At 38.3% G+C, this 72,089-nt stretch overlaps 2 protein-coding genes across 2 annotated transcripts; one reads left to right on the forward strand and one right to left on the reverse strand.

Moving 5' to 3' along the window:
- Window positions 1-9,018: 9,018 nt before the first annotated feature.
- LOC143857810 (VIN3-like protein 2) lies at window positions 9,019-35,964 on the forward strand. Its single transcript, XM_077368312.1, has 4 exons — window positions 9,019-9,225; window positions 10,896-11,574; window positions 33,852-34,174; window positions 34,645-35,964. Exons 1-4 carry the CDS (start codon window positions 9,207-9,209, stop codon window positions 35,550-35,552), a joined length of 1,929 nt encoding a protein of 642 aa, XP_077224427.1. The 5' UTR covers window positions 9,019-9,206; the 3' UTR covers window positions 35,553-35,964.
- A 5,760-nt stretch (window positions 35,965-41,724) lies between these two features.
- On the reverse strand, window positions 41,725-56,380 carry LOC143857822 (uncharacterized). The gene is made up of 6 exons (XM_077368331.1): window positions 55,524-56,380; window positions 54,200-54,672; window positions 47,298-47,482; window positions 46,970-47,036; window positions 46,799-46,876; window positions 41,725-41,921 (listed from the first exon to the last, which is right to left on the reverse strand). Exons 1-5 carry the CDS (start codon window positions 56,236-56,238, stop codon window positions 46,838-46,840), a joined length of 1,479 nt encoding a protein of 492 aa, XP_077224446.1. The 5' UTR covers window positions 56,239-56,380; the 3' UTR covers window positions 41,725-41,921; window positions 46,799-46,837.
- Between the last annotated feature and the right edge of the window lie 15,709 nt (window positions 56,381-72,089).

The raw sequence follows: 72,089 nt of genomic DNA on the forward strand, positions 1-72,089 counted from the left end.
AAAATAAACGTTAATAACAAAACGTTAACATGTGCTTGAATAGTGAAATTGTCGGGCCGTAGGAGTGTCCCAGGTCTGATTGGATAGTGGCAAAATAAGAAAATACCCTTCATTTTTTGAAATATTAATATATTGAAGGAAGGAACCGAGAAGGTTCACAAAATACAAAGAAAAGGAAAAAGAAAATACAATTTACGGAGGGAGATAATCAAACCACTGTAAACTAGCCCTGCTAACCCCAGATTTGGCAAGGGAATCAGATTCGCCATTTGCCGATCTCCGAAAATGTGAGAAAACTGTAGCCGAATCAGAAACATAATCAGAGATCTCATCCATAAGACTGAGGAATCTCCAGGGCAGCGGAGCAAAACCCGAAAGCCACTTTACCACATTTGCCAAGTCCCTTTCTACTATCACCTTGTCCAGGATGAGTTTATCTAAATGTAATATTCCGGAATAAGCTGCTTTTATTCCGCTTCAGAAGAATCACTTATACCGATTGGACCGGAAAAAGCCCAAACCACTTCACCTCTATCATTCCTAAGAAGACCACCAATTCCAGCTGCACCCGGATTCCTAAAAGAAGCACCATCAAAATTAAGCTTGAAGAAACCCACGGGAGGAAGAGCCCAATTTTGAATCACCTTAGATTTGGAAGACGCCTCATTGCATATGATCTGCCAACCCTCCCACAAATCATAGGCAGAAACCGTACAGAAGAGAGGAGAACTTTTCGCCCCCAGTGAATAGCCAGGGTAATAATCTTCAAATATAGACCATAGGAAGATTTTGCCTTCCCATTAAAGAAAATACCCTTCATGTTTTCGTAGTACTTGCTAAACATGAGGAATATTTTTGGTATGCTATATAATAACATAACATAAGAGGACACTCCAACTATTCTCTTAGCTCACAAAGAAGGATGAGGTATTTTCAATATATTATAAAGGGCGGCCCAGTGCACGAGGCTCCCGCCATTGTGGGGTCTGGGGAGGGCTAGATGTACGCAGCCTTACCCCTGCTTTGCAAAGAGGATGTTTCCGTGACTTGAACCCGTGACCACCAGTTCACAATGGAGCAACCTTACCGTTGCGCCAAGGCTCACTCTCTATTTTTTTTATATAAAATAATATTTATGTTTCGACACAAGTCGGTAGCTTGCCCTTTAATGGTCCCCATCGTATGATGTTGTTCAACGTAGAGGAGTGTAGGGCCTAAGGACACTCTGATGGGTGGACCCATCCGAAATGAATTGTGACCCAGACACCAAAAGTAGGATCCGAGGAATTCTCCCTAATAAGGATCTGAATGCATTGTGACCCAGACATTGGCAAATCCGATCTTGACAAGTCTAGATGTGAATAGTGAAACACTAACTTAAGGGGAAACTACTAACCTAGCTCAATTAAAACGTCGCTATGGATGCTTCTCCATCAGTAGATGTATCATGTACCTTCTCAACAAAGCCCTTCGACACCACCTAGGAAGCACGGGTACTCTCCCGGGGCTCCCGCACCCGCATCCGACACGTATGGGGTGCGGGTACGCCCCGGGTACGTCCGGCGTACGTACCCCCTTTTTTTTTAAAAAAAAAAACTAGTTTTGCATGTCGGGTGCGCACCACGTGTACCCGACACGTCCTGCTTCTTCCTGCTGCTTCTCTTTCCTATCCTGTACTTCTCTCTACTTTCCTATACTCGGTATTTACATGTAAACCATTTAAGTAAATGTCCATTTACTTAAGATTTACATGTAAATAACGGAATACCCCCATTTTGGATTTATTAAAAATAGTTTCAACACCCAAATCTAAAAGGAAAAAAAGTCAACTCTCCAGTTCTAGTACAAAATTCAAAGAAAAAGGGTCGGGTCAAAATTTTAACTTTCTTAACTTCCAAACGGTGGGGTATTTTTCAAATTTTAAAAATTCATAAAATCTATTTTGTCCAAACATTATTAAATCCCAAAAGTCCGGTAAAAAAAATCTCATAATTTGGTCTCTAAAAATTATTCATCTTGTCAGGCACTGGTCAACATACTGGTGACAGACTTTTTTTTTCTAATGAATGATGTATTGATGCCTCATGTTATGAAATATGGAACTTAATCACTTAAGAAATGAAGAGTAATATTAGAATTTTCCATTTTGGTGATGTTATTGTTATTTGATTGCTCTACAATTATTTTTTTAAAATTTTTATAAATATATAATAAAATATTAAAATATATTATTATATTCGGCGTACCCGAACGTACCCGCACCCGGTTTTTTTGGCAAATCACGTACCCACGTACCCGTGTCGTGTCGTACCCGCACCCTGTACCCGTACCCGTGCTTCATAGGACACCACACTTGACTTGTGGAAAATGCTAGTGCATAATGATGTATAAGCTTCTTTTGCAATGCAACACTTCAAAAATAGTTGTATTCCCATCACATGTTAACTAATGTGATGACGGATGTAATTATGGATCTGGGATAGATGTAGTTCAGATTTGAAGCTGAACTACATGATAAAGATTTAGGCAGAGAATAGGATGTTGAAAATGATATCGAAATTGATTTATAACAGCTAGTTCATCATAGAATTCGTGGACTGGTTTGAGACATTAACAACCAGTGAACTTAAGAGAAATGTTGCTGGAAATCACGCAACATATCTATGAATTTCGGTTCCGGCCTTTAGATCTGTGACCATTTAGATCTATGACCATAGATCTGTAATATGAAGTTGACTTGACATTAGGATTGAATTGGTGAAGGATTAAAGCGCGAACTGTGACTGAATTAACAATGGAAGCAAGGTGCAGAAATCCGAACTGGTTTACTAGTTCTGTGATTTGTAACAGAAGCTCGGTTCGAACAACTGTGTTCTAAACGAGTTCTTCAACTGAAAACCTTCATAAACCACGTGATGTGGCAGCCGCACGAAAGCTGTTGGAATATTTTCAAAATCCCTTGGGCATTATAAATTTATAATATATAGAGGTTTGAAGCCCCACAAAAAATGGTCTTGGACTCCTCGTCAAATAGAAGCTCAAAACTCTAAACACAAGTTACTAAAAAGCTTTCTTTCTTATGTAGAATAACTTGGAAAGGAAACTAATCCTAATCAACTCAATAGATTACACTAGATTTAATGCCCAAGAAGACTTTCTAAGGGACTCTAGTACCCACTCGTGACAGTTTAATAATGGTTAACTATAAAAATTATAGAATTTCCCCTTAGTGAAATTTTTCAAAAAAGAGGGAGAGGAGAAATGAATACTAACCTGAGCTATTGCTAATAATTAATAGGATCTCTGAAATATGGATGGTCCTTTATTTTTTTGCATCTTAGTTGCAGTTTGTCACTTCTTTCATTTAGTAGCAGTTGGTTGCACTCTGAAAATTTCCAGAAACCACTTCAGCCTCTAATACTAATATGGTCTCCTTTCCAAACAGAAAAAGTAGTGTTGTGTCCTAAAACAGAAGCATAATTCAGTCTTCACTCTTCACGTTCAAAATGGTGTGCTGTCCCAAGACAGAAAACAGAATTCAATCCAGCCACCTCACTTGTCCAAAATAGAAATTGCAGTCTTCTAAAACAGAAACTGCAGCCTTCTTGGCTAAATAGAAACATCAGCCTCCTTGGCTAATTTGAATCTTCAACCACCTCAGCACCTTGACGTCATGGTTACTCCCTGCTTTTGGGACGTTCAATTGATATGGGCATTGCAGTTGCATTTCCCTTCTATTCTACATACCCATGTGGGCCTTTGGGCCGACCCATGTGGGGCCTTGTCATTTGGTCGACCTTTCGACGATCCACCCAGATCATGGTGCATAACATTTATTTAGTAGTAAGCATGGTTTTAAATTTCGACCAAAATCCGAAATTTTGGATTTCAGTGGGGACCGAAACCGAAATTTGGCGAAATTTTGAATTTCGGCCTTTGCCAAATTTCGGCCGAAATCTCGAGAAAATGCAAATTTTAAAAAAAGAAGAAGAAATGTTACAAAATTTCGGCCGAAATTTCGAAATGAATTAAATAAGCTTTTTTAATTAATTTAGGTCGAAATTTCAGGGGTCCGAAACCGGTACCGAAACCGAAATTTTAAACCATGGTTGTAAGTGAGCCAATATTTATGAGAAAAGTGTTAAAGAGAAGAAAAGAGATAAAACAATAGTTTGAAGAAGAGAGATAAAAGCCGCGTGGTTGGAAAAGTAGGTTCATAGCATGCCTCACTACTTTTCTCTGCATTTTAATTCAATACAAGTATTGGTGTCACTCTTTATTGCAGACGAACATAATCTTTGATTCAAGGTAAGATGACAGTGCTTTTCTTCCTTTTGCCTTGATCTAATTAGGGAACTTCATTTGGCACAATATTTTGGAATTTAGGCCAAGACATCCATCCAATAACTCAAGCCCCTTTATTATTTTTTCTGTTTTTATTCTTAAAGGAATACCACTTGAGGTGATAATGACTGGAATTTGTGTTTGTTGAGTTCTTGTTAGTTCCATGTGTTTTCTCTGTAGTATGATGGCATATCTTTAATTCCTGTTCCTTTTCCTTTCCACACAAAATAAAAGTGGATGTACCCTTTGTCAGTTGCTTGCTGTCATATTTCAAGTGATTGATCTGATTAGCATCTGTTTTTTTTAATTTTTTTTATTGCTATATATACAATTAGAATTGAGTCTGCCTGACATCATCAGCCAGATGAGTAAACAAGTCGGCAAGCTTTGTATGAGATTTGTAGTTCAAATATAAAATAAAATTTATGATAGTTTGTGCTTTCAAAAGCTGGTTGTGTTAGGCTATGTTTCTATTTTGGCCTTTGAGCCAAATGAACATCTTGTTAGTGGGGTATTATTTGCTCTAGGTTCTCTATAAAGAAAATAAACCCATAGAGGGAAAACAAGAGAAAAAAACTAAATAGAGACCAGGCCAAGTGATAGTGCAACTAAAAGTTCTTTTCTTTTTTATTAAATTTCCTTGGAGGATACATTTGTTTCCCTGTTTCTTCATCTTCCTAATTCTTCTTCTTGAGTATTTGCTTCATATATGTGTGCTTGCATGGTGAGTTAACACTGGTATTAGAGCTTCACTGTTTTTCTTTGAAAATTCATTGCAAGGGATAGAAATGTGGTTCATTTCGATCAATGGCTGTTAGAAAATGAGAATGGTGTCATAGGTATGGGTGCACAAGTATTTCCGAACAGGGTGGGTAATTGACAGCATGCATCATATATGGGTACGTTCTGTTCTGAAAGAGCACCACAATGTCCTCAGCATTTCAGATCTTCTTGTTCAAATGACAAAGGAGCAATCTTGGTTTTTTCTGCTTGGGATAAATGTCTAGGGAAACTGAAGTTATGAAATCCATAGATCTTCATGCCATAAATTGGAGAAAGGTTTTAAATTTTGTTTTTGGTGTCGAAAACAATCAATTTTTGCCTCCATTTGCTGAACTCTACATCAGAAGGTATCAGAGCAAGGCTAGCAGAAATTCTCTTGGTGTCATTTGGGTCTATCCTTAGAAAAAAATTCAGTCATATCTGCTCCAACTGAGTTGTTGTAAACAATTATCAATTCTTGAGTTTACTGGATACAATCAGCTGATCTGTTTTAAATTCATAGAACTAATTGATTAAGCTGAAGATTACTTCAGGTAAGGACTAAACTGACAAGGATTCAACCGAAACCGGTGATTCCAGTTTAAAGAAGCTGTTTCCATTAGCATTTCAGTCCAGGTTCAAGGGGAGCAATTTGATTGTATGAAGAAATCTTCTTAGGGAAAGCTTGTTTTGCCATAATAGGTATTTTACGTAAAAGGTCATATTTGTTAGGGAAAGTCCTCTTTAATCACTGGTCAGAGTCCTGAATCGGACGAACACTTGTGACTAATTCAATCTATATAATGGCAATTTATGCATATAACTCAAAGGAATGTGCTCGCCTAAATCTTCTTAGGGAAAGCTTGTTTATTTCTAGAAATCGGAAATCAGTGTTTATATGATGATAATATATGGGCCACCTTTGAAATCAAACTTAGAAATAAACATCAGCATCTAGATCCGCATCAATATAAAGCTCTAAACACAAAATGTAATATCCAGTAGTCATTGAGATCCAAGACCCAAATGGAGGCAGATTGTACATAATTCTAGGAATATATTGTCTAATTTGGGGATATTAGATGGAAAGGTTCAAGTTGGATTGACAAATGACTCCATCTTTTTTAAATGACTCCAGCGCAGTGTTTATGCTTGGTATGTTTCTAGTCCCCATGAAAACAAGCAGAAAACATTATCAAAACAGTATGGTTCATCAAACCTCAAAAGTTGTCCTTCAGTAAAATTATTTCCCAACTATAATGAGAACTAAACAGCCTCAGCTCCCTGTCTCTAACAAGCCAAACAGCTGCCTTCAGATTCTCCATATTAGTATCTGAATTTTTTTTTGTGCAATTGTTCCCAAAAACTCTTAAGTGATTCGTTCGAGTTTTATCTCTTATCTTTCATTGAGAAATTGTGTCATTTGTGCGAAAATTCTTCGGATCTTTGATTCAAAGTAAGATGGCAGTGCTTTTCTTCCTTTAGCCTTGATCTAGCAAGGCAACTTACCATTTGGCACATTTTTTTCTGTTTTTGTTGGTACTGTAATTACCACAAGGAGGTGATAATGACTGGAATTTGTGTTTGTTGAGTTCTTGTTAGTTCAATGTGATTTCTGTGTGGTATGATGATGACATATCTTTAATTCTTGTTACTTTCCCTTTCCACACACAAAAAAGTAGATGAACCCTTTATCAGTTGTTTTCTGTTATATTTCAAGAGATTGAAGTTGAAATATAAAACAAGGTTTATGATAGTTTAATGGTTGTGTTAGGCTATGTTACTTAGTATACCTATTATTTCTTGAATATTAAATATGAATAATCATTTTATTTTAACTTGGTATTTAGTTCCAATAAGATGAATTCTTATGAATTTTCATTTCCAGTGCATCCAATGGTTTTTTTTTCTATCAGCTGTGTCTATTTAAGAGGAATGCTAAACTGAAGGGCACCCTTCAAAAACCAGTCACAAGGGCATCCCTGTTGGATTCGCTCATCAAAGTGCATTTATTATAGCACTGAAAAGGGGAGTGATAAATCGACTACCCATGTGTCTTTCTCTCTCCTCTAGGTTAGAAAGAGAAAGAGGAGAGAGATACACATGGGGAGTCGATTTATCCATTTGGGGAGTCGATTTATCACTGCCCCACTGAAAAATGTAAAAGTAAATAAACAGTTAATGCACTTTGGTGATGCGAATCCAAAGGGGCACCCTATGAATGGTTTATGCATGGGAGCCCTTCAGTTTAGCATTCCTCTATATTTAAACTTGGATTTTTTTATATTTTTTTAGCCCTCCCGGTGATGTTGGAAGTGTTTTAAACTTAGTTTTAACAACTGATATTGGCACTACCATGTTTGAATAATTGCATTAACTCCCCTTGTCTTTTATTATTTAACCAGCTGTCAAACGTTATTACAATTCCCAAAAAGTTCTCAGTTAACCAGCTGTCAAAAGCTTATTGCAATTCCCAAAAAGCTCCCAAAAGACGATTAAAAATTAAAAGACAAGGTGGGTTAGTGCAATTATCAAAGCTTATTACAATTCCCAAAAAGCTCCCAAAAGATGATTAAAAATTAAAAGACAAGGTGGGTTAGTGCAATTATCAAAACATGGTATCTCACTCAAATACCCATTTTGCATCACTAAGCTAAGCTTTTTCCAAAAATAACTTCATCAAAACCCTAATTTGCCAACCCCTCGTAATGTATAAAGAGCAGTTGTATACTCGTATCGTAAAAATACACTAGTGGGGTGGCCCAGGGAAGAAAAGGGGTGGGATATATCACTTCGACTAAGAGAGGGAGTTTTGTGTTAAGTAGATATGATTCTATAGCGAAATGATCTGGACCGTCCATAAGGTAGGCCATACTCTCATACAGCAAAGGGCTCTATCCGATATTTTCTTTAAAGAAGAAGGGTATTTTTGGTATTGGAAGCTCAACGGCCCGCTCGGACCTCTACCTAATCCAAACTACGAAGAAAAAGTGGATAAAGAACTGCCACATCGGATATCTCCACGAACCTTTTTTGTACACGCAATTTCTCTGCTACCGATATTTTCAGGATATTTTGCAGATTTTTTCTTCTCGATAAAATATCGGCTTAAGGGAAATGATATCAGCACAACATGTTTTGATAATTGCACTGACACATCTTGTCTTTTACTATTTAAAGAGTTGTCAAGGGTTATCACAGTTCAAAACAAAGCTCTTATAAACCAATTAAAAGGGAAAAGACAAGCTCTGTTTGTGCAATTATTAAAGTATGATTGTGCTAATATCATTTTCTTAATAAAATGATAGAAAAGGTGTAGGATGTTATGTTCTTTCCTCGACCTGATCGGATGATCCGTTGGATGCCACTTGGATGTGATCGGATCCGTTGATCTGGCCAATAGTTACAGGTTCATAACATTGCCATTAACCCCGACCTGATCGGACGATCCTATCTCACTAATCCATCAAGCCACATTTAAGATTCCACAAGAAAATCAAAGCCATTGATTTTGTAAACACTTACCTTACATATAATATATTCATTCCCCATGAGACCATGATCATGTGGGTCGCCTCATGATGATCTAAAAGATCAACGGTCTTGATTACACATGCATTTTCCCATGTGGGAACCCAAAAATTGATCATCCTAGTGAACGTAAGCGGGCCAAGATGTGGCCCACCATATCAATAGTCCTATTCAGTGTATTATTTAAACAGCTGTCAAAGGTTATTACACTAAAGTTCTAAAAAGCCGATTAAAACAGAAAAGACAAGCTGAGTTTGTGCAATTAAAATAAGTAGTACAAATATCAGTATCCACTTGAAAATTTTGATATATATTTTTTATTTCCAAACGGGTTTGTTCAGATTCTCGAGAAATCCGTGCTAAATTGAAAATTCTGACACCCCTTTAACTTCCTTTTTTTTTATAGCTACTCCATTAAATAACGTCTCTGATGACCCTTCAATTGTCTCTCTCTCTCTCTCTCTCTCTCAAAAGCCCATTTGCCTGAAGTTTTAAGTAAAGGGTTTATTGGTTCTTTTCTTCTCTCTACTGGTTGCTTGTGATTAATCCAGGGAGAGAGATTTTCAGGCATGGAATCTATATTTTCAGGTCAGTTTGCATTTGGGTTTTTTTCTTTTGCAGACAATGTTGCTTAGTTTTTTCCATTCACTATTTTGTATATTTGGGAATGTCTGTTGATTAGTGCTGCATGTGACTTAGTTGAGATTCTAGTTTTTAGTAGTGTACATGATTGGAGAAAAGAAAATGAATCTTTGCAAGGATATGATAAAGCAAGTGTTAGTGGTTATTGGAAGGTACATTTTTTGTTCCCAGATGATATTTAGAAGATTATTTGCCCTTTGCATTGTTCCGTTTTGGTGTGGGTGCGTGGGTGGGTGTGGGTGTCGTGGGGGTGGGCGTGGGGGTGGGGGGGGGTGTTTGGTCACTGATTATTTGGTTGGATTGATTGGAAAAATGCTTGCATGCTTTCATTTTTTGGTGATTGGGCGTAGAACAGCACTTTTTTTTTTGAATGGTGAAAATTTCATTAAAGAAAAGGAGAAGACCGAGATGGTCGAAACTTCAAATTACATAAAAAAGAAACAAAACCAAGAAAAAGAATAACAGAAAGAACAATTTATGGAGGAAGGAAATCAAACAAATCCAAACTCTCCCTCCCTACTCTTTGCCAAGCAAGGTGATCCATCACATCGTTTGCCGATCTCCGGATATGCTTGAAAATGATAGAAGAGTCGCCAATTTTGTCTTGGTTTTAAATTTCGGTTTCGGTTTTAAAGTTGAGGGCAAAATGGACGGATACTGCCCATTTTGCTCTCCGCAAATGTAAGGGTTAGGATGATCCTAAACACTTGATATTTTGTGGGCATCCTATCTATGTTTTGGATGGGTTAGGATGATCCAATGGACCTGATTTTTTGTGGGCACCCTATCGATGTAAGGGCCTTTCAAATGAATGCTTTCGATCACCCCAAAAATTGGACCCACACTGTTTTGGAGCTCGAGCTCAGCCCCCCCCCCCCCCCCCCCCCCAAACGCGCGCACACACAGATATATATAAAGGGGTCTTGTAACATAAGTGGCATTATACTTCCTACACGAAAATCTATCTTTGAATGGTTTTTCTTAGATGATTTATCAGTACAGCAATGATGGGAACTAGTAGTTGATGGTCAATATATATATATATATATATATATATATATATATATATATATATATATATATATATATATATATATATATATATATATAATTTCGGATGGCAATGTCTTGCGTCCACTTCGCTTTTTTTTAAAGATCAGCATGTTCAGTGTTGCTTGTAAATGGCTGAGAACAAAAGATTGACTATGTGTTTGAACCAGAAAATTGAGTCAATCTCTTGTAGTGTTACATTTTTCGAGTGCTTTTCAAACTGCATCTATTGATCCGTTGTCTTTATTGGTAGTTGCTGCTTCTAAGATTGAAGAAACCCAAGTGAGAGCACTTGTAGTGTTAAATGTTTGACTACTTTTGAAAGAGCATCCACTCTTGTGAGCCAAAAGAGTTTTGCCTACTAGTTGGACCTTTTTAACTCTTAATATTGCTGATGTAAACTTTTTCTCTGTGAAGCAAAGAGGACGCTTGTAATTTTTTTTCTACGACATCATCATTACAAACATTTATGCTTAGTTTCTACCATTGGTTCATTTCCTCTTTATTTCCTAAACTTGCAATGCAATACAAAGCTATGTTTCAACTTATTTTCTTCTATTTTCTAGGTTTCGTACTTGATCCTGCAAAATGCAGTCAGCTGAGCTTGGAAGAGAAAAGAGAGCTAGTGCATGAAATTTCACAATGTTCGAAAAATGCACCTGAAATTCTTCAGTCTTGGAGTCGCCGAGAGCTTCTCCAAATCATCTGTGCAGAAATGGGTAAGGAAAGGAAATATACCGGTGTCACAAAGATTAAAATGATAGAACACCTCTTGAGGCTAGTCTCTGAGAAGAAATCTGCGAAAAAGATTGATCATACACTTTCTCTTTCACCAGTCTCACTAACAAAGACCAAGAGTGGATCTAAAAGGCAAAAAAAGAAAGAGAACCCAGTGTGTTTAGTCACTGACTTAGACCATGGTTCATTGAAGAACAATGGAGAGGAGCGAGATAACTCCCTTCTCTGTCAAAATCTTGCCTGCAAAGCTACTTTAAGTCAAGAAGATGCATTTTGTAAGAGGTGTTCTTGTTGTATATGTTATCATTATGATGACAACAAGGATCCTAGTCTATGGTTGGTTTGCAATTCTGATCCTCCAAATTATGGCGATTCATGTGGCATGTCGTGCCACTTAAAATGTGCTCTTAAGCATGATAGGGCTGGCATTGTCAAGAATGGGTGCTTTAACAAGTTGGACGGCAGTTTCTATTGTGTTTCATGTGGAAAAGTGAATGGGCTGATGGGGTAATTGACTAATCTCTTCATTCCAATAGTTTCTTTTTCTCCAATTGTACATTGATATTTTCATGCTAATTGTAAAATTTCACTTCAAAAAGCTAATACTAACTGTTTGGATGCTGACATCTAAGGGTGTCAATTTTGGCTCGGGCTCGGAAGCTCGCTCTAGCTCGGCTCGAAAAAAGCTCGGCTCGAATCCTTAACGAGCCGAGACGAGCCGAGCCGGCTCGCCAGGCTCGTTAAGCTTAACGAGCTGAGCCCGATTTAGGCCAGGCTCGGCTCGGCTCGGCTCGTTAAGGCTCGTTAAGAATTTAATATATTTAAATATATATATTATATATTAATATATACACTAAAAGGGTTGTCCAGGGAGTGAAAGGGGGAGGCAAAATATGTCACTTCATTTTAGGAACCCCATTTGTTACTTGGACCACCCCCCATAGTGTAAAAAAAGTAGTCAAATTACACTATATAGGGCTGTCCAGGGAAGATGAAGGGTGTGAACTTAATATAACCCAAGCTCGGTAAGGCTCGCGAGCCTGGCCGAGCCTGACCGAGCCGAGCTGAGCCCGAGCCTGGTTCGAGCCCGAGCCGAGCTTTTGAGCTTAACGAGCCGAGCCGAGCCTGGCCAAGCTCGGCTCGGCTCGGCTCGTTTACACCCCTACTGACATCTGATATATGCTCAATATGCATGCACTAAATGGTTAATGGATTGTATAGCATTGTCTTCCTACCTATTCTCCACGGACATCCGAAATTTCAGATACCTTTTCTTTGCATTTTGAATTTGGTTTAGAGGAATACCAAAAGGATAAATTTAGGGAGTATTTCTCACCAATTGCTTCTCATATGATGTATCCCATCTCATTGCTCTTTGCCTACTTATGATGCATCCTATCTTTTTTACAGATGGGGAAATAATTACTAGGGACTCCTCTGGGACCATTGTACCCAGTTGTTATGAATTCATACTCATCTTCTATTTGCTCAGTTTCTCACTAAAACTCGAGGTTTAATTATGAATGTTATATTTGGAGTTTATTGATTTGATAATGTTAGTATGAGATGTTAAGTAATTAGGAGTTTATGACATCCAAAGGCTGAGAAGCTAGAAATAATATAATTAGACTGCTAACATGTGTAACTATCGTTATCCACATAACTTATAATTCTGTGACTCTTATGCCCAAAATAATGTTTACCTCGCAAAAAAAGTGTTAGAATAAATGAAAATTAGAAACCCTTTTCAGGACCGTATCCATACCCATTCCTGCCCCTTGCTCTCGTTCCCACTTCTTGTTTTTGGTAGATATGGATGATAAATTATCACAATTTGATTAAAGATAAAAGAACACCTTACATGTGGCTTGTTTAGAGATCCCATACGTTTTCAATTGATTTTATCATTTTTTTTTGAATGGTTGTCCCCTTCCAAAGGTTTTTTTCACGTTTTCTTTTATTCGTAGGAAGGCACACTTATCTTTATTTTTTCATTTTTAGGGCCGAAGGGAACTTTTGTAATTTTACTCAAGTCATTTATAGTCTTGGAAGTCTAAGTATTTAAGTCATTTGTGGTATTGAATGTCTGAAGTGTCCGCCATTTGTGGTGTTGAAAGTCTGAAGTGTTTGTCATTTATGGTCTTGACTGTCTAAGATTCTAGATTAATAGTGATTGTGATGCATGACATAACTATGGAAGGGAGGACGACTAGCAAGGGTTGGATAGGGTGTCGATATTTGGGTTAGGTAGGATCCAACTTGGTTTTCAATAGGGAATAAAATAAATTTCGGGTCTAGAAAAATTCATGCAAAGATTAAAACAAAATCTTGTCTAACTTCAGTCCTGGTAAGTTTTCTGATTTGATAACATTTGAGGAATGTCTACATTGGAAAATTTGTAGAAAACTTGAAGGTTTCAAAGAAAATAGAGAATCACATCTATGGGCTGTGCATGAATTTCATTACTGTTGCTTGGGGCTTGAGAAGTGTTCTTGCTTCAATTTTGAGTTGAATTCAAGGCTGGTAAGAATTAGAAAACGCACAGCTTAGATCCGTGCTTGCTCTAGTCAAACGTGTTAGTTAGGGTTGGATCAAAGGGATTCGCAGGCGCAGCAAAATGCCTGGGAGGTACTATTTCAAAAATTTTACATCCCTTTAAACCTTTTCCCAAGATCTTAGTTACTAGATGAACATTGGTTGTCAAAAGAAATAAAGGAGAATAAGAAATCAATACCAAATTGATTACCCAACTGATAATCTCTGTTTGATTTACTCCTCACTTGGCTTCACGCTTTATCAAGGTTGACAACCCATAAGCCAAAGTGATGGCTTCCTTGGATTTGCACGAACATGGAGGATTGATGAAGAGTTCTTCTAAATCAATGGAATTCTTGTGGAAACTAATAAGGGAGAGAAAACTTGAGAGAAGGGAAAGAGAGAAGAGTGTAAAACGTGCAACCACTACCTTCTCTTTTTTCCTTTCCTTTTAATATGTAAGGAGGAAACGCCCAACCCTATTCTTGGACATTTTCTCCATAAAAACATTCTCTTTATTTTAATTTCCAATAAACCGACTTTATTTCTTTTAGAGAGTTTGACAAAATAAAAACTCCATGTACCAGAATAAAAATAAAAATAAATAAATAGGAATTCTCTCTCTCATTATCTCTCCCTTTTCAATCTCCACAAAATTAGAACCAACCAATTTCCATTTTAATTAATTAATAGATAATAAACACCGTATATACACTGAAGTGCATACACCATAACTACAGTGTAAATCCTCCCTGTAGCACTCCATAATAAGTGTGATCCTGCAACAATGACTTTCACATTAGGGAGTATCCCAGTCCCCTTTCGGGCCACCAATGTTGCTTTGGCATTAGGCCTGCCATTGGAGGAGAAAGAATGGAGGTGGTGAAGGTTCTATCAACCGACAAGAAAAACTCTCCTCCTAAAGTGGCTGGTTGGTCATTTTCTAAAGCCTCTATCTTGGCATCCGCTCTTGAGGAAATTATGGCAGTAGTTCGAGTACATGAGCAACCCTCTATAAACAAAACCGTCAAACTAGTTGCTGCATTTATGTCGCATCCAACTACATTTAAGCCCGTCATCTCCTCGGGGAGTTGGGATGTTAATTCTACGACTTCAAAAGTATTTACATTTTTCAGCTCCTCCACCCCTCCCTCTTTTCCCCTGATCCTTCTCTTTTCTTAAACATTCCCATTCTTTTTCAATTTCTCCTCTTTCTTTCCAGTTTCTTCCTCTCTTCTTTTTATTGCATCCCATGCTTTTCTTATTTTCTCCTATTGTTTTTTAACTTCCTCTATGTCTTTTGCCAAAATTCTTATCTTCTCTCACTGATTTTGTGATTCTTCCCTCTCTTCTCCTAAATATTCGTCCTCAATTTTGGCTCATTCTCTCACTTCTCCTATTATTTCCTCAGGATCCTAACATATAAACAGGGCAAAAATTAATCAAATTGTAAATATTAAGAAGTAAAATTACAGAACATAGGCGTGCTCTGCTGCATTGCCTGATCATTTTACGTACTCTAACTCCTCCACTTGTGACGTCAATGTGACCACTACCCGATGATTTGAAAAGATAGTTAGTTCACAAGATATTAGAATTGATATGCTACAATATATAGCTTTATGTCTCATCTCAGATTTCTCTATCCGCTTATACTCAACCAATTGATACTTTCTCGATTCCTTTACTTTCGAATCCCACTTCAGCAGAAGTGGACTGACATTTGGATTAGTGGGAATCCAAAATTTGGCATCTTCGTGTAACCACACTTGCAAACATAGGACATGCCGTGTTAATCGTAACATAAATAAGACAGTTAAAATATTAAACAGGCTGAGTCCATCATACTTGCATTGCCAAGGAGCAGCCGTCAAGATATTTGCCACCCTTGCTGACTTTGTTTAAATAATCTACTAACCAGTAATATACTGCATTTTCCCAGTTGTAGTTGGCAATATTTTGTAAATAGTCTATAAAGGGCTAGAACAACTGGTCAGTTCGATGTGCACTTTAGGTGAAAAGGACAGTCATAAAAAGGTATAAGAGTACATATTTGACGGTTTTGTTTATAGAGGGTTGCTCATGTACTCGAACTACTGCCATAATTTCCTCAAAAGCGGATGCCATGACAGAGGCTTTAGGAAATGACCAATCAGCCACTTTAGGAGGAGGGTTTCTCTTGCCGGTTGATAGAACCCTCACCACCTCCATTCTTTCTCCCCTAAGTGGCTGGCCTAATGCCAAAGCAACATTGGTGGCCTGAAAGGAGATTGAGATACTCCTTAATGTGAAAGTCTTTATTACATGATCACACTTATTATGGAGTGCTCTTATTAGAGGCCTATGCATCACAATGTCATCTAGATTGAAACCATTGCCGTTTTAAAACTTGGAGGAGAACATCGTGCTAGGACATATGGAGCCTGCAAAACAAATTACATCATCGAAATGTAAATGTCATAAATAAATTAACTTGCTTAGATTGAAACCACTAACATCAAATACACTTACATGTCTCTGTCTCTTTTTCCCCATTTTATTTTTTCCTTCCTCTATTTTTAAAATCCTTTTGGTTCTTTCTTGGAGTCTTTCGTGTCACCTTCTTTGAAGGCTTTGCCATTTTACAAATTAGACATTGTATATGGATCTGTATAAAACAATAAATGGATCTGTATAAAACAATAAGGGGTTATCATGCACTATAAAAATGAATCACAAGTCTTTAAAAGGGGGTTATCAAGTCTTTAAGGGTTCTCAACTCCCAACAAGGAGGGGTTATCTAGAAGACAGATGGGGTTATCAATTCCCAAAGTAGAGGGTTTTCAGGCCTCTGGAAGGGGGTTATCATCTCGCTATAGAGGGCTTATCAAATGGGCTACTCAACTCCTAAATAGGGATGCTTATCAAATGGGGGTTTTCAGACCTCTAGAAGGGGGTTATCATGTCGTTATGAAGTAGCTAAATGGGCTGCTTATCAAATCCTAAATAGGGATTTTGAAGTCTCTAGAAGGGGTTATCGAGTCTCTCGAAAGTGGTTATCGACTCTAGAAAGGGATTATCGAGTATCTAAAGAGGGTTATCTAAGTAGGGTTACTCAACTCCACAAAAAAGCCGTATTAAATAGCTAAATGGGGGTTATCTATTTGTGAAGTGGGAGTTTTGAAGGGGGGTAACAAGTATCTACATAGGGTTATCTAAGAGGGTTCTCAAGTCCACAAGAAGGGCTTATGTAGTACCTAAATGGGGGTTATCAATTCATATCGAGTGGGGTTATCAATTCCTATAATAGGGTTTTGAAGGGAGGTAACAATGATCTAAACAGGGTTATCTAAGAGGGTTCTCAAGTCCACAAAAAGGGCTTATGTAGTACCTACGTGGGGTTATCAATTCATATTGAGTGGGGTAATCAATTACTATAATAGGGTTTTTGAAGTCTCGAGAAAGGGGTTATCGGGTCTATAAAGAGTGTTATCTAAGCAACGATTTTCAACTCCACAAAAAGGGCTTATGAAGTACCTAAATGGGGTTATCTATCTGGAAAGAGGGTGGTTTTGAATTGGGTTATCAAAGAGGAGTTATGAAGTCCACAGGAAGGGCTTATGTAGTACCTAAATGGGGGTTATCGATTCATATAGAGGGGGGTTATCAATACATATAGGGTATCAATCCAAAAAAGGGCTTACAAAATAGCTAAAAGGGGGTTTTCATTCCCTCAAGAGGGGTTTTGAATATATTAGAAGGGGGTTTTCAAGCACTAAAGATTAGGTTATCAGGTACTAATAGAGGGGCTCACCAAGTCTCTAAAATGGGGTTATAAACCCTCTAAATGGTGCTTTTCAAATCTCTAAAGGGGGTTTCAAAGTCTCTCGAAGGGGTTTTCAAGTCTCTAAACAAGGTTATCGACCGAAATCTGCCCGAAAAAATACATAACCCGATACATTCTCTTCTTCTTCCTCCAACATAATCCACATAAACCCTAAATGAGATCAGAGAGAGAGAGAGAGGAACGAAAAACGAGTGCAAAACCCTAAGAAGAAAGAAAAATTAAACTAAACCTAGATACAGAGAGAGAGGAAAGAACTCACCTTTGTGATTTTGGCGTTGGACTCATGCTTTCTGCGGACTTCCAGTCGCCGACGCCGACGACAATGGCAGATTGCCGGAGGAAGGACGGTACGGTTTGAAAAAAAAGGTGAAAAGTAAAAAGTAAAAGAAAGAAGGGAAAGTAAATAAGGTGTTACCTTTGTAAAAGGGCATTTTGGTAATCTTTTCTGTCAGAATCCGTAAATCGTCCCTCCTCGGTAACCTTTTAAATTGCTTGGACCTGTTGAAAATTCAATAGATAGTGAGTCCCCCATCGGTCATTTTTCCTTCCTTTTATGTTGCCCAATATATGTCATGAATTTCATTTATAAATTATGATTCAATAAAAGAATTATTTGCTTTTAGGGCATACACTCTTAACAAAATGAGCTCCTCCTAAGGCTTAGAATTCAATTATCAATTTCAGATTTGAAGGTTCAATTGAATCCTCAATTCCATTTGGATTCACGGTATGCATGTGAGTCTCAGATCCTGCAAGTTACTAATAACTACACAGAACGTGTCTGAAATGCAATTTCATTAGGTCCTGGTACTACAAATTTGGAATTATCAGTTATTTGTGATTGCGTTTTTACACAAAGCTGCAGTTTAGGTGTCAACGAGATCAATCGAAAGGCTTTCTTCCTGAGTTGTCTCTTCCACACAAGGGCTATCCCAGTTGACACATCAAAATTGCTAGTTGATTAATATTTTGGAGTAAACGATCCTATAGAAGCTCACTAATCTAGATACTCAGGGCCCGTTTGAATGCCTCATATTTTGTATTTGGATTTGGAATTGACTTTTGAATACAAATTGAATAGATCTGCTAGCTCATGTTAAGGGAGACAGGGAGGGAAGGGGGTACTTCCTACTGGAGGGGAGAGGCTGAGGAGCTAAGAGAGTGAAGGAAACCAATTACTTATTTCCACAGCATATTTGGAAATCCAATTTTTTTCACTGTCAGTCGCGGATTTGGAAATCCAAGGATTTGATCCGGATCCAAATCACAACGCAAAATGGGCTGCAAATGTGAGAAATGCAAATCAAAATCTTCTCGGCATCTAAACGGGCCCTTATTGATTTCTGAAATCTACGGTAAAATTTTATGCTGTTCAAATTTTTTGTGACCGAAAATCACCTAGACTTGAGAGAGACTTCCATATTTCCAATTTCTAAGAGAGAATTCCATCTTAGAATTCTGCTCATGTAGTCTGGATCAATTAAAATTCATTTTCTACTGAGAAAGCTATTGGATAGAGGATCGAATTTCCTTATGAAGTTTATTTGAACAGCAAGTGTTACTTTCTGCGACGAACTTTCTTTTACGCTGAGAGGTTTTGGCTGGATTTTATTGGAAATTGAAGCTTTTGATTCTTTAGATTGAAGGAAATTTGACGTACGAGGGACAAATAATTCACATAATATCACAGGGGTCAAGGTTTCTTGAAAATTACACAGGGGGGTCAAAACCAAGGTTGCCAGGGTGGGAATCGAAAGCGGGAATCGAAGGCTCCTGGGATAGTTGGAAGCGGGAATCGTGGGTTTACTAGAGAGTCGACGGAGATTCGCCGGGGATTCGTCGGGGAATCGCCGGGAGTCGCTAGGGAGTTGGGATTCGTTGGGGATTCACAGGGAATCGCTTGGGAATCGGGGTTCTTATAAAGTGGGAATCGGGGTTTCCATAAATTGGGAATTGAGGTTCCCAAAATTGGGAATCGGGGTTCCCAAAATTGGGAATAAGGGTTCCGACGGAATCGATTCGGGATTCCTCAGAATCGGGTAATCGAATCGAATCACGATTCCGATTTGCGATTCGGGGAATCGCGAATCCCCACCCTCAGGTACGAATCCTGCTTCCCTGGTCAAAACCCAGATAACGAGGTCAGGCATGACGAAAATGCCCCTCTGCCACAAAAACAAAAGCAGACAACTGATTTGACTTTGAAAATCTGCTTTTTCCTCTTCCTTCTTCCCTTTTCTCTTCGTTCTTCCCTGTTTTCTTTTCCTCTCCTCCGGCAACGTCATTTTCTCCGGTGAAGCACATAAACAGTGAGGTTTGATGTTGATTCATTTAAATAAAATGGGTTTCATGTGTACTTGATGTTGGGTTTGATGTTGAGTCATTTAAAGAAAATGGGGTTTTAGGTTATGAGATAGGATTGACTGTGTAGTGATGATGGGTTTCATGTCGATTCATCCTTCAAAATATTAAATTTTCATGGGTTTCCTCTGTAATACTTATTTTTAATGGGTTTCATGGGGATTGTTACATTTTCATTGGTTTCATGTAAAAAATAGATAGGGTTTGATGTATTTCTTCTTGAGATTGTGCAATGTTTTGTGGGTGGAAGAAAGTCCCTTAAACTAGGGTGGAAGAAAATCCCTACTCGTACACCCTGATTGTGGGCTGATAATCCCTACTTTAAGGGACTTCTTCAACCCCCTTTGGGTACTACTTACCCAATATAGGTAGCTGAAAACCCTTGGGCGTGAACTTCATGACTATGATTTGAAGTTGGTGTGTCCCCTATGGGGACTTCTTCTACCCCATTTAAGGGCCCATAATACCTTCTTGAATACCTCGTAGAGCTCCCCTATATTGCCCTTCAAAACCCTCTTTAGGTACTAGTAACCCCACCTAGGTAGCTGAAAATCCCTTTGTGTGAATTTGAGGACCATCTTCTGGATTTTATAAGCCCTCCATGGTGACTTATTCTACCCCATTTGAGGGCCCATAATTCCTTCTCTAATACTATGCACAGCTCCCCTCTATTGGCCTTGAGAAGCTCCCCTTAGGTACTAGTTACCCCATTTATGTACCTGAAAACCCCTGAGTTTGAACTTGAGGACCATCTTCTGGATTTGATGGGCTCTCCAAGGGTACTTCTTCTACCCCATTTGAGAAGCCCCATTTACGTAGTGGTTCTTATGATATCTTGTCGGCCCTTTGCAGGTCTTCGTAAATTGGCACGCGCAATGCTTTCTCTACTGTTACACTATGATGGCGTACTGAAGGAAGAAGTTAATTGGGAATATGTTGGTGGGAGTAAGAAATTCTTATTGGTAAGTACTTGAATAAATCTTAAAGAATTGGAGGCTCTATTCCACAGTCGAATTGGGAGTATAGGAGGACGGGTGTCACTATCCATCAAATGTCGATATGTTGTTGATCCATATATAAGCACTCTAATGGACGTCGATAGCGATGATATCATCCAAATGTTAGATAGGGTGCTTAAGAGAGATACTTTTAACTCTGTGATGCTATACATAACCAAAATTGACAATGGCCTAAATTCATCGTATTCTTTTATGCTGCCCCCAAACAATGTGATACCTTCTACTTATTTTTCACCGCGAAATCCCTCTCATAACCTTGCCATACGTTCGACTTCTGTACCACCGATTCCCTCTCAAAATCCCTCTCATAATGCATGCATACCTCATACTTCCGTTCCACCGATTCCACACCTAAGATATCCACCGGAACGAGTAACTGTCACTCCCGACTCTCGTTTTGAAGTAGACTTACAAAGAGATTATGAAACGGAATTGGGTAATACAAGCATAGTAGGTGACTCGGCACAATTTACTGGAAGGTATGTCTTGTAGAATTTTATTTATAATCAAGTACTCTATCTACTATCCTGATTTTATATTGTTGAACTGTGTAGGGTTCGAGATTCTGGTGAAAACCTTAAGCCAACAGAAGTGGCTCCCCCTACCGGCAATGGTCGGCCATTTCTACCTGCTGGCACAAGTCGACCAGTCGAAGTAGACGACATGTATGTTGGGGCTCATGAGGGAATCGGTGGCACAAAAGTCGAAGGTATGGCCAGGTTATGAGAGGGATTTCGCGGTGAAAAGGAAGTAGAAGGTATGACATTGTTTGGGGGCAGCATAAAGAATATGATGAATTTAGGCCATTGTCAATTTTGTTATGTATAGCATCATAGAGTTGAAAGTATCTCTCTCAAGCACCCTATCCAACGTTTGGATGATATCATCGCTATCGACGTCGTTAGAGTGCTTATATATGGATCAACAACATATCGACATTTGGTGGATAGTGACACCCGTCCTCCTATACTCCCAATTCGACTGTGGATTAGAGCCTCCAATTCTTTAAGATTTATTCGGGTACTTACCAATAAGAATTTCTTACTCCCACCAACATATTCCCAATTAACTTCATCATTCAGTACGCCATCATAGTGTAACAGTAGAGAAAACATTGCGCGTGCCAGTTTACGAAGACCTGCAAAGGGCCGACAAGATATCATAAGAACCACTACGTAAAGGGGGCTTCTCAAGGCCATTAGAGGGGAGCTCTACATGGTATTAGAAAAGGGATTATGGGCCCTCGAATGGGATAGAAAAAGTACCCTCGGAGGGCCCATCAAATCCAGAAGATGTTCCTCAAGTTCAAACTCCAGTGATTTTCAGCTACATAAATGGGGTTACTAGTACCTAAGGGGGGCTTCTCAAGGGCAATAGAGGGGAGCTGTGCATGGTATTACATAAGGGATTTTGGGCCCTCAAATGAGATAGAAGTACCCTTGGAGGGCCAATCAAATCCAGAAGATGGTCCTCAAGTTCAAACTCATGGGTTTTCAGCTACATAAATGGGGTTACTAGTACCTAAGGGGGGCTTCTCAAGGGCAATAGAAGGGAGTTGTGCATGATATTAGAGAAGGGATTATGGGCCCTCGAATGGGATAGAAGAAGTACCCTCGGAGAGCCTATCAAATCCATAAGATGGTCCTCAACTTCAAACTCAGGGGTTTTCAGCTACATAAATGGGGTAACTAGTACCTAAGGGGGGCTTCTCAAGGGCAATAGAGGGGAGCTGTTTATGGTATTAGAGAAGGGATTATGGGCCCTCGAATGTGGTAGAAGAAGTACCTTTGGAGGGCCCATCAAATCCAGAAGATGGTCCTCAAGTTCAAACTCAGGGGTTTTCAGGTACATAAATGGGGTAACTAGTACCTAAGGGGAGCTTCTCAAGGGCAATAGAGGGGAGCTGTGCATGGTATTAGAGAAGGAATTATGAGCCTTCAAATGGGGTAGAATAAGTCACTATGGAGGGCCCATCAAATCCAGAAGATGGTCCTCAAATTCACACAAAGGGGTTTTCAGCTACCTAGGTGGGGTTACTAGTACCTAAAGAGGGTTTTGAAGGGCAATATAGGGGAGCTCTACAAGGTATTCAAGAAGGTATTATGGGCCCTTAAATGAGGTAGAAGAAGTCCCCATAGAGGGCACACCAACTTCAAATCATGGTCATGAAGTTCACGCCCAAGGGTTTTCAGCTACCTATATTGGGTAACTAGTACCCAAAGGGGGTTGAAGAAGTCCCTTAAAGTAGGGATTATCAGCCCACAATCAGGGTGTACGAGTAGGGATTTTCTTCCACCCTAATAAAATGGATTTTCTTCCACCCACAAAACATTACACAATCTCAAGAAGAAATACATCAAACCCTATCTATTTTTTACATGAAACCAATGAAAATGTAACAATCCACATGAAACCCATGAAAAATAAGTTCTACAGAGGAAACCCATGAAAATTTAATATTTTGAAGGATGAATCAACATAAAACCCATCATCACTACACAGTCAATCCTATCTCATAACCTAAAACCTCATTTTCTTTAAATGACTCAACATCAAACCCAACATCAACTACACATGAAACCCATTTTATTTAAATGAATCAACATCAAACCAGACTGTTTATGTGCTTCACCGGCGAAAATGACGTTGCCGGAGGAGTGGAGGAAAAGAAAACAGGGAAGAACGAAGCGAACAGGGAAGAGGGAAGAGGGAAGAGGGAAAAGCAGATTTTCAAAGTCAAATCAGTTGTCTGCTTTTGTTTTTATGGCAGAGGGGCATTTTCGTCATGCCTGACCTCGTTATCTGGGTTTTGACCCCCTGTGTAATTTTCAAGAAAACTTGACCCCTGTGATATTATGTGAATTATTTGTCCCCCGTACGTGAAATTTCCTAGATTGAATTAGTGATCCAGGAAGTTTCTGCAGATAACTCCATTAGGCAGAGTATCGGTTCAGCTTTGAGAAACAATCTATGTTGAAGTCTCAGACCGAGGACTACATCTGCACTTGAGTTTTGGAAATTTTGTCCTACCTAATTGCATTTTTACAACTAAAAACAATCTCAGCCGAGACCTTTCTCAAGCCTGAGAATCTAGCCTTGTAAACCAGCCACCAAATTCCCTACAGAGAGCTGATTTTCCATCTTGAGAATTGTGGTTTAGATGTGGTTTGATAACAGCTATTAAGGTATTAGCTAAGGAGATTTACACTTGAAAATTTGTGAAGCTTGTGATAGGAGAAGAAAATAGCTGACATGTTTGCATCTTGAAGATTAGTATGGATGCCATCCTTCCTAGTTCGGCACAAAAACATTTCTATCTGATATCAAGGCTTATACGACCCTCAAAGGGATCAAAACCTTTGATGGGCCCTCTATTGAGAAAACACTCCGGGCAATCTAATCCGATCGCGCACAAATTAAATGGAAAAGTAAAACAAACCACAAACCACAAACCACAAGATGAACACCGAGATTTTACGTGGTTTGGCCAAGCCTACTCCATGGGCGAGAAACATGATCTTCCACTATGAGAAAACAATATACAAAGATTACAATGGATTAAACCAAACCCAAAACCCGCAATCCTTTCCTTGCTTCTCAACCTAAGACCGTACAAGGGAGTAACCCAAGAGAAAACCCCAAGAAGAAAACCCAAAAGAAGAACCCAAGAAGAAAAACCCACTTTCTCTTCTTTCTCTCCATTCTCCTCCCTCTCTCTCTCTCTCATGTTCTCACACACTCACCAAAAGAGAAACATCTCCTTTTATACCTAGTTTTTTTCCTAAAACCTAAAAAACAAGACTTTCCTATTTTGATGTTGCTTGCCTTCCCACCGTAACTAGGTGTGTGGGAAATAAGGCAACTTTCCCAACAATCTCCACCTTGGCTTATTTCCCAGCCACCTGAAGATTTTTCGTTGATGTCGTCACCTGTTCGTTGTCACCGCAAACCACCATTGGCCTTTCGAAGTACCAGCTACACAGCCCTCGAATCATCCTGATTCTGACTCCTCCTGATTCGATCAACACGGCTAATGCACATGTGTAGCTGCCAACCCGTTGACTCACCTAGTCATACATGGAGAGGGATTTCGATCAATCCTCCCCAACGCAGGTACTGCCACCTTCTCACCATCGTCTGCAACCTGAAAACCCGTCTCTACACCAACTGCGAAAGAGACCCTACGTGTGCACGCACTACCACTCTGTTTCCAACTATCTATCGTGATCTTAGGAACACTAGTCACCATGTTCCCAACCAGACAGTACAATCCTCCACACTTCTCTTTTCTCATCAGAACCATACAACCATGTCTGATTTTCATGGTTGCACCTGCTGCTGAATACCTGCAACCCCTGGAGTCCAACCGGCTAAGAGATACCAGATTCCTTCGCATCTTTGAGACATATGCCACACCACCCAAAGTACGAACCACTCTATCGAACATCTTGATCTTCACCGTCCCAACTCCCATGACATCACAAATAGACCCGTCACCCTAGGATACTACAACCGTCCTTGTCTCCTGGAACGTATCAAAATATCCCTTCTAGAGCATACATGAATAGAGCATCCTGAATCTAAAATCCACTCATCATGAGGAGAAGTGCAATTACCTGCGGAGACTACAACCGTCCTTGTCTCCTGGAACGTATCAAAATATCCCTTCTAGAGCATACATGAACAAAGCATCCTGAATCTAAAATCCACTCATCATGAGGAGAAGTGCAATTACCTGCGGAGACTGTGACAAACTCTTCGCTCTGTTCATCCGTTACCGACAACACAACATTCGTAGCATCATTGTCCGTAGAGGCAGCTAGCTTAAGACAAACCCACTTGATGTGGCCATATTCCTTGCAACGGTAACATTGCACGCCATTTCCGCCGACACTAGATCTTGACCTGTCTTTCCCTGTCAAACAACCTTCCTCTTTGATTCCCACCATGAACAACCAACCCATGCTCTTCACTTCCACCAAGAACATGTTTCTTCCGCATCTCATTCGATAAGAGCGACGTCGTGACTTCCTCTAACTTCACTGTATCCTTACCATACAATAAAGTCGTCACCAGGTTGTCATACGAATCGGGAAGTGAAGTAAGAAGCAAAAGGGCGGCCTTGTCGTCTTCCTTCAACTTTTCATCAACCTTGTGGAGCTGATCAACAAGTCCATTGAACATCGTGATGTATTCCAAAAGATTCTCGCCTTCTTGCATCTTCATCCCGTACAATTGCCGCTTCATAGACAACCGGACTGCCCAACTGTTTGACATGTAAAGCTTTTCCAACTTCTCCTATAATTTAGGCGCATCTTCTTCTTCCATAACGTTAAACATAAAGCTATTAACATACATAGCCAAATCGTGATGACCACCTTCGACTTAATGTCTTCCCACTCGACATCTGTCATCTTCTCTGATTTCCCATCGTTACCCTTCAACGCCTTAGCCAATCCCTGTTGAACTAGGATATCCTTCACCCTCATCTTCCATAGGGTGAAACTGCCCTTCCCGTCAAATCTGTCGATGTTGAACCGAGTAGAACTTGATTTTACCGCCATCTCAGATTACTCCGCACTTCTTGGTGTAATGCTTCACCTCGAACGAGAATCTTTCTTGGACAATCTTTCTACTCCCAAAGATCGCTCTAGCCACGATCCAACCACAACACCCACAATCACTCCACCGGCCTCGTCGATCGCTCCTACCACAAATCTGATACCACTAGTTGAGAAAATCCGTCGGGCAATCTGATTCGATCGTGCACAAATTAAACGGAAAAGTAAAACAAACCACAAGCCACAAGATGAACACCAAGATTTTACGTGGTTCGGCCAAGCCTACTTGACGGTCAACTGGGCGAGAAACACGATCTTCCACTATGAGAAAACAATATATAAGGATTACAATGGATTAAACCAAACCCAAAACTCGCAACCATTTCCTTGCTTCTCAACCCAAGACCGTACAAGAGAGTAACCCAAGAGAAAACCCCAAAAAAGATTCCAAGAAGAAAAGCCCACTTTCTCTTCTTTCTGTCCCTCCTCCTCTCTCTCTCTCTCACGCTCTCACACACTCACCAAAAGTGAAACATCTTTTATACCTAGGTTTTTTCCTAAAACCTAAAAAACAAGACTTTCCTATTTGGATGTTGCTTGCCTTCCGACCTTAATTAGGTGTGTGGGAAATAAGGCAACTTTCCCAACACCCTATTTTGGAAACTCATGCCTAGTAGGACTGGAGATGATGGGAACCTTTGATGGGCCCTCTCTTGGCAACTCATGCCCAGTTGGGGTCCATTAGAAGTGCTTTAGGGTTCTTTTATTTATTTGTAGGGGTATAAATCTGAGGGTTAGTTTTGTAACCATGTTTAAGTCATTGATGGTCTTGAAAGTCTAAATATTTTTCGTTTATTGTTTTCAAAGCCCAAGAGTTTAGATTAATTATGCTTTTTAAGTGCTCTAGGTTCTCTAGAAGTTGTGAAAGTTATTAAATGTAAGAATGAATGAAAAGACTTTTTTGCTCTCTCACAAAGTCGTGGATATGATGTCCCTAGTCTAGGTGTAATGCCTTGACTTTCTATGGTGTGATACCTTAGGAAAATCATTGGTGTGATGCCTTTGGTCTAGCTTGTGCGACTCCAACAAACCTAATCCTTAGCAATGTATTTCTATAAAAGTTATTTAAAAACAATTTCATTTTAGTAAATCCTTAATATCAACACAATCTCCGCCTTTTCTTCTTTCTAGTCATATTGGACTGTTTTCTTACCGTTTCAAACCTCTCGAATTGTTTGAAACCCTAAGCACTCTGCTCGAATTCTGAAGTTACTGTGTCTTCCTTATTACTACCTCTTGTGCAAGTTTTGGGACTGTTCTGGAATTTTATAAACAGATCTGGGCTGTTAGATGCAATAGACAATTCCCTGGTGCTTCCAAGCTGCTAGAAAGGCTCACTAGTAATTCTAACTAGTCTAGATTGACCCTGATTTTAAATCCTACCAAGACTGAACCTATTATCTTGCCTCAAATCTTGCCCATGACTATGTTTTTTTCCTAGGTTCAGCTATTGTAAACTATGTCAAGTTCCCCTCCCAATTGGTCCTACATCTGGATGTCTTTTTCACATTCCAGACAATCAATTCTTTGTAGGTTGCATTGTGCATATTATCCACAACATGAGCCATGCAACAAAATGGGCCGCTTTGCAACTTGGTGTAAAACTGGCTGGTGATTTGCAGATATGCAGGCAATGGATCAAGGGTGATTCAGCCCATGAAATCATGGGGGAGTATGGTTTTGGTATTCTACTTCTATCATTTCTCATCTGCCCTACTGGACGGCATCTAACACTGACAGAGAAATGAGAAAAGTGAAGACCACACCAACATTTTATGGAAGCTTCCGTTGCACAGTCAACTGGCACAACTCTCTTTCCCTTATTATCTCCATCTCAGATCACCCTTGTTACCCTTGTTACGGAGCTCCACCTCAAATGAGAATCTCTCGAAAAATCTTTCTACCTCTGACAATCATTTAGCCGTGGTCTAATGACACCCGTGATCGCTCCAACCCGACCCAACAGCGATCGCTCCAACCTGAGCTCTGATACCACTTGTTGAGAAAAAATTTCCTGGCAAAATCCGATCTGATCATGCACAAAAGGATAAAAAAAAGCAAGCCACAAGATGGACAACAAGATTTTACGTGGTTCGGCCAAGATACCTGCGTCCACTTACGAGAGCACACAATCTTCCACTATGAGAAAACAATATACAGGGATTGCAACAGGATTAACCTGGAAACCCGCAAACCACAATCATTTTGCTTGACCTCTCAACCAAGACCGTACACAGGGATAACCCGAGAGAAAAAACCTAAGAAAACTCCATCTCCTTCTCTCTTTCTTTCACCTTGTTCTCATGTCCCCCTCTTTGGTCGTGTGTCTCTTATGTGTGAAAGGTATTAAACAAAACTAACAAAGAGTCCTTTCTAAATTGGTTTCCCACTAAAATAGGAAATGAGATAACTTTCCAAACATTATAGATAGTTTGTTCAACGACTCTTCACGCTCTGTACATATTTTCTTCTTTGAGTTCTCTTTCCCACCCTCCACCAAAGAAAAAGAGGAGCAACTGAGCATTAATCACTTTCTTTGCCTTGATATCTATGTTAGTGATCCTATCCGATGAAAATAGGTGTATGTCAACTGGATTTATAATGGTCTAGATGTCATCAAGAGAACTGCTAGAACCAGTGGGAATGCTATGGAAATCATAGTATCTCATAAAAAATTGTTACTATGGCAACATCAAGAATAGTTACTAAAGCTACATCCAACCAACAGATGTGAGTTCGATGAAGAGAGGAAATCATCATTATGGAGAATGGAAGCTTTATCTTAAACTCCATTCGTGCATTAGAAGTACATAAAGTATAAACTGACCACTATCACTGTAGTTAATAGCCCTTTGGGTGGTAATACAGAACAAATCTATGATTGATGCTACGATACCAACTTATGATGTAAATTATAAAAGAAATAAATCCAGGAGTTGATGGATAGCTCTTGATTATAATTGTCTAAAATACTCCTCAAATCTAGAATCAAATAAAAGATAAATTACTGCATAAAATCACAACAACTAACCTCTCAGTGGATAACAAATCCAATGGATAAAAATTTGTTTGTTATTAAAAAAAAGGAGTACAAAATTTGCTACAAAATATATTTAATCTAGGTTGACTACAATCAAAGATCAAACCCCACAAAAAATCCATAAAAAATATTATAGAAATCTTCAAAAAGCTGTAGTCTTCCTCTCCAAGAAAACCCCATGAATAGTAATATGGACCAAACTTGGTGCAAAACCCTAGCTTCTTTCTGATTCGATCCAATTGTTCATTCCTGCCACTGTCGCGATCCAGAACCCGAATCTTATATATATATATATATATATATATATATATATATATAAAGAGAAAAGGAAACAGCCTAGAAAGCTCTAAAACCTGAATTAAAAACTCTCAACTTCTGACAAAATACCCTAAATTAAAGCTCCTTACAAAATCATCTGAATAGTTACTTGAATAATGATGTGAATAGTGTCATGGGAGTGGAGTGAGCCCTCTTTTATTCTAATTCACTTAAGCGACTTAAGTGGAACTTAAGAAAAATACCTATTATAACTAATGAACGGTTAGGGCCATCATTATGTTAGTAGAAACTAATGAACGGACCATCCGCTTTATGGGCCTAGAACCCGTTATGACTGTCTAGTCTATGTTCCCATTGAGATGGGTTAGCGACCATGTTACGAGAATGGAAGGCGTTAAGCACCATCCTCGCCCGGTGAAAACCGGTCTCTAAAATAAGCCTTAAATCTTTTATGAATACAATGAAAAATCAGAAGTTATTCTAGGGGCTAAGTGGGCCCGTGCTATTTATTAGGCATCTATGCTAACTAACCTTAGGAGAAGGCCTTGAGGTTTGGGGTCCAGCAAGACCCTACGCCTCAGAACTTCCTCCTAACATGTCGTTGTTCGCCCTAAGGAAATGTGAAGGATAAGGACATCAGACAAATAAAAGAGGGAAATGATTACTTTCCTGATTGATGACATTGTTGTCAAATGCCAGTGGGCGCCGCTCGACTCCTCATGGTCTTCTTTGCTCGTTCCAAGACTCTTCAGTCCTTTCAGTGAGCCAAAACCACAATATTCTGGGGTATTTGGCATTTTCTTGGGATTTCTGGCCATGAAATGAAGCTATAAGTTCATAGAGTCCCCCCCCCCCCCCCCCCCCCCCCACACACACACAAATGCATTGGTCCTTGGTCCTTTTATAGGCACACCAACCAAGGGTTTTTGGCTTGTATTTTCGATGTGGGACTAAAAGAAATGAGAGAAGGTCGGCTATGGAGTTTATCTAGTATAATTGGATAATTGCGACCACAATGTGCAGATTGTGATCGCAATGTGAAACCTTAAGCTATGTATTGCAACGACAAGTTGGCTCAGGGACCATTTGTGTTTGGGAACCGGAGAATGTGTAGTTTGATATATCCAGAGATGGGTGATGGTTAGATGGTTGGGAATTGGGGATTTGTGGGTGTTTCGTGGTGTGCTGAGGTGCTTGGTAGTTGAGCTATACATGTGGTAGATTCCCTTGGTTTTCATGCCCACAAAGACATTCAGATACTTTGGTAATAATCAGAGTCTTCATCGTGACTGACCTATTGTCAGTCAGAGCTAGGCAAAATGGGGTGTCTACACACATTGGTACTAAGAATGAGCCCCATCTACGGCAAAACTTGTCTCACAAAGAGTAGATTTTTCCTTCTTCTTTGGTTCATGTCGGTCCAATTTTGGGTCACGAATAGTCACCATCTTGGTTCTCCTTGTAGAGCTTTTGACAACCTTTGGATGCTCTATCCTTCGCATGTGCCAATCCACTTCATCTTCAACCTCAACATGATGTACTACATTAGTCACTCTTGAAATGAATGCAACCTCGAGTTCAAGTTGTTCTCTTCCAAAGATAATTGCTTGTTAATGAAGACATCTAACAACGATCTACGAATCAGAAGTGAAACTTAAAGAAAATGCCTATTTTAACCCTATGACTTAAAACCATCTAAAATACTTATTTAGAACCTCATAACTGAAATTAAAGTCACATTGGAACTAAGAATGAGCCCGATCTACGTCAAAACTTGTCACTCAAACAGTAGATTTTCCCTTCTTTGGCTCATGACGGTCCAATTTTGGGTCACGAATACTCGCCATCTTGGCTCTCCTTATATAGCTTTTGACAATCTTTGGATGCTCAATCCTTCGCACATGTTGATCCACTTCATCTTCATCCTCAACATGACGTACTACATCAGTCACTCCTCTTGAAGTGAACGCAACCTCAAGTTCAAGTCATTCTTTTCCAAAAATAATTGCTTGTCAATGAAAACATTGTAGCGACGATAGATGAATCAAAGGATTGTGTTGCTCTTCTATACAAGATATTTGGAGTGAGAATATTCCGGTGGTAATCCAGGTGTATGTCATCGGGAAGGATATAAATAAAGTCCTCTAAGATTGGATGAATGGTGAATGAAACTTCAATGCTCATCTCGTCCAATCGCTCGACCTTCTCATTTGTCGATCGACCATATATCTGTAGATAAATCCTCTCCAATGTCGTTTTATTATTAGTCAATTTTCTTGTCACAATTTTTTTCCGATGGGGTTCCCTAGGGCACAATTTTCTCACCACTAATTTTGTCAACCCTTATATTGCGAATTATCCATCAAGCTCCTAAGAGTTCTCCACAATACATGTAAGCCCCCAGGTTTGCACCAATTATTCACTCAAATCCCTGTAAGATACTTGTTCATCTCTAGGTCTAGCATACAATCAAGTGTTGCCCTTTGTTGCGAATCTAGAGTATGTGGTATGGATTTGTTGTGCAGAACTTGAGTGAGATTGTTATTGAGTTGTGTAAAGTGAACTACTCCCTCATATCTAATCTCTTTCATCTCTTTATCATCCTTCTCTTATTATCGAATCGGCTCCCCTTATTATTTGAAAGATATTTAAACTTTATTAAGGAAAAGAGAGGAAAACCCCATGACCAGGAGGATCATTACAATAATAGAAAGAGCAAGAAAAGACACAAAAGCACAAAACAATTCAGAATCACTTTAGGAGGGAGATAATCAAATATCGCCAAGCTGTCCATGGCAACTCTTGCCATGACTAATCTGTCTGTCACTGTTAGCCGATCTCCTGACGTGCTGGAAAGAAATCGAGGGGACTGCCACTCAATCAAGAATCTCATAATCATATGCACAAATCTCCATGAATAAGGATGAGAAACATCCTGCCACCCGATAGCATTAAGGGAGTCTCCCTCAAACTATCAAACTGTCCATGCCCAAGTCTCGTCTCTGTAGTCCTGATGTCATGAAGAACTGCCTTCACCTCTGTTTTGTTAGAGTCTATGATCCCAATTGGGCCCGCAAAAGGCCCACCTGGTTGAGTTGTTCTCATCTCTAAGAACTCCGCCGAAGTTAAACTTCAACAGCCCAACATAGATTAAGATTGAGGTATGATAATAGGTGATGAATGCAATTCTGTTACAAGATTCACAACTGTAGCAGATTTCGTGATATGTGGGATGTTTCATGAGATGAGTATAGAACGGGTGATCAGGAGGGAGGGCCAGCATAGGTTAAAATATGGGGGATAGACCTAGATTCCTGTGCAAAAAATTTTGCTTTCTACATCACAAATATGAAATCTCAGTGAAAAAGTTCACTGGTGGCAGACCAAGAGTTTGTAATCTCTAACATTGCTTATCTGGAAATTTAGAGTTTTAGCTTCTATTTCTCACTTGTGTAGAAAAGGTGTAATGTTTCATAGAAACACTTAAATATTTTGGTGCTTCAGAAATGGAATTGCAGCAGGGTCTGGTTTTCACAGACACGACAATGCTGATTGAGGCATGATCATGAGGAAATAATCTAAACTTGTGGATGATAATCCTCCATCAGCGTGATGAGGACTCTGGCACCATGGTTAGAGAACAAGTGACAAATTGTGCTTGCATTACTAGAAAAGGGGTTCTTCCCATTATACAAGACAAATATTGAAGGGCAAATGTGTAAAGTGCACTTAAGGAAATGGACACACACGACGAATTGAATAATTTGCATGTCAAGCCCAATCTCAGGGATTGAAAGATGGATACTGAATTAGAACTTTTTGTTCTGTAGTTTGCAAAACACAGTGTAGGCATATAGAACATTGTTCATGAATGAATACAATATTGTGCTTTTGCTTCCTTCACTCTAATGGTTTTTTGTGCCTGTAGTTCCATCAAACAAATGGTTTTTAGCCCATACAATTTTGTTTATGCATGTTCATTTTTTTTTTGCACACCCCCAAATATCCTCTCATCCATCGTGTTACCAGTCTCAACTTTTTATGCCTTCAGATGATTTTCAAGCCATTGTTCAATTCTCCATTTATACTTCCACATCTTGCAGATGCTGGAGAAAACAACTTTCGATTGCTAAGGACGCTAGAAGAGTTGATGTATTGTGTTGTCGCATATCGCTGAGCTATAAGATTCTCAAAGGAACTGAACAGTATAAAGAACTACAAAGGATTGTTAACTTAGCTGCACAAAAACTCAAGAAAGAGGTTGGACCTCTAGACCGCGTATCTGCAAAAATGGCACGAGCCATTGTCAACAGGCTACATTGTGGAGCTGAGATTCAGAAGTTGTGTACTTCCGCATTGGAAGCATCTGATTCCATGCTTTCTTTAATATTGGAGCCATTGCCCAATGATGTTCCAAAAGTCCCAAGTAAGTCTATTTCTTTTCAAATTTAGAATCTGAGTCCCAAATTGTAAAACTGATTTTTTATACTGTCTAAACCATAGTTAGCAAAACTCCGTTTTAAACGGTGTGTTTGTGAAAAAAAAAAGGTTTTTTTGTTGGTGTGCCATTTAATACTCCGTTTAAAACTTTACAGTGAAAAAAAAAAAACTCGTTATTTTGTGGAAAACATTTTAAACATGTTTAAAACGCATTTTAGACATATGAAATGCGTTCTTTGGCCAACTTTCCAACTTCCCCGCTAGATTTTGTAAATTAAAAAATTTTAAACACATTTTTTTTGTGTTTCCGTCTTTTTTACCATGTTTTTTCAGACCAATACTGTATTAAACTCGAATTTTTCGCGTCCCATTTTTTTGCCGAATCACATGTTGCTAACTACGGTCTAAACTAATATTGCCCATGGAATCTTGATAGCCTTGTTTATTATCCATCAGCTATACCTTGCACACCTCCCTCAGCTTGCCTCATTCATTTCAAAGACATCTCTCCAGTCTCAATTGTTATTGAATTGGAATATGAGGATAAACTATTAGAAGATATCAAAGGATGCCGATTGTGGCATCGAAGGTCTGCTATTGTGGACTATGCAGAAGAACCCACTTGCACCTTACTTATGCCAGAGACCAGGTTCGTGATATCGGGTCTGGATCCGTCAACAGAGTATTTCTTCAAGGTTTCTCCATTTAGCAACACAAGAGAATTTGTAGAGTGGGAAGCTTGTTGTGTCACACAGACACCAAGTGGTAGCTATAGCAGCTTGTCCACTCTTTGCTCAGACAAAGTGTGCATACACGGAGATTCAGGTGAACGAGCTTTGGGAATTGAAACAGATTCGCAGAGGGATTCAACCAACTCAAGCTATAATAATCAGGCATCAAAGCTTCTTAAATTTGGTACCGACAACCACTGTAAGGTTCGATCATTAGAGGAAATTAGCAACGATAATGAATGCCACTTACCACCTCCCACGGAGGTCATACCTTTCGTCCACTCCAATTCAAGCCCCCCCACCAAGCCATCCAAATCCGAGGGGGTGAATGAGGAGCCTGACTCGGGGAATAAAAAGCAAATGATGGAGAGGGAGTATGAGTATTCTGTGAAGGTGATCAGATGGTTAGAATGTGAAGGGCATATTGAGAAGGAATTCAGGGTGAAGTTTCTCACTTGGTTTAGCTTGAAAGCAACAATGCAAGATAGGAGGGTGGTGAGTGCGTTTATTGATACTCTGATCGATGACCCGCCAAGCTTGGCTGGCCAGCTCATCGATACCTTCATGGACTGGATTTCGAGTAAAGAGAAGCCATTTCTACGAAATGCTTTTTGCACAAAGCTATGGCATTGAATATTGGAAATTGGGATTCGGGGTCATCATTTTATCTGGATTTTTCACTGGTTATGTTGTTACACAAGTGTTTCCTTGCTCTTACACTATAAGTTAGTTTTGCAAGTTACACTGTTGCAATGGTACTAATCAGTAGTCCATTCATTTGATCTTTCTCTATCCTTTCTTGCTCCTTTTAAATCCCCTGTATGGCAGGGCTCTGAGAAGGCTCATAAGATTATGAAGATTTTCATGCTTTCTCATCTCTCATTCTTGGAAGTTACAGAAATGGTTGTCTTACTAGCAATTTTCTTCTTCTTTTAGCTCTGTTTCTTTAGAAGAAAAATGGGTGTAAACTCCCCTAGTTCCTTTTCCTTGTCTGTTTGGTTGGTGGGAAAAGTTAGGGAAATTTGGGAAAGGAAATATTTTTTTCTTCTTGAGCTCATTTTTCCTGTTTTTTTCGTAGTGCTTTGAAACAAAAATGTTGCTGGAATTTATTTATTTTTTCAGATGGAAAATTAAAAGCTGTTTTTCCAGCTTAAAACCAAAGATTTTTTGTCCTTCTTTGCATACAAGATTATTTTAATTTTTCTGATCTGCAAATATGACATTAAGGAGGTGTTTGGTTATATGGGAAAAAAATTATGTAAAATAATATTTTCCTTTGGCTCCGTTTCTTTAGATGTAAAATGGGCGTAAAAACAAATTTTAGGCCCATTTTTACAATATAAAAGGAGTATAAATTTTGATTTACATCCATAGAAAGTAAAATTCTATGGAATGTTTGCTGTTTTCCTTGAAAGGAATCGAAAATTTTAATTTCGGAAAAAAAAAACCCTAAAAAATGAGTATAGCAAACGTCGGATAACTCTTTTTCCCTACATCCAAACAGCCTAAAGGTCTATTATGAAAACCATTATTTTTGCAAATATTCAAGTTTAACTTTAAGACGTTTTCTCGAATGAGAAAACGGTTCCTACACATATGTGTAGATAAGTTATCTACACACTAGCTTAAAATACAGTGGGGGCCACATTATTTGGGTGATCCAAACCATTCATTTTTAAGGCCCTCATATAGATAGGGTGTCCATAAAAAATCAGATCCATAGGATCATCCTAACCATTAGAACTGTGGAGGCAAAAAATTGACTAATTTGTGAAGGTTTAAAGACATCCATTTTACCTCCACAAATCGTAGGGTTGGAATGATCCTATGGATCTGATTTTTTGTAGACACCCTATCTATGTGAGGGCCTTTAAAATGGATGGCTTGGATCACCCAAACAATGTGGGCCCCCACTGTATTTTAAGCTAGTGTGTAGAGAACTCTCTACACATATGTGTAGGAACCGTTTTCTCATTCGTATAAGACCGTATGCAAATAATTTTTCAGTTGGCTAAGAATCTTAAGATGGGATGTGCTGATTTTTCAGTTCCTGACTTGATCATCTTAATGTCTAATAATTGAATTTATCCTCAAGATGTGAACCATTCTCACAGAAACCAGGGGAGGGGTAAATATCATTTCACATGAAAAATGATACAAAGACATGCTTTTTTTAGGATTATCCCAAACAAGGGTTATCTTAGTGTTGACAGCGTATTTCAAAGCAAGGGTTTTGCTTTGTTATTTGATCAAAATATTATGAGTAGTATTACCATGGTTCCGATATCAATCCAACGGACATGGATCTGATCTAGGTGTTATGCCCAAATCCTATCCATTAAAGTTTAAATTATTTGGATCTATCGGACTGTCTGAATCCATGGACACCCCTCTCTAATAATATGCATACGAGATTACTTCTCCAAAGCCTCTCCTAATGTGTGAGAGCTGAGTTAAAGTAGAAAAATCAGGGTTTGCAGATTTACATAGAAGCATCTGGTCGATTTTTCGGAATTTGAGTTGAAATTTTACTGTAAAACCAGGTTGGGTTCGGGTTGATTCCAATTCATCTTTTAGCAAAAGCTCAACCAGACCCGACCCAAGTTGCACCCCTAACAGCTGGGCAGCTTGCACTAGGGATGCGACTCTGAGTTGATTTTTGAGAATTTGGGTTGACCTTTTACCATAAAATCGGGTTGGGTTTGGGTTGATTCTAATTCCTTTTCCAGCACAAAGCTCAACCCATTCTTGTTAGTCCCGATCCTGATAAGGAGAAATTTATATAACAAAGTTTTTGTGTTGTTAATTCCTGGGTCCCAACACAAGTTGCACCTCTAATGACCGGCCAACTTGCACTAGGGGTGCAAGTCGGGCTGATTTTTGAGAATTTGGGTTGAGCTATTACCATAAAATCGGGTTGGGTTCGGGTTGATTCTAATTCATTTTTTAGCAGAAGCTCAACCCAATCCATAATTCACATGGATATATAGTAAGTCTCGCTTGGGCTGCGGGTGCTTCACTCCACCGCTTCGCCTAGCAGCACGACGCTTCTATTGCTCTCCCACAACCCCATTTTCACGCAATTTTAGAGAGAAGTGAAAGCACAAGCCTATGGAGTAGCTTTTGCAACTGAATAACCAGCACTGAAAATTCTATCCTTAATTCTCTCATCTCTTGAACCTATTCGGCATTTTCCGGATCCAAAATTGACCCCTCCCCCGAAGGAGTTCGGGTTCTTCATTTGGAATCTGGGTTCTTCTACTTATTTATCATTTATTTACTTATTTATTTTCTTTGATTCAACATATATATATTTTTGTTTTGTGCATCTGATTCAAGATTCTCTTGGTTTCGTGTATCTGATCTAATATCCCCTTCGCCCGGCTGTTCTTCTTCTTCAGGTTCTTTATTATTTTCATTTTTCCTATAAACCGGATTAATCTACTTATAAACGAATCCGTATTGATGCTTTATCATTTTTGAAGAAGGTTCTGTTACTAACATGTTTACTTCCATTGTGGGTAATGTATTTGGGTTGGTTACAATTTGTATCGATTAAGCAAATCGTCGGAATCTTAGCTTGCACGACAGCTTAGCAGGACAAGAGGAAGGGTGTCGGCTTTCGATTATGCAAATCAGTGCCAGCTCCAACTCATCAAGACTCATCAAATACAGGGAAAGAACTCATCACTTATACAGTCTACTCTTTTTTTTCCTCAATGTCAAGGTTTCATGGCCTAAAACTCCAAGATTTTTACTTGGCTTCATTGGATATTCCTTTTTTTTTATGGTTTTAAAGATAGAAGAATTTGATATCTTGGTTAATTAGAGCTGCAGAGTATAATGTCAAGTTCTTGTTAAAAATAAAGAACCATCAGCATGAAAGAGCTCTTCAGGATAATGTCAAGTTCTTGTTAAAACTTAAAACTAAAGAACCATCAGCATGGAAGAGCTCTTCCCCTTAATATTATGATTATTTTTGGGAAATGTTATCAGCACTACTGTATTTTGATGAGGCACTCTCACTTTATTAAAAGTAAGGTATGGCCCTCACCATACGATGATCCAAACCGTCCATTAGATGGGCCACAGCCTAAATAGGTTGTGCCCCAAAAATTATTTCCATAGGTTGATCCTAATCCTCCGATCTATAGAGGGTTATGATCAACCCTCTAACATTCAGATCGGAGGGTTAGGATCAACCTATGGAAATGATTTTTGGGGCACAACCTATTAAGGCTGTGGTCCATCAAATGGACGGTTTGGATCATCCTATGGTGCGGGCCATACCGTACTTTTAATAAAGTGGGGAGTGCCCTCATCAAAATACAGTAGTGCTGATAACATTTCCCTTATTTTTACTCTGTTTTTTCCATGTTTCCCTGTTCTTGTTTTTTTTTTTTTTTTCTTCAGCTGTTCAAGGTTTGCGAATTTCACATATTTATTAGAATTTTATTAATGTATCCTTGTTGGTTTTTGCTTCTTTTATTAACATGGATGCGGAAGACAGAAGTGACGCTAATGGGATTGATCCTTCAACAAAAATCTTGAAATCTAATATTCCAGGCATAATTATAAAAGAAACAATTGCAAGTGTTATACAGTGACTAATTAGAAGGTAGCAAGGTTTAAAATTTCGGTTTCGGTACCGGTTTCGGGCCCTGAAATTTTGAAATTTCGGCCGAAATCTGGTACAAAACCCAAATCTTGAAACAATTGATCCTTCAACAAAAATCTTGAAATCTAATATTCCAGGCATAATTATAAAAGAAACAATTGCAAGTGTTATACAGTGACTAGTTAGAAGGTAGCAAGGTTTAAAATTTCGGTTTCGGTACCGGTTTCGGGCCCTGAAATTTTGAAATTTCGGCCGAAATCTGGTACAAAACCCAAAACCAATATTTTATTCAATATTAAATTTCGGCCGAAATTTCTGCGAAATATTAAATTAATATTAAAAAAAAACAGATTTTTTGGGTCAAATTTTGGAAAAACCGAAATTTCGACTGAAATTCCAAAACTTCGGCCGAAATAAAATACGGTTTCGGTTTTTAACGATTTCGGTGTCGGTAATTTCAGATTTCGGCTGAAATTTAAAACCATGGAAGGTAGTACAAATTAAGTAGATTTTGTTAAAAATCCTTACAAATAAAGTTGCAAAACTAAAATCTAGTGGCAGCAGGCATTTTGAGAAGAACGCTTCGGTGGGGCATGAATAGGTGTAATCCAATGAGGCGAGCGAACTACAGCATAGCGGGCCCACCTTTGATTGATCTAAACCGTTCACACTCTTCAATTTGGGTCTCTTATGGCCAAAATGACCTGAAAATCAATTAATCCTAACTTCCAAAAGTGTGCAAAAAAATTTCATTGAATACGAACTGTTGCTTCTATATAACTTTTCACCATTCTTCTGTTCGGATTTGATGATTGGGGAAAGGTTTCGGTTTTTTTTGTCTCTATGCAGGAGATTGGAAAATAAAGAAATGGTTGATACATTCACCATGCTTCTGTTCGGATTTGATGAATGTTATGTGGTTCCATAGACAGTTCCAGTAGGATTTCATTCTTGAATAAAAAATCTATTTCTCTAAAAGACTTTGTTGGGTTTAACGTGGGCCACTTGAACCAAGGTGGAAAGGCTCAGCCATTGTAAAGATTGACAATTGGAATGTATAATGAAATAGGGTCCAAATTTCAAATAGTAATTATAAATATAGAGTGAGGGAATTTCAGGAACATAAGAAGGGGGTGCAATTTGGGTTGTTCTGGTCACCAGTTTTTAGGCTCTATCTTGGATGGTGTAGTGAGTTTGGGAAAAACAATGGCCACTTCTTTTTAGATATAGTATTGACATGAATCCACATAAATATCATAATCTCATATACATAGATCAGCAATATTGCATAAGTAATTCTTTGGAAACCTCTAAAAATTGTCCTTATAATCTTATTGCAAATTGTTTTGATGTTAAATACATAGATATAGGAAACGCCTGGGGAGAACTTGTTTCCGAAATGGGTACGAAACGCTCTTCGGAAAATTGTGAAACGTGTTTTATTTCCATGGAAACTCGTTTCTTGAAATTTTAAGACTTTAAAAGGATATATTAAATACCCTTTAGTTTACTGTGGACAGCCCTATCTAGTTTAGAATTATATGTATTATATTCAAGATTCTAGTACAAGCATTTTCCTATTAATGTGTGTTACTATCAGATTTATGTGTTTCACTAGCGTTTCTTTTAGGTTTCATGTACGTTTCACAAACGTTTCCCAATTCGTTTCACAAGTGTTTCTCTATCGTTTCCCGTTTCTCATTTCCCCTTTGATTTTTTTCACGTTTCCGTTTCACGTACCGTTTCCCGTTTCCCGAACTGGTAACTATGGTTAAATATGATTATTTCCAAAACAATGGTTATATAAGTATTTGAATAACATAGTCTAAGCCATTTTTCGGGCGTGTGTTCGGCAACAATATTCTGCAGGACTTCTCTCATTTTTGCTCTGTGGAGAATGAGAAAGGATGAAAAATCGGGAAGACCGGTTTTCGCCCAATTTTTGAAAACCACACTGATTTGATTCCGGCATTCTCTTGTTTCATCAGCTCTTCCAACAGCAGAATGAGAACGGTTGCCGAACATAACCTTCGGCCCTGTTCGTTTAAGATTATGCCAACCGATTTGAGTCCAAAACCAATTATCGGACTCAAAATAAATTGAGTCCAATAATTGGTTTGCAAATAAGATTAAATCAAATCTTATTTGCAAATAACGACCAATCTTGGTGGCATCAAAGAGGCCATAAGCCAGCCTGAAGTCATATATATATATATAGACACACACACACAACGCATACACATATATATATACAAATATCTATGGAAAACTGAACATTTTATCTCTGAGTACACAAGTACATACATGTAGGAATACAGCGGACATCACGTCTGGGTGAATGCTGACCCCCATATACTATTGGTGGCTCTCATCCAGACCCATAGCTGGTCACAAATCAACAAGAAAACATCATTAGCACCATTCAAAAAAAAAAGCAAAAGAAAAAAAAAACATCATTAGCAAATAAATTAGCATAAGTGTGTACAATAGAAAGGAAATATGGAATCAAGAACACTAGATTTAATGTATAAATGACATGTTTGGCGACTATGAAATGTTTTTCCATGGAATATTAGTTCATAATGTGATGAGAGAGTGATGAGGGTGGGAAAAGGAGAGATTTGAGAGGGCATGATTGAGGAGAGGGGGAAGAGAAGGCTAAAAAACAGGGGGAAATAAATCATATTTTGAATAGAGTTTTTTTCCCCTTGCTTTTCACCCTTTCCTCACCTTCTCCTTATTCACGCCCTCTAGGTTTCTTCCTCTCCCACCCTCCATCACCATTGAGTGAACAAATATTACATGGAAAAAGAATTCACGGTTACCAAACATGGCCGCCAAATGGAATTAAGAAATCTTGCAATTCAATCTTCACAAAACAGTTACACTCTGCCTTGACAACTCACATTTTAAGTATCACTATCAATAAGATTTCCCAAACTTATGAATGTAAACAGAGCTAATAAAGTAATAATAAAAAAGTAACAATGCTAGTAGTATTGTAAGTAAATACAATGTCAAAATCTTATAAGCAGTCCATGCTCAACGACATGACACCCTATCCAGTTTGAACCATGACTAGAAAAGGGGCATCGTACAGTATATATCCAGTGTACACACTATATATCCGGTACTACACTAAATATTTCAGTATGTCTCTTTGTTGTTCTAACTAGTATGTATAGTTTAACAATTGGCTCTAGTGGTTCATATGTTCCATAGAAGAGGGTTAATTTTCATTATAATATTCACATAAATCAGTTGTTTTCTGTTGTTCTGCCAAAATTCAGCATTTAGTTAGGGAAGTAGCTTTTAGAAATGTGTCAGTTGAACTAGAAGTTTCTGCATAATATCACCATATTCATAGAGAACATGCAGCTTCTTAGACGTTCGGAAAAAATGCATGAATAAGTACTCTTAAAATGCTTGAGCAAAATACCATATTCGTTTCCAATATGAAATAACTTCTTCAATGCTATAATTATCAATTCATTACAAAAAATATGACTACGACCCCGAAAATGGGGCCAATAAAAACCGGCATTTCAGAGCTGGGTATACTTGATTTTGATAAAAGAAAAGGATATCTGCTTTCATAAAAAAATGTAAGATCTCTGATGATATTCTTATCTTTATCAAGGACATAGTCCCAATGGAAGCATTTTAAAAATATAATTCAATTAAATCACAACGAGGACATCTGTCAGAGTCTAATTACAAAGGATATAAGATTGCATCCTAGTATAGGTTGAAGAAGTGATAAAGTTTCCTTTGGCATTAATGATTATGAACTAGAGTACTGATGGGGGACAATAGAAGCACGAAGCGGAAGCGGGGGCGAGGAAGCGTGGGGGTCTAGAAGAGCCTAGGGTTGAGAGCACCGTGGGAGTGTTAATGTAATATTTTCATCATGTCTTTCAAAATTAAAGTACATAAAGAATAGTAATTTTTAACTATCTTTATATAAATCTTTCAAAATTTAAGTACATCAAAAGTTGTAATTTCTAACCGTCTTCATTTTCATGCTCTCTTTCGGCATGCCTTTTGAAGATTTGCCTTCGTGCTTGCTCCAATGAAGTACTTTGAACAGTTTGAGGAGTTTGATGCAAATAAGTTGGTGAGGGGTTTACTAATGCAGTAATAGGAGCGGATTGGGAGCGCCATGGGATCGGTTTCCATCTCTTCGGGATCGATCTCCTTGGAAGCTCCTTCCTAAGAGCGCCGAATCGAGTTTCCGAGTCGGGAGTGGCACCCCGAGAGAAGATTCCTGCTTCTGAGTTGGGGACCATCAACCAAACCATGAAGATAAGATCATTCCCAAAATAATGATGGTCATGTGGGGCCCACAAGAACCCTCAAGCGCTGACCAGGAAAAATGCATAGTAGCATCATCATTTTGACATGTTTAGGTCCAACTGTGGCAGACAGCAAATCCCCTGAATTTGGATTTCTTGGAGTGTCTGTGTGTGTGTGTGTGTTGGGGGGGGGGAGAGAGAGGGGAGGGTGTTTCTTTTATTTAAATGTAAAGATCCTAATTAGTATCTTGAGGATAAAGTTAATCGGAAATTCCTAATTGGTTTAGTCTAGTTTTAGGAATTCAAGTCGAGAGAGTCATGTTAGGATTAGTTTCTGCTTAATGTTGGTTTTTAATTGTTTGAAGAGTCCTTTGGTAGTTTCTATTTTGGAGTGGTTGCTTTTTAGTAAGTTATTGATTATTATTGTTAGTTGAGTTATGTAGAAGCTATAATTGTCTCGGAAATTTCCCGGGAAGAAAGTAACTCGGGATATTTTAATTTTTTTGTTATTTTTGAGTTTATATTGTTAATAAAACTGGAAAAATAAAATATATGAAATTTGAGAACAAAATTACATCAACAAATAACATCGGGAATTTTTCATGATAAAAATAAAATATGGAGATATCTCGGCGATTTTTCAAAATCTCAGCACCATTTTGGGATTTTATCATTTTATCAAAATATAGAAAAATAAAACAACTATGATTCTAGTTTTTAAATTGGTTTAGGAGGTATTTACCAAATAATGCGCTTATATAATGCAAGGCCCGGGCCACGAGTTTACAGATATATGAACAAAATAAAGATATGAAAATGTTTTGTTTGCTTGGATGTGACTTTCATTACACCTAGACATGGGCGTGATGATCATGATCTAGCCATTAGCGTCATTGGTGACATGGCTTTACCTAGTTAATGGGGTGATGAGGTTCTATGTTCTCTTAAAATCCCTTCTTACTTCTACTTCAAGCATATCTTTTCTACCCTTCAATATATTCATTCCTTCTTGTTCAAATTCTTGCTTTTTCGATCATGTAAATTGTCAATTACATGCAATCAGTTTCAATTGATTGATCAAAGTCGTCGATCCAATGGTCAGAATTGCATAAAACTTGGAAATTTTTTCTTAGACTATGGTAGACCAAACATTGTCATAATTCAGCTCGATCCAACACTCGGATTGTGATCTATGATAAGTTTCAGATCAAAAATTTGGACACCCATTTGAATTTTCAGACCCGATTGATTTTGTACTATGAAATTATCATTCTAAGATTAATTTCCCATCCCTTATGAAAATTTTCAAAAGGATCCAAAGATCAGATCTTTGCTTATCCGTCAGGCCAATTTCTAAAAGGATGATGATATTTTCACCCCCCCCCCCCCCTGCAGTACTTGCACACACCCCTTATAACGTGATTTGACATAAAGTTGCCCACTTTTCACGTCAAATCAGGTTATAAGGGGGGTGTGCACGTAATGCAGGGGGAGTGAAAATATCATCTCCCTTTCTAAAATTAAATATTTTCTTAAATTCAAAAACTTTCAAAGAGATTTTTTTTTTGTTTTGAAATCCCGGATTGAATTTTAGTTCACCATTAGAGTACAGTCCCCAGTTCTAATCCTCCTAACAGTTCCACTCTTGACAGTTCCACTCTGGATACGTCCTATATCAACAAAGTCATGCATAAATTTTCTACTAGTTAAGAAATCGGATATATCTGCCCTTTGACGGCATTTCGAATACTGAGAGACCACTGTTAGTAGGTGTCTATGTTTATGATATTGACAAAAAAGGGGCCAGTTTGAGCATTTATATGAGCCTATTAGAGTGAGGGGTTCTTTTGTTAGATTAACTTTACTTTTGAACAGTTAAAATAAGGCACGCCAAGCTGAAGGAACATTGCATGCTTCACAAGTTCGCATAACTTTTTAAGATTATACAATGAAGGGCCATTTGATGGGGGCAATGCCATGGAAGCAAAGAAAACGGCCTTAGGGGCAGTTCCAGAAATTGAACCGTTGTAGGCTACCATCCTCTTTAGTAGATCAAAGTTGTGTCTTACGCTACAACTGAACCCCTCCACTTTGGTATCTATAGCATAATTTTGTTAACACATTTAACATTTTGTTTGGGCCCAATTTCTTCAAGATCTTTTCAAATTGCCTTTGATTGATGAAATTAAAGAAGAAACGAAGAATGATGAAGAACCCTAGGAAACCTTGAGGCAAGCCTCACAAAAGTTTAAGGAGTTCAAGTCAGGCTCAAGACTTGTTTGATTATATTTATAACAATACGATGCAAAACCCAAGTAGAATGACTATCGTACGGCTGAATGTAAAAACTGCCAAACTACCATTAGAGGGCATACATCACAAGTCTAGGTAAATCTATGTGTTATTTCTAGCAAATAGTAGATTCTTGAATTTCCCATTGATGGTCAGCTCAATCGTTCCCAGGTACTTTTTGATTTTTCTTTGTTCGTTAATCAATTATTGTTTTACCATTCAAAAGAGAAGTCAATGAAGATTGAAAGCTTTGGGAGAGAATAAATCTTCTCTACTACAGAAAACAAAGATTCAACCAAAGGTTAGAGAGCCAAAAGCAGCCCTTCATATGGATGAATAGATCACACTCACCGATGTGTAAAATCACAAAGTAATTTCTTGGTCACTTCCTTAATTTCAGCTGCATTTAAAGTGTTAGCATTTTTTTTTATTTTTTTTTGAATGATAAAAGGGTTAGCATGCTAACCAATCAAAGATGAGGAACTAAGCATTTTACAAAGAAGAATATTCCAAAAGATTAGACACCATTCAAAAAAAATATTCCAAAAGTTTAGAAGTTTTGCTATTTCCAAACACCCTAGAAATATCTTTTGCAGCAGTAATAAGACTTCAGCAGACAGCCAGTCACAAAACGTGAGAATGCACAAAATCAATATGACAAAAAGGCAATGTACCTCATTTGTTGAAGGACCACAAAATGCATATCAAATAAGCTAATGTATCATATTTCGCCACTTGTCCTTCAAATCAATCTGTGTAGTGTGAGCTTTGATTATTAAATTATTAAATACACCCCAATACAAAACAGCATGACATTGTAGATGAGCATATCGCATCATATTTACCGGTGTTCTCTCATCGAATTTATCTGGATAGCGATCCAAAATGAATGCCCATCTTCCCACACCATGCCTTCATAGACAAAGAAACCATGAGTACGTAGAAATGTTCACCCTCGTCAATCTATTCGGGCAAATAAAAAACAAAGTATAGATAAAAAACGTATTGAAATTGAACATTACAGACACATAATCATGGTAGAGTAGGGATGCTAAAGTAGGTAACTTATGACACACAGGAAAGCTACAATTAACAAAATTTATTGCATATTTTTAAAAAATTGAAATAAAAAGGAAATTTAACATATCAGTTTTCCTAACAACAACTACGTACTTTTGTACAGCATCTCTCAAAGCTTCCTCTTCCTCTAAACTCCACCTCTTAATTTTTCTCCTATATCTCTTGCTATCTTGCTTCTTCAAAGGAGAAGCTGCATTGTTCTTTGGGCTAGGCAAATGAATTTTCCTTGAACGGGTTGGTGAATTTTTCGACAAGGACTCACTGAAATCTTCATCCCACTGCACATATGGAAAAAAAAAACTATTAGCCCAATTAGCAACTATTACGATGTACAACATAAATCCTTAACTTCATATTTTCAAGTGTGCAAAAGTTGGAATAGCGCAAATGTGTAAACACGAACCAATGTCATTTTACCCTGATGAGTAGAAATTATGATAACAGAAGTCAAAAGAAATAAAGAACGGTATACAAAGGCAGTTAATATAATGACATAATATTCAAGCAACAATTTCAAGGAGCCCTCCATTGGCTTTCTCAGTTCCTCCCAACCCATTTACTAAGTTGTGACTCTTAAGCCAAATTATAGAAAAAAAATAAAAAAAATGCAATTGCTCCACCCCACTGTTGTCCCCTCAACATCCAACTTAATAATTTGTCATCTTTAGTGTTAGTGGATGGGAATGTGGATTCAAGGTTTTTAATTTCGGTTTCGGTTTCGGGCCGAAATTTCGGTCGAAATCATGTAAAATTTTGATTATGATGTCGTTTATTTTTTTAATTTCCACTGAAATGTCTAAAATTTCGGTTATTTTGGTGGAAATTATAACATTTCAGTGCGCATTTTTTAAATTTCGGTGGAAATTTTGTACAAAAGTCCAAAAATGAAATTTCAACCGACATTTCGGCCAAATTTCAGAATTTCGGTGAAATCTTGTAAAGAAACGACTTCATGTGATTTCCGTTTCGGTTTGTGCCGAAACCGAAATATTTCGGCTGAAACGCAACGTTTCGGCCGAAATTTAAAACCATGTGTGGATTCCAATTTGTCATCTTTGGTGTTTGTGGATGGGAATGTGGATTCCACTTCCAATCTCAAATCTATTCAAAGATGGTTTGAGGCAGCATTGTAAAGGTGGTGGCAGAACAAGAATATATAAAGCATAGTTTACCCCCCCCCCCCCCCCCCCCCCCGGGTGTCATCGCGGACTCCCCCGAGTCAACTCCCTTTTCCCTTGGCCGCATTCCACATTTTACCCTACAGAGTTATGACCGCATCAACCGCGTTCTTGGTCACGTCCGCGCCGAGTCGACAAGGATTTTTCTTCGGCCGCGTTACCCGCCGCATCCTGGTCTTTAAACACCGCATAAAAGACCTAGAAGTGTCTTTGCGAATCTTGAAGTATTGGAATCCGGGATGTTTCCGACATGGGTACTTTGCCCATTTAGAAGAATCCACCAACATGGTGAGAAAGCTTTGATCGATCAGGAATGATCAGGTTTGTTGGGAACTGGTTCATCAATACTAAAATATTTTTGAACGATTATAATTGACCAGGTCTTGTAGGACATGATTCATCAATCCCGAGAGATTTTTTAACCATCAGAATTGATGTTGGAACCTAGTTCGTCAATCCTAAGAGATTTCAAATGATAGGAGTTGATCAGGTTTACTGGGTGGGACCTGGTTCATCAACCTTGAGGAATTTTGAATGATCAGAATTGATTAGGCCTAGAAGGACCTGGTTCATCAATCCCAAGGGATTCTTGATGATCAGGATTGATCATGTCCGCTAGGACATGGTTCATCAATGTCAGTGATTTTCGATGATCTGGATCGATAGGTTTGCTGGGACCTGATTCATCAATTTTGAACAGATCTGACAGATTGAGAGATTGGCTTAATCTGCATTGTAATTGAGCAGCTTTGGTGTTAATTCATGGGCTGAAGTTGAACTGATGCTGAGAAGAGTTGAATTGATCTAGATTTATCCGGGATTGAAATTGAATAGACCTGGAAAAATCTAGAAGGAATTGATTGTTCTAAGTGATTGAAATTGAGCAGAATTGGGAAGATATGGAAGAACTGGATTGATCTGAGTTGATAAGAGATTAAGATTGAGCAGATCTGGAAAGATTTGGATTGTTCCAAGTTGATCAAAGATTGAAATTGAGCGGATCTTGGAAGATTTAAAAGAGTTGGATGGATTTAGATCAGAGATTGAAATCTAGCAAATGTTGAAAGATTCGAAAGAAATGGATGGATTTGAGTTGATCAAAGATTGAAATTGAGTACATCTAGAAAGATGAAGAAGATTTAGATTGATCTGTAAGATTCAGATTGATCCGAGTTGATTAGAGATTGAAATTGAGCAGATATGGACGAAAGATCTAGAAGAAAACTGAATGATAAGAGATTAAGATCCCAATTGATTTGTGGTTAGTCTTCAAAGAATGAAATGGTCTGAATGGATTCGAGCTAGGAGGCCAAGAGGAATATGGGGAGGAAGGCCACAACTTTGCAAAAGAACTAGCATTTACCTGGAGGGAGACCCATCCTTGCCAATGTAAAGCGTCGTCGGATGGTCACAGTAAAGAAGGAAGAGAAGAAAGGGAGTAGTTATTTTTTTTTCGAAATCACTCCTCTCACTCATTACTCCCCTTCCCCCATCTCAAATAGCTTCGAAAGAATCCCCAAGAACGCAACCAAGGGGTGATAGCAAACGACTGTGATCCCTTCTAGCAACCCATCTTCATCGAGAATGGCTGATGCGGTCAGTGAGGGATCGTCCACCTCGACTCCGATGGAGGAGCGGGCGACGAATGCCTAACCTGCCTAGAAGATTCCCCGATGGTATCAAGGAAAGCTCCTCAAGAACGAATTCAAACACATCTCCAATAATATACTTATTGATAGGGTAAGTTCAATTTTTTTCATGATTTTTGGATTTCTAGATTAAAAAATCTATTGAATAGGGATTTAAAGTAAAAGCAGTGATAAAATAGCTGGAAATGGCCGAAAACGAACAAAAGGCGTGTCATCTTCCCGTTTGAACTATCGCTGACTATTAATAGTGTGGAGGGCTTTGCGTCCGCAAAATACCCAACAGTCCACCAAAAGTCTTTAAATCCATAAACTTTCAGTCATTTATCAATTTACAGACCAGTCCCATAATTTCCCCAAAATCGCATACCTTTACCCACTCCTTTCACCATCGCACCACCCTACTCCCAACCATAAACCCTGGATGATCGGCCCAAAGTAGGACCACATGTGCCACGTGCGGGGGAGTGTTAAAGTATAAAAGATAAATAACACCTTTTTCCAACAGCTTAAGCTATTGGAGAAGTTGGTAAGTTAACAAACCCAAACTGTCCAGATCTGGCCCAGTCAATTTTAGATCCAGAATCAGATCCAATACTCCACTTTCCTCCAATTTGTTACATCTGAAATCTTTAATTTAAACCATAGACACAACCCATATCCATTTCCATACAATTTTGCATCCTTACAGGCCCAAGAACTCTATTTACAAATTCCTTTAAAACTCTTTCAAGATTAAACCTTGCAATCTCCTTAAACCTGTAACCAAAAACTCTGCATTGAAAGTTTACTTCTTGGGCTGCTAGACGCTTGATTAGCTCACTAGTCCCACACTACCCAACACTAAGTCCACCGTGAGCCTTAACCTGCACTCCAAACTGATGTAGGTGCGGAAGCAGAACCAACCTCCATGTCTGAATTCAAGATCCCGAGGACTGTGGGACATGCGGAACTAGCAAATATAGCATATCAGGTTCTGCTTGGAGAAACCACTCAATGGAAGTCCTCTTATGTTCTGAATGAACAGAACTATGGCAATTGACATGAAGCTATGAAATGGATTAGACCTGGATGCATCTACTCTTTGAAATAGACGGGTTCTGTTTTAATGTACTTGGTGAACAGACCTGATCAATTTTAGAACCCCAGTTCTAAATAGTTCGGTTGAATGATTTGGATTCTACTATCAAAGGAATTCCAAGCTGGTGTGTAAAAGCATGGCAGTTCAAATCGGAATTAGGAAGAAGATATGCGTCAGTTAAGTTCAAGATCTGAATCGTAACTCTCAAGCACAAAACTTGCAGAAATAGAACTGTCTGGAATGAACCAGATCTGGCCGAATTTACAGATCTGAGTTTAACTCTTCCAGATTTCATATTCAGATCATTCACAAACAGATCTGATCTTTTACAAACTATTCTCAACCATGCAATGTGGTCACAGTGAAGGATTTGCAGATTCATTTCAGGAAAGTTGATTTGGCTTTGTAATATGAAGAAACACTGATGTACAACCACAAATGAAATCTCGGGAAAGATCTTACAGATTTGAATGTTTGTAGGTGCCAAACGAACTAATCTGCTTCTGTAGCTTTTTCTCCGAATTTGGATTGAAACTTGGGTGAGGGGACACGAGAGCTTCTTGGATACATAGCTACTGAAACCGAAATTTTAAAAATTCCGGCCAATATTTTAATATTTTAGCCGAAATTTCCACCAAACCGAAACCAAAACTGAAATTCAAACCAACGGTTTCAGTTCGAAATTTCAAACCTTGCTTGGATATGTATTAGCAGCAGAACCTTGCTTGGATATGTATTGGCAGAACTGACTGAATCGGTTCCTAGATCTTGCATTCTACAAACGATAGAATACGGGAGAACTGGAAAGACACCAAACTATTGTCTATAATTCCATTTCTCTACAAAGGATAGAACAAGAAGAAGAGCCCACAGCTCTCTCACCAAAACACCACACCAATCTCAAATCACTAATTTCCAAAAGGGCAGTGATAAATCGACCCCCAAGTATCTTAAATCGACCCCCTATGTGTCTTTCTCTCTCCTCCAAAATTGATGAGAGAGAAAGAGGAGAGAGAAAGACACATAGGGGGTCGATTTAAGATATATGGGGGTCAATTTATCATTCCCCTTTCCAAAATTGAAACACTAATGAAAATGAGCTGGTATGTAGTTCTATATAGAGAGCCATACAAAATGAAACCGACCAACTTAACTACCTTAGTGTAAAATGACTAATAAGGACAACTCCTAAGTAGTAAAAGACTTATAAGGACACTAGTACAACAAGTAAACTAGTAAGACAAGTAGTGAAGCTGACACTCCACGGGATGCTCTGCATCACAAACTCATTGGCCACTCCTTCCTATTGACTGTCGCAACCTTTCGGTCCTTAAACTCTGAAACAGCCCATTTTCGTAGACTGTAACAGGCCTAGTTCGAGCCTAAATGACATGTCTTTAATACCTAAACTATTTTTACCTAATCCAGGATTAATACCCAGATTCAATCTCTGTTATTTCTAGTGTCACAGAACTGTCCAGAACTATTTCCTGCCACAAACTGTCATAAAAGTCCCTGAGTCTCCATATTACAGCCTGAATGAACCTGTCCCCTTTATTCTCACATCTTCTTTTAGCCTATCTGATCAAGATATGGTCTAAAGCCTTAGAAGAAAGAACACATCAGTTGGACTCCCTATGTCAATTGATTTCAGAGCTACAAAACTTGGTCTGGGGTCTCCCTTACCCATTCCGCATCAGTATCATACTCACAAGGCAGCACTATCAAATGTCCCAGTATATTACATGTCTTTATTTAAAATTTCGGTAGGAATTGCAAAGAAAATGAATCCAAACCATTAAAAAAAATGACGAACATCCAAAGGAAATTTCCTTTCAGAAGGAAATAAAGACGGGAAGAAATTAATACACTTAGTGAATTAGGAAGAGATTTATAAAGCAATAACTAAGAATATGATGAATATTATCATTAAGAAAAAGGAATATGATGAATATCCGAATGAGGACAAGGACCAACCAAAATTCTATGGGAATTTAATGTCTATGGCGATGATGAGGATCTAGATTTCTTTCTTATTTACAAAGGAAAACGAGGAACACAGTCTTAACAAAGCATAATCATAGAACAAAGCCTATGGCAGTAGATGTGTACATCAAATGTTTGATAAAATGCCAAAGAGAGGCTTTGTTATTGGGTATGGTATTGTTAATGCTCTCACATGAATCTTGGTCACGTTGAAAGAGCATGACAACCATTCAAAGAAGCGTTCATCTCGGATATAGAACTCATAAAAACCAAAATGCGTCTACTTCAAGTATTTTGCTCGGATATAGAACTCATAAAAACCAAAATGCGTCTACTTCAAGTATTTTGCTCGAGGGAAGATTTTCTTCAGCCCACCTCTTCAAGCTCAGGCTCGAGTTCTTTATCATGAATTATGCATTACAAAATCTATAGTGAGCAAATAATCAAAGGAGAAGGGATGAATTTTTTTGGTGAAAAAGGCTCTCTTTGCATATGATGTATTTTTCCATCCTCTGACTTGAATAAGCCTTCTTTTACTTTATTTTTTGTTTGTTTCATCTCTATAAGATCTCGGGTCAATTAGTACAGATCTGCCATGCATTAGCATCAATATTGATTTTTTGTGCGATAAGTCAACCATAGTTTAACAATCAGCAAAACATCATCTCAACATGTTGATTATAGTTCATTTTTTCTAAGTAATTCCAACTTTCATGTTTTCCCCAGATTTTTTAGGATTTTTTTCCCCCTTAAAAATAACTCCTAAATGCTTCTCCCACCGCCAGCAGATCAAGTCAACACCCGAAACCAAGATTTTAGTCCTAGAATAAAAGGAACCATTTAGAAATTAGAAAATTCAAAATGTTATACAGTTTTTGTATCATATACAAGATCCGTGAGTTACAAATTACAACTATAAAGCCCCAAGAAAGAATTCCTTATTCCAACAGATTTTTTTTATGATCAACAGCAACATAAATTTCAAGTCCACTAGATATTTACGTGACATTTATAAAACAAGAATAGCTACTTGATAGGGTTACAAACAGTATAAATGGATAAGAAATGAAGGAATAGCACAACAAAGGATTGTGAAATCACTACCTCACAAGTATGGTCCGTTCCATTTCGAACAATGAATCCAGGACACGATGTTTCATCCTTCCTGTCATTCTGGTTTGCAGTAGTACTAGGTTCCCCAACATGAGTACCTTCAACACCTTCATCATTGTGCACATCTACATCTACCAGATTATGATTTACTTCAGGACCTTCTTGATTTATATTTCCAATTGGCATGTCTGATAATATTCTTTCGGCCATTTTCAGTGAATCAGGAAGAGGATCTTCCACAACGGCTTGCAGATTTATAAAGCTGGATTTAAGGTCTTCCCGTACTTTATTTACACTGGGTGTAGACAGGAGATGATACTTATTCCCCACTCCACAGTTACCTAGATTCACTGTGTCAGAACTGCCCACTTCTTTCACCATTGTAATCTCCCGTTCCTCATTAGAACTTATATCTTGAATGGGTACATCTTTGTCTATAGGCTGCAAACTCCCTTTTCGTGCGTCTAAGCAATGTATTTCAAAAGAAAATTTTCTCAGAGAATGACTGTGGAATGCAGAAAGATAAAGTAACAAACAATCATAGTATATTAACACTAACAAACGACATTAAGGATGTAAAATTTCCTTAGCACTCACAATCAAGTAGTTTAATTTTTAATTTCGAACTGAAAATTGGAAATGAAAACCATGGTTTTAAAGCCAAAATATTTCACTCACAATCAAGAAGTAGTTTAATTTTTAATTTCGATCTGAAAAATGGTAACAAAAATCATGGTTTTAAAGCCAAAATATTTCAATTTCAGCCGCTACCGAAAAAATATGCACCTGGATTCGGAAAAATAGCAGATTTTGCCCGAAAATTTGGGATTTCATTGATGTTTCGGTTGGAATATGCGAAACATGCAACTTTTTAGATAAAAAAAACAGTGTTTCCGTTGAAATGTCGATATTTCAATAGAAATCCTAACAAAAACTAACTCCACTCGCAAGAAAGAGAAGAACAACGAGATTCTTTTAAGATATTTCTAAAAAAAACCACAAAAAAAGAAAATCCAGTGATGAAGAATCTTACCCGGATTTCAGCCGTGATTTCATACCGAAATGTTTCGGTAATTTACAAGATTTTACAAGATTCCAGCCAAAATTTCATACCGAAACCGAAGCATTTGGTTTCACTGATGACCCAAACCAAAACCAAAATTTAAAACCTTTGACGAAAACTTGCTGGTTCAGAAAATTACCAAACACAAACATACAACATAAAAGAATGGCAATCAAGCAGACTAGTGATTGAGCAAAAGCAACTACAAATTGGAAATAAACAAAATAAAAGAATCAATGTTACACAAATAACCTGTCTGCAATGGTTTCTGCATGGTTTCCTTATCCATTTCCCTATGAGCATCCAGCTCCATGTCAGCTACGCCATCACCCAACGTAATTACACTACCAACATCCACTTCTACATTTCCAGCATCCAATCTATGTGCCTCTTCTTCCTTACTACAAACCCTTTCTGCCGTAAATTCCAAAAAAGTAGGACCCATCTTTTTCACCTCTTCCTCTAAAAAAACCCAAACACAATCCATAGCATCCTTCCTTGTATCCTTCTCCAACAAATTATTACGAATTCTCTCATTTTCCACCGCGGCCTCCATCTCCATTTTTGAATCCCTCAACCAATCTGAAACCAATCCAAATCCCTCTGATTTCTCCAAATCAGAAACCCTAATTTTCCAAATCTTATTAACCCTATCAAATCTATTCTCCCTCAAGAATCCAACTGTGAAATCTACGGCCACAGCGCAGTAGGCCGCCTTGATCGAATCTGATGCCCTAATTCCGATTTCACGGTCTATCTCTTCGATTGATTCGAGAGAATCGAGGATTTTTTCTGTGATTGAACGTTTTAGAATCGAAGAACAGATTCTTCTTAAGAGTATTGTTTTTTTAAGAAGGATGTCGGATTTTTTTGAAGGAAGGATTGAGACTAGTCTGTTGAGTACCCAGTCTTCGATTGGTTGTCGAAGGAGGAATTCTAGAATCCATGAACCTTTGTATATGTCCATTGGGAAGATGAGACCCTAGCATGAAGGAATTAGGGTTGGGGTATTGGGTTTTGGGGGTTAGGGTTTTGGCATTCAAGAAAGAAGAGGGGTTTGGGAAGCGGGAGGAGTTTGAGACTTGAGAGTTGAGAGTGTGAGATTCTCCCGCGTGTTGTGATGAAGACTAGTACTAAACATGTGAACTTATGGCATGTGGGTAGGTGATCCAAGCCGTTCATCTTGTGGGGCATACGTCATATCATCCGTACGATTTGGTTGACGTGTTTAATCAAGGCTGATATTGAAATTTCTCTATTGAGAGAACACTTAACTAAAATCTCTATACCCTGTTTGGATTGCACGAAAAACATTTCTGTTGCAAAGTTTTTCCTTTCTTTCTAAAATTTGGAGGGATTTTTTTTTGGGGGGAGGGATGTTATAAATTATAATAAGTGTTTGAAGTAGGGCTGCAACAGGGTCGGGTTGGGTCAGGTTTTTCAAAACCCTAGCCCAACCCTGGATCCCATTATCTCGGCCCTAACCTGCCCTGACCCTGAGTCAGGGCCGAAAAACCTCAACCCATTGCCCGCCCTACAGGGCTCAGTGCTGGCCCTGGCCCGCCCTGATTGGCCCTGATTGGGCCGGGCCGGCCCTAATTGACCCTAGTGCAAATACTTGTTAAGAGTGCAAAAAATAAAGCAACCACTTATCATATAGAACAAAATGATCAATAAACAGAGAAAGAGAAAGGTAACAAAATAAGACAATATGAATTCAACAACTTGACGGGCAACAGAGACAATTAATAATAATAATCTAAAGAAACATCAATCCAAGATAATAGAAAACATTAGCAAAAGAAACATGCACAGATGGTTCAATTCTATAATAGAAAACTTAGGATCGGGCTGGGTCAGGGTACCCGAGGCATTAACCCAGAACCCAACCCGACTTGAGTCAGGGTCTAAAAAAATGAACCCTGATCCGCCCTCAGGGTTGGAAAATCCAGCCCTGACCCTGTTCGGGCTCAGGGCGGGTCAAGGCTGACAGGGCCAAACTTGCACCCCTAGTTTGAAGGGACCTTCTGTGTAAAATTTGAGTAGGGTTGGTTCGATTCATCTTTTTTTCGTGTAAAAAAAGTAAGAAAATTTAGAATTATTTTTCCTTTCCAAACTTTTCTGAAAAATTCCAACAATCCAAACAAGGCTCTTCAAATTTTGATGCTTCATGTCATGTGATTTTTAAGTGTAGAATGACCAAAATGCCCATTTTATTGTTAAAAGATGAAAGTTGGCTACCCTTAATTGGCCCTGTTTGGATTGCAGGAATATTTTGCAAAGGTTTGGAAAGGAAAAATATTTCTAAATTTTCGTATTTGTTAGACACGCTAACAATGGTAACTTTAACCAACCCTATGCAACTTTTAATAACGGGACCTTCAATTTATTATAATATCCCTCTAAATTAACCATAATCTTATCATTTATCTCTAAGAAAGAGTTTTCTTGATAAAAAATTATGTCACAAATGTTTTTCTTGGAATCCAAACAGGAACGTGAAAGTCCACTATTTTTCAAAAAAAAAAGCACAATTTGGCCCACTTCAAAGGATGATCCAAACAGTTCATTTGTTGGGCCACAACATAAAATTGGCCCTATCCTATGAGATTATTTCCATATGATGATCCTAACCCTCCGATCTGTATATCTATGGTGGGTGAGCGTGAAGTCTACTTCTTTTTTTTGAATGGTGGAAAATATATTAAATAACCAAACATAATGCAAACAAACCGACTAAGAATGTCGGGGAAAGAAATACAAACAGATAAAAAAGGAAACTACATAAAATGAACACAAATAGTTTCCTTTTTATGTATTGAATGCATCAAATATAACATTGTTTAAAATGCACAACTAGGATCTACATACAACTCCATACCACTGGAAAATACTATTATAAAATCCAACATCTTTTAACATAAATCATCAAGAAATCTTTCCTATCATTATATAATACGAACACAAAAGGTGTTTGTCTTTTTTCGAAACTTAAGGCTGAAAAGTCATACTTGCCCCAGTAGGTTCATGCCGTAAATAGTCAGAGAAAAAAAAAAGAAAAATGTTGGAAATAGAAAGAGGAGAAAATCAGGGAAATGATAAATGCGCCCCTTTTAATCACTTGGGACACCCAGCAGCAGTGTATCAATGACTGTAGAGAGGCTGACGTACTTGATGTCATAGCAGCAGTGTATCAATATTGTAGAGAGGCTGATGTACTTTATGTCAGAAGGATTCAACGGATTTGATTGCCACATACACTGCAGTTGGGTGTCCTATGTGATGAAAAAGGGGTGCATTTATCATTTCCCATTTCTAAAATGTTTATAAAAGCATATAAGATTCCCACAATAAACCGTAGACATCTGATTATAAATTTATTAATAAAGTAAAGAGTGCGATGATCAAAGCAAGAGAGTGAAAATTTCATCTCATTTCCATCTCTCTTCAATTTAAATCAATCTACACCTTCATTATCACATGTAATGGATTCAATGGCAATAGTGTTAGGTGCTAAATGTACAACTCACATCCAATCAGGTTAGGCATAGGCGAAGTTTGCACCTAGCAAGGACGAGACTAGTACATATAAAATGGTGTGCAGGGCCACAACAACAATGCCTTTTTCTGTGCTTTCAAAATGACAGAATTCATATAAACACTGGGCAACTTTAATGTTTTTTGACGTTATATGTCAAATAGGATTTTCTTTTTTATAAGGCGATGATATTTTCACCTCCCCCCCCCCCCCCCCCCAAGTAAGCATTCACCCCCTTATAACGTGACCAGTGGGCAACTTTAACGCTTTCTGACTTCAAATCATGTTATAAGGGGGGCGGATGCGTACTACAGGGGGAGTGAAAACATCATCGCCCTTTTTATATTGCAACCATTGTAATTATAAAAAGAGAAACGATAGATCGAAGGCTACCGTAGGCCATTTTTGTTTTGCTCTACGCCTTTATAAAATGCCTTTGCTTGATACTGACCAATGGGGCGCCCTTGTATCCAATTTTTGAAAGAGTGACCTTTAGTTTATCAAACTCTCAAAAGGACTTTACATAAAAAAGAGTATTGCACCATTGCCAATGCAAACCCAATAAATACTGCTATTTCCATTTCCCAGAACTCTCTTTTTTATTTACTCACACATTTAGATAACATTTGATGTCCAAAATCAGTCTTTCTTTACCATTTTGACTAGGGCTGCAACTCGTCGGGCGGGTTGAGTTTTGGAGAACCCAACCCTACCCGAGAAATATCTCGGGTCGGGTCGGGTCGGGTTTTTTTTCGGAAAACCCACGATTCCCAAACCCGGCCCTACCCATGATAAATCTCGGGTCGGTTCGGGTCGGGTTTTTTCACGTTGACGCAATTTTTTAAGGAAAATTCTTGTTTGGCAAGGCAACTCAACTCATAGAAGCAGAAATTACACTCACATTACACTTGAATCAAACAATGATGTAATTACACTCGCATTACACTTGAATCAAACAATGTTGTAATCAAACAATGTTGTAATTACAATCAAACAATGCTGAATCAAACACTTGAATCAACTCAACTCATAGAAGCAGAAATTACACTCACATACAATAACAGTGGGTGCGTGGGTTTTCCCTTTTAACTTTTAACTAACAATAGAAAAAAATGTACATACTATAACTTATGTAACTCGGGTCGAGTCGGGTCGGGCTCCTTCAAACCCGGCTCAACCCGAGATTCATGCGGGCTTTTGAATGCTGAACCCGACTCGACCCGAAACCCATGAAACCTGAACCCAACCCAGGCTATTTTCGGGTCGGGTCGATGCGGGTCGGGTAAAACCCGGCTCGAGTTGCAGCCCTAATTTTGACCATGCGTTTTGTTGTTGAGTTAGCAAAACCCTTAATAAAAACTGTGTTGGACATTAACCCAGAGCAATGTCAATAGAGGAGGTGCTCTCAAGAAAGATGGGAAAAAGCTAAGAAAATTACCAATCGTATGCGTTACAGCTGGTGAAGGGGGATTTAAAGGAGGAAAAAAGGAGCGACTTTATGATTCCCCAATTCTTATGGATCGAATGGCAGAGAGACATGTGGAGCATTATTGCATTACGAAAAGAATGCTATTTAAATTGGGGTTTTGCTAATGGGTGCCCTTGCCATTTAGGTGCATTGGAAAATACATTTTCCAATCATTTTACACATACTTTCCCAATGCACCTTAACGAGTGTCCTCACTCGTTACCAGAACCCTTTAAAATGAGACGGGCAAAAGACACATTCTGATGAAATTGCTATTGGTGGAAATGTAGTAATTTTTCTACATAAGCTGGTAAGGTGTTTTTTTTAAAATTTTCAATTGTTCGATCTCTAAGCAGTCTAAGCGGTAACCTCCTTTATCTTTACCCTGAATTTTAATCGTTAGATTTTTTGGCCCCCCAATTGCTCTATATAAAGTCGTTAGTGCTGTTGTTTTAAGGCATAGAGCATTGAGAAGCATCAAATAAACAAAATCATGGCTCCGAAGAAAGTTTTACTACTTGCTTGGCAAAGGGGGCAAATACTAGATGGTTCCCGATGTATTTTATTAGTATCCTATTAATACTATTATGCGTGTGCTTGGGGCGGTTCCATGCCGTGCCCTTCTCTTCCTTCTTTTCTTTAATGTATGCTAAGTTATGGAATAAATAAAGGAACTGTAATTATAGTTTGGTTTCCTCTGTGCTCAAGTGTATTCTGCGACCTTTTCTTCTTCTTTTTCTTTTCCTTTTTTTTAGTGAACCAACATAAGTCATGATCATTCCTCAATGAAAGTCATGGAGGAGGTAAAAAAATAGTAGCTCGCCTAAAATAACTGAAGCAAGAGAGAGAAGAATTGCAACACTGAACAAAACTGAAAAAACAATGTGTATGCTAATATTATATTAGAGATCTAAGCTTGGTTTCTTTTGTACTAAAATGAGTCAAAAACATATAAGCTTTGTTTCTTTTAGGGCGCTGATATATTTACCCCAATTAGCTTAGCTGCAATATACGTGGCAATCAAATCCGTTGAATCCTTCTGACATGAAGTACATCAGTCCCTCTGCAGTCATTGATAATCAAATCCAATGAATCCTTTTGACGTGAAGTACATCGGCCCCTCTGTAGTCATTGATACACTGCTGTTGTGTGTCCCAAGTGAAATGATAAATGAGCCCCTTTTCATCACATGGGACACCCAACTGCAGTGTACGTGGCAATCAATTCCATTGAATCCTTTTGAAGTACATCAGCCCCTCTGCAATCAATGATACACTGCTGCTGGGTGTCCCAAGTAATGAAAAGGGGCGCAAATGATAAATGCGCCCCTTTTCAAATGTGCAAGTATTAAAAGTATGGGAGCAAATATCATTCTCCTTATTTGTCAGTAGCCTAGTTGGGCGCGGCATAAGTCATTTGGAGATTGAATTTTTTTCAATTTTTGGCTTATGGTTGGTTTTGTGTGGACCCCATGCCTCCTAGAGTGCAAACCCAAATATCATGTGACCAAAATATGTTTTATCTTGGGTTATATACAGGTATAGGCTAAATATTGACTAGTATAGTTGTATTATATGTCGTCACTCTGAAAATGTGAATAGAAAACCAAGCATTAACTCTTTCCCACTTTGTGTAGTGTGTGCAACCCATAACCCTGTAGAGAAAAGTGCTTTTCCTGACTGATAGGTAATGTTTTCATTTTTAAGTTTCATCAATTCTCTTGTGTATAGCTTTGAACATTCTACGCATCACGTGATGCAACAGTAAAAAAGTTCACATTGAAATAGTGTGTAAGCAGTCAAAACTTGGGGTAGAAATACCTACTCCACCTTGAATTATTTAGCTCTTGCAACTTAAAGAGTTGAGGTTAAATCATTATTATTGTGGGGTCCACTACAATTGTTAATGCCCTAGGGCAATTTACGTGAATTTTGTCATTTTGAAAGCACAGAAAAAAGGCTTTGCTTTTGTGGCCCCGCACGCAGTTTCATCTGTACTAGTCTCGTCCTTGCCTCGTGTACACTTCGCTTATGCCTAAACTAATTGGATGTTAGTTGTACATTTAGCACCAAACACGGTTGCCATTGAATCCATTATATGTAATAATGAAGGTGTAGATTGATTAAAATTGAAGAAAGATGGAAAGGAGATGATATCTTCACTCTCTTGCTTTGATCATTGCACTCTTCACTTTATTAAGAAATTTATAATCAGATATCTGTAGTTTTTTGTGGGAATTTTATATGCTGCTATAAACATTTTAGAAATGGGAAAAAAATAAATGTGCCCCTTTTCATCACATGGGACACCCAACTGCAGTGTACGTGTCAATCAAATTCATTGACTCCTTCTGACGTAAAGTACATCAGCCTCTCTGCAGTCATTAACACACTGCTGTTGTGTCACAAGTGATGAAAAGGGGCACATTTATGTGGCAATCAAATTCGTTAAATCCTTCTGACATGAAGTACATCAGCCCCTCTGCAATTATTGATACACTGCTGGTGGGTGCCCTAAGTGACGAAAAGGGGCGCATTTATCATTTCCCTTATATATAGGGAAATGATAAATGCGCACCTTTTCATCACATGGGACACCCAATTGCAGTGTACGTGGCAATCAAATCCGTTGAATCCTTTTGATGTGAAGTACACCAACCCCTCTGCAGTCATTGATGCATTGCTGCAGGGTGTCCTAAGTGATGAAAAGGGGACACCCAACTGCAGTGTACGTGGCAATCAAATCCGTTGAATCCTTCTGACGTGAAGTACATCAGCCCCTCTGCAATCATTGATACACTGCTGCTCGGTGTCCCGCATTGATACACTGCTGCTGGTTGAAGTACATCAGCCCCTTTTCATTACAAAAGGGGCTCATTTATCATTTCGTCCCTTTTCGTCACTTGGGACACCCAACTGCAGTGTACGTGGCAATCAAATCTGTTGAATCCTTATGACGTGAAGTACATCAGCCCCTCTGCAGTCATTTATACACTGTTGTTAGGTGTCCCAAGTGATGAAATGGGTGAAATGATAAATGCGCCCCTTTTCATCACATGGGACACCCCAACTACAGTGTATGTAGCAATCAAATCCGTTGAATCCTTCTGACATGAAGTACATCAGCCCCTCTGCCTGTTGCTGGATTTCCCAAGTGATGAAAATGGGCGCATTTATCATTTGGGACACCCAACTGCAGTGTACGTGGCAATCAAATCTGTTGAATCCTTATGACGTGAAGTACATCATCCCCTCTGCATTCATTGATACACTGTTGCTGGGTGTCCCAAGTGATGAAAAGGGGCGCATTTATCATTGATACACTGCTGCTGGTTGAAGTACATCAGCCCCTTTTCATTACATGTAATGGAAAGGGGCACATTTATCATTTCGCCCCTTTTCGTCACTTGGGACACCCAACTGCAATGTACGTGGCAATCAAATCCGTTGAATCCTTGTGACATGAAGTACATCAGCCCCTCTGCAGTCATTGATGCACTGTTGTTAGGTGTCCCAAGCGTTGAAAAGGGGTGAAATGATAAATGCGCCCCTTTTCATCACATGGGTGTGGACTCCGATCCGGAGGAGGCGGTGAGGGACGGGTCCCCCGTCGGTCCTTTGGATCTCCACATGAAGGAGAGCTCTACCAAGGAACTCTCGAAACAAAACGCCATATGGCGATACAAATGAGATACCTCTTGATCTGGAGCCAAGGCTTGAAACAAAGACGTACCTAAAATACGAAAGAGTCGCCATCCAGGGAAGTCGGCCCTGGAACCCAAAAATAAATGCTCTGTTTGCAATGGATAACCAGATATATATGGGCTCGTGCCTGCTTATGAGTTGGGAAAGTCAGAAGAGCATCCAACTCGCCCGAGCAAAATCGGTCTCTTATGTCATTTATTATTAACTTTGAAGCGTTTTGGGCGAAAATCATGTGGAATGTGAACAAATATCCAAGAGAAAATGTCTACCTAAACATGCATGTCCCAGGGATGGGTAAAACAAAATAAATATCTAAGTCCTAACTCATCACATCTAATCATAACTCAATATATCTAAGAAAGCAGTAAACATATACATGCATAGCTACAGCTAAACAGGTGATAAATGAACATATATGATGAGATATAATAAATGGAAAAAACAGTAAAAGACTATAGCTAAGCATGTGATATAACAATAAAGAAAATAGTAAAAAGCTATAACTAAACATGTGAAGAACAATAAAGAAAATAACTCAACACTACAGCTAAGTATGTGTAAACATGGAGGCTGTGTAAAAAAAAAGATAACCAGAAGAAAAGAGTAAACACACTAACATGTACCTATGCAATGAAACAATGTTGAAGAACAGACCCAAATCCTAAAATGCTAACAACAAACCCTAAAACTCTAAACATTTTCGCCCGAGTCTTGGATGGTCTGGTGTTCATCCAAGCTGCCTACGTATCTCCGCCTCTAACAGGAATCAAAGCCATGGAGTTCTTGCATGCCTATTCTAAACAACGATGCCTAAGACATGTAGACCGCTAAACTAGACTTGACCTAAAAGACCAGACTGATTTTTAAAGCTCCTTAAACGTTATTTAAGTTCAAGTGGATTGTAGATTTTAAGACACCATATATGCCCTAACTAAATGCAAGTTTTGTCCTAAACTAATGCAGGTGGGTCCTACATCCTATGTGCAACTAGGCTGTGTGTCCTAAAGAAAATAATGGGCTATCTAACGCATCCTATTATAGTCATCAGTCGGTGATGTGGATCGCCAACTGACCAGACAGAGGTGTAACAAACTCCTAGCTAGGACAGACTCCTTACTCTAACACAAACACATACCAAACACACAACATACCAAGGACAAACTCCTAACTCTAAAGGAAGATCTTTTCGAAAATAGTTTGTGAAAGATTTTTGTGCTTTTTTAAAGATTTTAAATTATTTATTTACAAAGTTTGGCTGGACTTGGGATGAAAATCTCAAGCTGCCTACGTACCTCAAGCCAACGTAGTTCGAAAATAAACTTTTCTAACTACACTCCTAAAAAATTTAACACTTTAGATGATTTAATGTTTTTGATGTTTTCAAATGTTTCAAATATTTTTAAGTTTCAAATTTCTAATATTTTTTGTATTTAAAATATTTCAATGTTTTTGGATTTTTAAAATTTTCAAGTGTTTTTGAATTTTAAAATGTTTTCACTCTTTTGGTCAAAGGCCAAAGGTAAGGGTGTCAATTTTGGCTCGGGCTAGGGAGCTCGCTCGAGCTCGGCTCGAATCCTTAACGAGCCGAGCCCGATTTAGGCCAGGCTCAGCTCGTTAAGAATTTAATATATTTAAATATGTATATTATATAGTAATATATACACTAAAAGGGTTGTCCAGGGAGTGAAAGGGGGAGGCAAAATATGTCACTTCATTTTTGGAACCCCATTTGTTGCTTGGACCACCCCCCATAGTGTAAAAAAAGTAGTCAAATTACACTAGATAGGGCTGTCCAGGGAAGATAAGGGGTGTGAACTTAATATAACCCGAACTCGGTCAGGCTCGCGAGCCTGGCCGAGCCGAGCCGAGCTTTTGAGCTTAACGAGCCGAGCCGAGCCTGGCGAAGCTCGGCTCGTTTACACCCCTAGCCAAAGGGAACACACAAAGCAACACCTTAGGAAAAAATTCTAAGGCTAAAAGGAAAAACCCCTAAACTAGTAAACTAGTTTCCCAAGAACAATGAAAATGATCTAAGATCCCAAATAGGTAAAACTCTAATACGACTAAGATAGTCTCTAATATAGGGAAATGGCAACAACTCTAAAGGACAAACTCCTAACTAACAACACTAATGAGGGGGTAAATAAGTCAAAGACTCTCTAATAAAGCTACCAAAATGAGAGCAAATAAGTCAAAGACTCACTAATAACGCTACCAAGAATGGGGCAGATTAGTCAAAGACTCTCTAATAACGCTACCAAGAAGAAGATGAGATAAACAAGGGTGCTAGTGAGACCGGGCAAGTCTCCTAGACACAGAGGTGGGCTCCAAGTATCAGACCACTAACAGACCAAGTTGGTCACCAACTAGTAGGGAGATAAGTTAGGGTACAACTTAGAGAGGGTTTTATAAATGAGGCCAAGCATGCCTCCTATAAGACCAAAACGGCTTCCTAAAAGGTAAGCTCTAAAATGACCAGGCTTGTCTCCAAAGGAGAATCACCTTAATGAGACATAGTGTGTCTGCTAGTGGGGCTCTAGATAACTCTTTCATTGCCCTTACAATGAAGAAAAGACCTAAGGTCTTAGGGCGTCTAAAAGACTAAACAAGTCTACTAAATAAAAGAGAGGAGTGATACTAGGACCGAGCAAGTCCCCTAAAGATGGGCTTGGGCTAACGCCTTCATCGCCATAAAAGAGTAAAGTAATCAAGTATCTCAACAAAAGTTAGGGAGTCGAGGGGACACAAGAATCCTCAAATAAACAAGACAAATTAGTGCATTAAAACATAGTAATACTGACACCAAAAAAAATGAGAAAGAAAAATACTATCAGTACTACTTTTTTTTAAATCTATGTCTTCTAATTAACTGGAAAAAGATAAAGGGACAAGAAAGTTATACCAGTTCCTATCAAGTAGCGTAGACAAGATCCCACTAAGAGAACAGTCACACATGCTTGATAATTGCACTAATATTTCTACTCATTACTCAGTTTCTCCTTTGATTCACCATCTTAAAAAAATGAGCATTAAGTGTATTCAAGATGCACACATGTGTGATTTTTACTTCTCAATAACGAGGTACCCAAACATTAGCCAAAATCAACTATTGATTAACATGCAATTTGCAGAGTAAAACACATAAGATTTAAAAGTTTGGAGATATAACCTGCTCACAAATCTATTTATTTTAGTGTACTAGAATAACACCTATATCATACATCAACAAAATCATATGCAAAGGGATGATAACTTTGAAGCACGTAACCAAACATTTCTCATTAAGTGAAGACTAATAACAATCAAAGAACTTCCTACCGCACAGATTTATAACATGAATCTACAACAATCACTTTCAGCTCAATCTTGTGAAGTCTGGGTTAACAGATTTTTAAAGAACAAGTACTAGTTGCAAAGTGGTCAAAAAAATTTGGGAGACTTGCAGGCTAAGATAAAATGACATCAACTATTAGATACCTTGAAAGGATGTGTAAGTGTGGACCCCGATCCTGAGAGGAGGCAGCGGGCGAACGGGTCCCCCGTCGGTCCTTTGGATCTCCACGTGAAGGGTAGAGCTCTACCAAGGAACTCTCAAAATGGTGCCACACTCACAGCATAGCACGAGTGGCGATATAAATGAGATACCTCTTGATCCGGAGCCAGGGCTCAAAACCAAGACGTACCTAAAATAACTCAGAGTCGCCATCTATGGATAGGCCATGGAACACAAAAAACAAATCCTCTGTGCAATGGATAACCAGAAATATATATGAGTCCGTACCTGATTATGGATGAGGAAGGTCCGAAGAGCATCTCAATCCGCCCAAGTGCAAACACTTGGTCTCTTATGCTATTTATTTATTAACTTTGAAGAGTTTTGGGCGAAAATCATGTAAAATGGAAACAAATATCCCTGAGAAAAATGTCTACCTAAACATGCATGACCCGGGGATAATAACACATACAAAATAAATAAAAGAAGTGTCACCTAATCGTAGCTAAGTTATGAGTGCCTTGCCTAATGGGTGTCTAAGTTCTGGTGGACAAGCACATGCATAATCAGCTAAAGGTATGATGTCTGTATAGGAAAAGAAATCTAAAACTAGCAGTTAATCATGAAATGAATTAAGAATACAGTAAACGAAATAAAGAATAAACAAAATGACAGACAGATAAAAGAATAATGGAATAGAATTTAGAGCGAACACATAGCGCCTATATACATTAGGGCGAACACATAGTGCCAATAAATTAGAGCGAACACATAGCGCCTAATATAATATAAGATTCTGTATATGTAACAAAATGAATATATGTATATAATGAGATGAACAAATGAAAGAACTACAGTTACACATGAGTTAAGACAATAAAGAAAGCGGTGAATAACTTATAATTAAGCAAGAGTATGAGCAGTAATGAAAACTGTAAAGAACCAAACTAAGGCTAAGCATGATAAATTGCAAATGATAAATCACTATCAATCAAAGAATGAAAGCACACTAGCATGATCCTATGCAATAAACAGTAGAGAACGACAAACACAACTCCTGAAATACTAACAAAAGACCCTAAACTCTAAATGTATTCCTCAACTCTTAGATGGTCTGATGTTCATCCAAGCCGCCTATGTATCCTCGCCTCCACGAGAATCAGAGTCACGTAGTTCTTCGCACCTATTCCAAACTATGATGCCTAAGACATCTAGACCACTAAACTAGACTCAATCCTAAAAGACCAGACTGGTTTTTAAAGCTTCTTGAGCGATATTCAAATTTAAGTGAATTGTGAATTTTAGGACCCCTTATATGCCCTAACTAAATGTAAGTTTTTTAACCCTAAGCTAATGCAAGTGGTTCCTATATCCTATGTGTAACTAGACTGTATGTCCTAAGAAAAATAATGGGCAGATTAATGCATCATATTCTAGTCATCAGTCGGCGATGTGGATCGCCAACTGACCGGACGGAGGCTTGGACAGACTCCTAGCTAGGATAAACTCCTATCTCTAACACAAACTCAAAATACTAAAATAAACACAAACGAAGCACACAACATATTAAGGACAAACTCTTAACTCTAAAACTCTCTATCTAGGACAAAATCCTAACTCTAGAGGAAGATCTTTTCGAAAACATGTTTTATGAAAGATTTTTCATGTTTAAAAGGGTCAAAATGATTTATTTACAAAATTTGAAATGTTTATTTTGAAAGGTTTGACTGGGCTTGGGATAAAGATCTCAAGCTGCCTACGTACCTTGTAAAAGAGGATCAAGCCAACGTAGTTCGGAAACAAACTTTCCTAACTACACTCCTAAAACTTTTTGACACTTTAAATGTTTTTCAGTTTCAAATTTCTAATGTTTTTTGGATTTTTAAGATATTCAAGTGTTTTTAGAATTTTAAAGATGTTTCAATGTTTTTTTTTTTTGGATTTTTAAAATGCTCTAAATCCCTTAAAAAAGGAACAAACCAAACATCACACTAGGGCCAAACCCTAGGGCTAAAAGGGAAACCCTAAACAAGTAAACTAGCGTCAAGTGAAATGATCCCAAAACGAGTAAACTAATATCCCAAAACAAGTAAACAAGTGTCCCAAGGTAAATGAAAATAGATAAGATCCCAAGCAAACAAACAAACATCCTACTATGAAAGCTAAAATCCCAAATAGGTAAACTTTAACAAGACTGAGCTAGTCTCTAAAAGAGATAAGGAAACAATGTTTAAAGGGGGGGGGGTACTAATAAGACCAAACATGTCTAAAAACTCTATAAGAGGGGGGACAAATAAACCAAAACATGACTAGCAACTCTACAAGAGGGGGTGCAAATAAATCAAAACGTAACTACTATAAGAAGAAGAGATAGACTGGGCAAGTCTACTAGACATAGAGGTGGGCTCCAAGTAACCTTATCATTACCCCTACAACGATAAATAAGGGATTAAGCAACTAACAGACTAAGTTGGTCTCCAACTAGTAGGGGGTACAAGTTGGGGTACAACTTAGAGATGATTCTACAAATGAGGCCAAGTAGGCCTCTTATGAGTAACTTTGCTTATGAAATCAAGGTATACTCCCTAAGGGTAGGTTCTAAATGAAGCTTGTCTCCAAAGGAGAATCACCTCACGAGACAAAGTGTCTCCTAGTGGGGCTCTAAATGTACAATGATAGATAACTAATATCTAAGGGTATCTAAAAGACTGGAAAAATCTCCTAAAAGAGAAGGGGAAATGCCATTGGGACTTGGGCAAGTCCCCTAAATGATGGGCTTGGGTTAACACCTTCATCGCCTAAACCCCACAAAGCGTTCCTATAATCGAGGGAATCCCGAAACTCGAAAAGGATCCTGAGGAACATAGGGAGAATGACTCTGAATGAAGAAGGAACCCGAGGAAATGTCCCTATAATCAACGGAATCCGGAAGTTCGAATAGGATCCCTAGGAACGTGAGGAGAGTGAACCCGAAGAAGAAGAAACCTCAAACCTTGTAAGAGGTAGTGAACCTAAAGAGGAGGAAACCTTAAAGCCCCGTATGAAGTGATGAACTAGGAGAAGAATGAAACCTCTTGAATCCCCTAAGAAGTGATAGTTTCGAGGAAGAAGGGACCCCTAAGCCTCATAAGAAATCCTAAGATAGAAAATGCATGAAGGGCAAGGGGTATACCTAGCATTAAACTTGATGAATGCAAAACATAAAGTTATATAATTATTTCAATACTATTATCCCTTCATCAATTCTGTTCTGCATCAACAAGAATGTCACTCAATGAACTGGTGGAACAACAGTTTCATCACAATAGAACAATTCAGGTATCAATTTGTTGGTTCCAAACTGAGACAACAAACATATCAATCAACAACTTAATGAGTGTAAGATAGGAAGCAATGATGATCAGAAAAAAGAGACCTGAGCCCTAAATGTTAAATCAGGTACTTCTTCAGTAGCTTTTCAAAATATGTCTAAGTTTGCATTTATTCATGATGGTATATGAACATATACCCAAAAGATAACGAACCAACCACAAGTATGACAACATATACCCAGTAGAAATGTACTCATAATTCTGAAATCCCTGAAATTTAATGTCTGTACTGATGTTTATAGTTTTTATGACCATGAATTTAAGGTGAGCCAAGCAACTGGTATGCGTATTATTGCATTTCAAAAGCAACATCACTGTTACATATGAAAATGATTTAAAGAGCCATCTACTGAAGCATACAATGAAGTGCTACTGCCATTTAGAATGCAATAATGTTCATATCAGAATACTATGGCGTAAATGCATATATCACAAATCACTTCACACAAGCCAATGCTCACAAGCATCTATAGTCCATTAGGCATAACTTTAGCATGTTTGGGAATCTAATTATCCACCACTAAGATGATAAACCATACAAAAATGATATCCTCATCTCTAAATTTTATTACTTGCGCCAATCCAATTTGTCTTTAGAATTTAAAGAGCAATTAGGGATTCAAGAAAATTTCACAAGAGCCCTTGCAATCATGATGAAGAAAAGAGTATTGAGGTAGCGCCTGTAAATAGAATATGGCTATGTTGATATCACTCCTAAACGAACACTAGATAAACTTGTAGTGATAACAATCATTATCTTCTATACGAATCACAATTCATTTTCATAATGGTACCCCACTGTTTCCATTTTTTATACGAACGGACATGAAAATCTTCACCTTTGTAAACACGTTGACTCATAGAGCATGCAATTACAATTCATCCAATTCAGCCATTCATTGGAACAAAGAAAGGAAATGAGATCATCCAAGGCAATTAGCTAATGTTTTCAATTTATATCGACATTGGGTAATAAAGGAAATACAAATTTTATAACCGGATGAGCTTGTTTAGAGTAAATTCTTTCAATACAAAATTTAGGCAGATGTAAAATGACCATTACTGAATAGCCAAAATCATTTTGTAAGCAAGCAACACCATACAATTCCCCAGAATTTTATGAGCTAAACAATTCCATCCTTCTTCAAGACAAACAATACACAATAGGATCATGAAAATCACAAGGAGCATTTGGACATTCACTAGCTGAACCATATATGTAACAACAACACACAAATTTAAAA

The sequence above is a fragment of the Tasmannia lanceolata genome, unplaced genomic scaffold, assembly GCF_043159265.1.
Source record: "Tasmannia lanceolata isolate RefF3 unplaced genomic scaffold, GAP_Taslan_0.1 ptg000025l, whole genome shotgun sequence".
Taxonomy (NCBI): domain Eukaryota; kingdom Viridiplantae; phylum Streptophyta; class Magnoliopsida; order Canellales; family Winteraceae; genus Tasmannia; species Tasmannia lanceolata.

Excerpts from the sequence above, each read along its gene's own strand:
- LOC143857822 (XM_077368331.1), bottom strand. The coding sequence starts at position 56,238 with ATGGACATATACAAAGGTTCATGGATTCTAGAATTCCTCCTTCGACAA. Across the intron at positions 54,673-55,523 it reads GCAGAAACCATTGCAGACAG|ACGCACGAAAAGGGAGTTTG; the intron begins GTTATTTGTGTA and ends TACATTGCTTAG. Across the intron at positions 47,037-47,297 it reads TTGAGAGATGCTGTACAAAA|GCATGGTGTGGGAAGATGGG; the intron begins GTACGTAGTTGT and ends TTGTCTATGAAG.
- LOC143857810 (XM_077368312.1), top strand. Across the intron at positions 11,575-33,851 it reads AAAGTGAATGGGCTGATGGG|ATGCTGGAGAAAACAACTTT; the intron begins GTAATTGACTAA and ends CACATCTTGCAG. Across the intron at positions 34,175-34,644 it reads TGATGTTCCAAAAGTCCCAA|CTATACCTTGCACACCTCCC; the intron begins GTAAGTCTATTT and ends ATTATCCATCAG.